This window comes from Quercus robur, chromosome 8 (genome assembly GCF_932294415.1).
Source record: "Quercus robur chromosome 8, dhQueRobu3.1, whole genome shotgun sequence".
Taxonomy (NCBI): Eukaryota; Viridiplantae; Streptophyta; class Magnoliopsida; order Fagales; family Fagaceae; genus Quercus; species Quercus robur.
This window is the reverse complement of record NC_065541.1, coordinates 20,161,273-20,233,361: the sequence shown is the minus strand read 5'-3', so window position 1 is coordinate 20,233,361 and position 72,089 is coordinate 20,161,273. Positions and strand designations below refer to the sequence as shown.

Below are 72,089 nucleotides of genomic sequence, written 5' to 3'. Positions count from 1 at the left end.
ACCATTTGCTCACCATCAAACAAGGAGAGAAGGAACCATTAAGGTCTTATGTAACTCACTTCACCTAAGAAATGCTGGAAGTAGATGAGGCGGATGATAAGGTACAGCTCACGACCTTCAAGGCAGGGTTGAAGTCTAGAGATTTTGGGGCTTCCATGGCCAAAAATCCCCCCAAGACGATGGCTGAGGCATTATTGAAAGCACAGAAGTATATTAATGCTGAAGAAGCTCTAGCAACCATCAATGGAGCAGAAAAAAGAAAGGAAAAGAAGAAGGAAAAGGAGGATGATTGGAGAGGAAAAAATAGAGATCGAGCAGACTGACAAAATGATGAAGGGAATAGGTGAAGGGAGGACAAAAACCCTCGTCCAGTGAAGTTCACACCGTTAGTGATACCTGTTGACCAGATTCTGATGGAAATAAGAGACGAACCATCTCTTAAGTGGCCAAGGCCACTCCATTCATCACCTAGTCTACGCGACAAGAGGAAATACTGTCGTTTTCACAAAGGCCATGGGCACTACACAGAGGATTGTAGAGATCTAAAGGAGTAGATTGAAGAACTTATACAGAAAGGAAAACTACAACAATATATGAAAATGGGAGATTCCAGCAAATATAGCCAGAAAGGTCAGTACAGAGGCTCAAAGAGGGACGAAGACCGCCCATCGCCTCGTCCACAGAATGCATTAGGGGAAATAAAAACTATCGCAGGGGGATCATTTAGATCCATCAGGAAGTCACACCAAAGGCAAGTAAATAGTATTCATAGTCTACCTCATCTAAAGCAAAAATGGACAAATCAAGACATGTACTTTTCAGAAGAAGATGCAAGGGGTGTAAAGCAACCTCATGATGACCCACTGGTCATTATGATCATGATTGAGGGGTTCAATACAAGGAGAGTTCTGGTAGACAATGGGAGCTCGGCTGACATTATTTACCTTTTCGCCTTCCAGCAACTAAAGCTAGACCCAAAAAGGCTTCATCCTTTCGAGTCCCCCCTCGTCAGTTTCAGTGGAGACAAGTTATACCCTAGGGGGATAGTGATGTTAACAGTCACTGCCGGTTTAGACCCCCTTCATGTAACCAACCAGCACAATTTCTTGGTAGTAGACTCACCCTCAGCCTACAATGTGATCATAGGACGACCTACACTTAACCGTTGGGAGGCTGCTACTTCCACGTACTATTTGAAGGTAAAATTTCCAGCAGAACAAGGGGTTGGTGAGATAAAAGGAGACCAGGTATTGACAAGAGAGTGTTACCAAGCCATCCTGGCTTCAAAAGAAAACCATATGTGGATAATCGAGGAAAAAACACCAGAGATTGTTGAGAAGCTAGAAACGATAGAGTTTGTTGAAGGAAGTCCAACGAAGACAACCTAAATAGGGACGAATCTAAGTCTCAGGACGAAGGAAGGGATCATCAACTTCCTAAAAGATAACCTCGATGTATTTGCTTGGAGCCACGAGGATATACCAAGGATCCTAGCAAGCCTCATCCAGCATCGCCTGAATGTTGACCCAGAGAAGAAGCTCGACTAGCAGAGAAGAAGAGTCTTTGCCCCCGAACGAAACAAAGAAGTAATGGATGAAGTAAATAAATTGCTTGCTACCAATTTAATTCGGGAAGTTCACAACTCTGAGTGGTTGGCCAACGTGGTCATGGTCAAGAAAACAAACAGGAAGTGGAGAATGTGTGTCGATTTCACAGATCTTAATCAAGCCTGCCCGAAGGATAGTTTTCCCTTGCCTAGAATTGATCAACTGGTAGACTCCACCGTCGGACATAAACTTCTCACGTTCATGGACGCATTTTCCGGATATAGCCAGATACAAATGGCTGAAGAAGATCAAGAAAAAACTGCCTTTATCACCAGTCAAGGGCTCTGTTGCTACCGGGTCATGCCCTTTGGACTCAAGAATGCAAGGGCCACCTATCCAAGGTTGGTGAACCAGATGTTCGAGAAACAGATCAAGAGAAATGTGAAGGTATACGTTAATGATATGCTTGTCAAGAGCAAAAAGGAAGAGGACCACTTGGACAACCTCAAAGAGACGTTCAACACGCTCAGATAGTACAGCATGAAGCTGAACCTGTCCAAATGTGTTTTCGGGGTTTCCTCAGGGAAATTCCTCTGGTTTTTGGTGTCGCAAAAGGGAATTGAAGCAAACCCCAAGAAAGTCAAGGCCATCCTTGAAATGTCTTTGCCAAAGACGATCAAAGATCTACAATCCCTCACAGGAAGAGTAGCAGCCTTCAATAGGTTCGTCTCTAAGGCCATAGACAAATGCCTTCCCTTCTTCAAGACTTTAAAGAAATCGTTTGCTTGGACGAAGGAGTGCGAAACAACATTTCAAGAGTTGAAGCACTACCTGAGCAACCCCTCACTCTTAAGTCCGTCCAAAGAAGGCGAAGACTTATTCTTTTACTTAGCAGTATCTCTCACGGCAGTCAGCGCAGCATTGATTAGAAAAGAAAATAGGTTGCAACTCCCTGTATACTATGTCAGCTAGGCTTTCCAGGGTGCCGAGGCACGATATCCTCACATAGAGAAGATCACCTTTGCCCTAATAGTGGCTTCAAGAAAACTTCGTCCATACTTCTAGGCTAACCCTATCATAGTAATGACGGACCAGCCGATCAAAAAAGCGATGAACAAACCCGAGGCTGCAAGACAAATGGTACAATGGGCTATTGAACTCAGCCAGTTCGACATAGAATACCATCCATGAACAGCCATAAAAGCTCAGGTATTGGCTAATTTCATAGCAGAATTCACCATCCCTAAGAATACAGACGACCAAGAAGACCTTTGGATGATAAACACTGATGGATCGTCCACTCAGAAAGGAGGCGGAGCAGGCGTTGTTATTACTTCCCCTGAAAAAGACGTTCTTAAGTATGGGGTCCAACTCAAATTCCCAATAACTAATAACGAAGAAGAGTACAAGGCCTTACTGACAAGACTAAGAATAGCTCGGGCTCTTGGAGTTGAAAATATCATGCTCAAGACTCACAACTCGTCATAAGGCAAGTTAGGGGAGATTTCAAAGCAAAAGAGACGAGAATGTAGAAATACCCAAATTGAGGAATTAGCTGGTAAGTACCTTTCATCACGCAGAGTTCGTTCCGGTCCCAAGGGATCAAAATGCAGAAGCTGACGACGTAGCATGAAGTGCCTCAACAAACAACCAGGATAAAATGAATGATTAGAGTATGGAAGAACAAGACTCTCCCAGCATCGAAGAGTTTCAAACTTTCCCTGTGCATACACACTTAGGATGGATCCCATTTTATCGTTCCTTAGAGATGGACGATTACCACCAAATCCTGAAGAAGCCAAAAAGGTTAAAAAACGAGCAGCCTAGTTAATAGTAATGAACGGTGAACTTTACAAAAGGGGCTTCTCCTGGCCCTACTTGAGATGTATAGAAGAAGATGAGGCCATATATGTCCTGGAAGAGGTACACGGGGGAATTTGTGGAGATCACATGGGGCATAAGTTGCTTGTGAGGAGGATCATGAGAGCAGGTTATTTTTGGCCCAGATGCAACAAGACGCAGTGGAGTTTGTGAAGAGATGTGACAGTTGCAGAGGTATGGGAATGTTCATCGAGTCCCTAGGTAAAAAATGATGACCATCTCCTCACCCTGGCCGTTTGCACAATGGGGGATCGACATCATGGGCCCTCTACCACAGGAAAAAAGACAGATGAAGTTCCTACTCGTCGTGATCGACTACTTCACGAAGTGGGTCGAAGCAGAGGCTCTTGCAAGGATCACCAAGGCAAAGGTACAAAATTTTGTATGGAAATATATTGTTTGTAGGTTCGGGATACCAAGGACGATCATCTCAGATAATGGTCGTCAGTTCGACAGCCACGGGTTCAGATTGTTTTGCTCGAGCCTAGGTATCAAAAACAAATACTCATCACCAGGACAAACTCAAGCCAATGGAAAGACGGAAGTAACCAACTAAACCTTGCTCAACATTATCAAGTCTCGGTTGATGGGGGCAAAGGGAGCATGGCCTGAGGAATTGCAGAGTGTCTTGTGGGCTTACAGGACAACGGCACAAACACCAATAGTAGAAACACCCTTCAATCTAACATACAGCACCGAAGTAGTCATCCCAGTTAAGGTAGGACTTACTATCCTCAGGAGAAAGTTCTTTGACGAACAACGCAACGACGATCAACTGAAGTTGAACCTTGATTGCCTGGACAAAGTCAGAGACCAAGCCTCCCAAAGAATGGCCAAGTACTAGCAAAAGATGGCCGAATACTACAATAAGAAAGTAAAACTAAAAAGATTCAACATCGGGGATCTAGTACTCTGAAAGGTAACTCTTACAAAAAAAGATCCAGTGCAAGGCAAACTTGGTCCGACCTGGGAAGGACCCTACAGAGTCGTCCACTACTCACGACAGGGCAGTTACCACCTAGAAGACTTAGATGGAAACAGGCTACCTCATCCCTGGAATGTCGAAGATCTAAAGAGGTACTATGAAAAAGGAATCATAGCATGATTGTATAATTTAATTTTCGAACTCTTTAACACAAGTCATGTAATAAATGATTATTTAGAGCTTTGTAAGTTGTTATTCAGCATCTCACGAGCATTATCCAACAGTTCGCGCACTTTAATTATCTCATTCTCAAAAGACCAAAAAGGTCGTCCAAACAGAAAGACGATAAGATTCCTTAGATGGATGTACATCGTCCAAACCAAAGAGAGGATAAGATTCCTTAAATGGATGTATGTCGTCCAAACCAAAAAGACGATAAGATTCCTTAAATGGATGTAAGTCGTCTAAACCAAAGAGATGATAATACCCCTTGAACAGATGAACGCAGATAAGATCCATTAAATGAGTGGATATCGTCTAGATAAGAACGAAGAGAGTACTTTAACAAAAATCTTCTAAGTCCACATATGGACGACGAGAGCATTTAAACAAAAATCCTTTCAGTCCACATAAGGACGAAAAGAGTAATTAAAGCAAAAATCCTCTAAGTCCACATAAGGATGAAGAGAGCATTTAAACAAAAAGCCTCTAAGTCCCTGCAAGGACGAAATAAGAATTTTTTCTCTAAGTCCCCATAAGGACGGAAGGAGTACTTTAACTAAGGTTCTCCAAGTCTGCATAAGGACGAAGACAAGGCATCTACAATTGAAAACGAATGAGGAAAATACCAACAAACATATCACATATAAAGAGATGCAAGTTGTTCGAAAGCACCAAAACATACCGGGCATAAAAATATTGTTCATACAAAAGCCCAAAAACATATAGGGCACCACCAAAAAAAAAAAAAAAAAGGGAGTCTTCGAAAGTGAAGCCTGGTTAAGCCAGAGGGGCGTCGTCACCACCCTTGTCAGCCTCAGAAGGATCCTTACCAGAAGCCTGAACAGCTTGGGCCACCTCGTCTACCTCAATTTCCTTATCAGCGGCTTCAAAATCCAAGTTTTCCAGATCGGTTCCAGGTCCGTGCTTCATTAAATACCTCCTCAGTAGTGCAAAACCCTTAAAATACCACTAGAACAAAATAGTGTTATATTCCTCTATCGTTTGGAAAGCAAGGACGGCCTTAGCAACGGTAGCTTTCATCCTCTGGTTGGCCATCGCAAGAAGTTCATCCTTCTGCTTCGTTAACAGTTTCTCAGCTCCAAGTTGCTCAGTCAGGACTTTAACTTGCTCCTTGGAGGTATTATGAGCGTCCATAGCAGCAATCAAATCCCTCCGCAACCCCGAAGATTCAACCTCCAAAGCCTCCACTTTCAGAGTAGCCATGACTGCCTTCTCCTTGTTCGCCAAAAATTGTGTAGTAAGGTGCATCATCTCTCCCAACACCTAACAGTAAAGAATACCGTCAAAACTTGTGAACATGTTAGCTCACCATCTCGTGGGAAGGCACAAGGGAAATCTCCTTAATTTCTTCAGGACTTAAGAGCTCATTTGCTCGAGTCATGGCTACGTCAACATCAGCCCAAATGGTGGAGCCCATTTTCTCCTTGCCCTTGTACCCTGTCTTCCGCTTCTTCGGGGCAAGGACCTCCTCAAGGGAAATGGCAGGAGAAGCTGTCCGTCCCTCGTCCAAAGTGGGGGTAGACGAACCCCTTTCAGCCACCTCTTTCACTCTCTTTTTCTCCTTGTCAGTTATCCTTAATGTTTTCTAGCCAATACTTGAAAGAGGTTCATTCTTCTTCACCTTAATTTTGGCGTACATATCCTTGTTAAATTTGCTCATCATCTCTGCACCAAAAAGGAAGAAAAATTTAAGAATTCAAATAAGGAAGAAAGAAATATGGATGATCATGCACGTTAAAAAGACTCACGTTTCCTCTTCTCTTGGTCGATCGCTTTAAGGGCGTAGAGTGAAGGCTCAAGACCTAGACAATGACGGGCCAATATGCACGGATCAACCAACTCGTTGAAATCGCCAATCGTCGTTGCGTACTTAATGGCCTCCTAAACTCTTTCTTCAAACTAGCTCTTAAGATCAGGGCATTCCTTCACTAAAAAAAAAAAAAAAAAAAAAAAAATGTAAGAAGGACTATCAAAATCAGCCAGAGCACCAAGAAAAGAGGCTTTAAAGGCAAACACGCCAATATGAGGGGTCTCCTATCGGCGTAGCAACCTAGGAACATTCCCCCAAAAGTCATCGGACAAAGTCTCCCAACCATCACTTCCAATAACGGAAGGACGAGGGAAGATCAACTACAAGGCAGGATCTCCTGTCCCAGGGAACAAACTCATAATATCCAAACTCCTTGGACTCTTTTAGGTGGTAGAGGTAGGTGAACTCGTTGAGAGTGATCATGTCTCCATCCGCTATGGTCTTCTAGATCACCATACAGCTTATGACGGTCCCCCAGGAGTTCGGCATAAGCTGCCCAGGGGCAGTGTGTAGGTGATCTAAGAATTCAATAATGAATGGATGAACAGGAAACCTCAGGCCACACGAAAAAGTAGCTTCATAAAAGCAAACTTCACCATGGGCAAAGGCACAAGCCTTCACGCCCTTCCTAGGTAGACGAGCCCTAGTTTCATTAGGAAATTGGAATATATCCCTAAACTTATTAAAGACATCCAGCTTCAAGGTACATTTTTCTTTGAGGGTGTGAAAGGGACGGGATGTTGTAGAGGTAGAAGGAAGAATAGATGAACACGGAGGAACATAGGTGGCCGTGTCCCTAACAGCCCTGTTCGCGACCACACCAGAAGACGAAACCCTCTCTTGACCACTTGATCCCAACTCTGACCCCATATCTTCCCGCCTAAGAACCCCACAGACTGATTTAAACCAAGACAAAGACTGATGCAGCAAAGGGTACAAATCACCTAAGGCTAAATTAAGACCACTATCCCCTACAACGAAACCCCCAATTTGTGGGTATCGATCTCCAGAAGAATCTAACAGCCCCCCCAAGCTAGCGAAAAGAAAGGCGATGGAGGGAGAAATATTCCTAAATTTAGTATAACCCACCATTCAGGAAAGTTATTCAATCCCAAAAAGGAAAATAAGAATGCGAAAGAGAAGAACACAGTACAGCCAAAAAGAGAAAAAGCGTAGAAATAGGCGAATGTACCTGAAAATAAGGAGGAAAACCGAATAGGGTTAAGAGAAATGCGCAGCAACAATAGTAAACTTAGAGAAATCAAATGCAGAGAAAAGGAAAGAATGGAAATCAGAGATGTCAAATGCAAAAGGAAAGTGAAAAGATGAAAAAATAAAAGAGTTAAAAGGTTTTGCCTTGAAAAATGCGGGAAATTGAAAAGGCAGTCACCGGAAACGAGAACTGCTCACTGATCAGAAAAGGACACACGACCACGATACGTGCCACGCCGCCATAGGACCATAAATGTAGAGAACATAATCCTAAGCATCAGAAAACTTTTCAAAAAAAAAAAAAAAAAAGAGACCTCTTGTATTCCCTGGACCGTCCGAATTGAGGACGATCATGGAATAGGGGGGCAATTGATGATCCTGAAAATATATTCGTCCACCATTGAAGGACGATAATCAAGGACGATACTGGAATCAACCAAGCTTGGGAAGAACTGCCTAACAAAGACTCAACCATCGTCCCTCAGTTATGGCGAGGCATTACATAAACAAATAACAGTCTTCAGCACCGTTGGAAGATCATTCTGTCCATTTAATACCTCGCGTAGGCATTACGAATCCTGCAATGATTCGACCATCAAAGCAAGGCCAACGGCTAGGAAGAGAGATCCTATATATGCCCATTGATAAAGCCCCAAAGAAGGTACACAACTAGAATCTTCAAAAACACTCATAGTACTTTCTTCCCAAGTGCTAGCTATTCTAACTTTGGCATCGGAGAGTCGTTGGCAGGCGCCACACCAGTGTCCTTATTTCCTTTTTGACTTGTCTCTGGATCAGGTAAACTTGTGGACGATTCCCGTCTAGACGAATCTCTTTACTGATGATCCCAATATCATCAGTACCAAAAAATGTAATGAGACTCATAAATAATAGTAAAAATAAATTAAATAGTAAAATAAGTTGGCAAAAATTGCCAAACGGAAACCGCTGAAAACAAAAACAAACTCTCTTTATCTAGCTATGGTTTCTCTGCAATTAATTGGTTAATGAGATGTTGCAATTTGCAACTACCTACAGATGATAAAGATCCATTGACTGTTGATATTGAGTCAATGGGTCATTGGCATAGATATGGTGTAAGTTATAGGTCAAGGATCTACTTCACAATTAAAAGCAAGTAATAAATCTAGACTCGGCAACTAGTTTGACAATTGAGTATGAGAAGAGAACTGCTATGTTCACAATATTTTTACAATATATTATAGATAGTTATTATTGCTTCAAATTTAAATCTAACACTAAGATTTTTTTTTTGCTCCAGCAATAACAACCAGTAACAGCCTGCCATTTAAAATTTGTTGTAAAAATATTATGAAAATATTGAAGACATATCATTTCTCATTGAGATTTGATAAATCTATTGTCCATTGATATTGAGAGTCTATTTGGTTAGAGGGGTGGAAAAATGGTGAGATAGAAAATGGTGAGAGAATGGAAAAGTAAGAGGATAGAAAAGATTTTAATTTCTCTCATTTTTGTTTGGTTGTGAGTGAAAAAGTAGAAAGATGAAAAAATTAAGTTTATATAAATTTATTCATATATCCGTGTTAAAAAATGATGGCCAATTAAAAAAATAAATGACAAACAACCAAAAAAAAAAAAAAACAATCACCCAATTCATTAAAAAATAAAAATCATGTTAAAAAAAAAGGGGGTCCAATTAAACAAAGAAAAAAGAAAGAAAAGGGAAGTAGAAGAAGAAGGCGCTGTGCCGAAGAGAGGAAAAGGAAAAAGAAAGAAAAAAGAAAGGAGGCAACGTCCCAAGACAGTGCACCAAAAAAAAAAAAAAAAAATCATTGGACATGGACATTTTTGTTTATCATGTATTCTTTTTTTTTTTTCTTTCAATCTTTTTCTCAATTTGGAGATAAAATATTTTGATGGATTTGAAGAAAAAGTACCTAAATCTTACCATTTATTTTTCTATCCTACTTTTTTTTTTTTTTTTCAAAATTTGCAACACCCTATTTCACTTTCAAACAAAACATCACAAGTGAATAGGCAGCTGGCACAGATACAGGACCATTTATTGACACGGGCAAAGTTACATTAGTGATTGGGCCCTAGCAGCTGGCATAGATACAGGACTATTTATTGAAAGGGGCAGAGTTACATTAGTGATTGGGCCCCACCAAAAGTTTTAAAATATCATTTAGACTTTAGAGCAAATAAATGTAAAAGTTAATGGCATGAAATATATATATATATATATATATATATATATATATATATATATATTGGTTAAAAGGGTTATATTATAATCAACTAACTGTTTACAGACACCAAAGATGGGCTTGTCAGCCTACAATATGACACACCATACATATCTGCATACAAAATAGGGAGAAATTCAACAGTAGGAGGCTGATCAAAAATGACAAAATCATCTTGCATACAGCAGCCTCATCTAGCCAGAAAATTTGCACACATGTTGGCCTCTCTAAACACGTGCACTACTCTGACTTGCTGCAGTTGGTCTAACAACATCCTGCAATCATGCAAAAGAGGAGAATAGTTTCTATTAGGAGTACTGTTAGACTTCAAAAGCTCCACAATCACCTTGGCATCTAATTCAACCTCCAAATGCTGGCATCCTAACTGGATAGCTAAAGTAAGACCATCCCTTAAAGCCCACCATTCAGCAACAACACTGGTAGTATAACCTATTGACCTTGAATACCCTTTAATCCACAATCCATGGCTATTTCTAATGATTCTACCGCCCCCTGCCTTCCCAGGATTTCCTTGAGATGCCCCATCAGTATTGAGTTTAAACCACCCTTCAGGTGGTTTATGGCATGAAATATTTAAGAAATAGTTAAATTTATTAGAAAAAATTATTTTATATAAGCAATATTTAGATATAGTATCTATGTATTGTTTTTTAAGTTTCTCTCTTAAAATTCCGTCATATGACTTTTTTCTTATAAATGAGAGTGTATTTTTTAAGTTAAATAGCCACATGGTAGAATTTAAAAAAAAAAACTTAAAGAACAACACCTAAGATACTGTATATAAATTTTATCTATTTTATATTACTAACCATTGTTTTATAAGTTTAAATTATTTAAATATGCCAACGGGGACTTGGCTGATTGGGTAAGGCTTGGGCGTTTCGTGCACCACACCTAGGTTCGAATTCCACTGTCCGCAAGTTTCCGTTGGTGGGCATCCTAGGTGGGAGTTGACCCTCCCACACGTCAGTTAATCCCGGCGGCACCCTGCCCGGGGTATAACCATAAATCCCCGCATTTTTTTTTATCAAAAAAAATTTATTTAAATATATATGTTTTTTACCAGTGTCAAAAAAAAAAAAATTAAAAAAACAATAAGAAATTAGCGTACACCGAGAACAAGCATGGCATCGGGAAGAGCACCAAGATTGGGAAGGACGAGACTGGCCACAAAACCTAAGCCTACAATTTCCAACAAGAGCTCGCTCTCATCAGACAACGACTTGGCAGCGAAGAACATGAGGTAACCATACATCACCATGCGAGGTGATTCACTGATTGTGGTTAATTCCCTTACTGATAATTCACCTGCCCTTGTTTTCATAGTAGCTGCCGTATATGGTATTCATTCAATCTTGTACAAGTTCGGAGAAGCATAGAGTTCTCATGTTGCACGATATGGAAAATAACTAGCACACACCTACAAATAAAACATGTTCAAGGCATTGATGATTTTGTAACTTAGATTGAGAAAAGTTAGTACTTCACAATGCACACTTTATCTCATAATGTAATTCCTTCTTCTTCTATTGAATAGAGTTTACAAGTTTCTTCTTTTAAATTTTTTTTAAAAAAAAAAAAAAAAAACTTTAAATGAGATATTTTATATATTTATACTAATTAAATAATATTTATTAGCTTTATATATTATATGTTTTTTTATTTAAAATATATTTTTCTTTAATATTTGAAATGCAAAATTATAAATTGAGTTTTTATATTCAAGTTTTGCTTCATCTCATTTTCATTTAATAACATGACTAATCTACTCAATTTTTTTTTTTTTAAAAAAAAACATAATAGATCGTAGACAAGATTTAATTATTTTTTATTTTGAAAAACTTCTTTCTTTCTTTTTTAAATGCAATTGTAATAAGTTTTGTTAATAAAATTCTATAGGTGATAAATAAATTTGAAAAATAATTTAATTTTTTTATATAACTTAGTACTTCAATTGAAGCATTTTCAATGCTTCTTTGTATCAAAAAAGACAACAACAAAAAAGACAAATGATATATATTATTTTAGAAGACAAGAAAACTTCATTAATAAAATTTAGCCATAATAGGTGAGAAATATATAATTAAGGTGTAAAGGAATGTATTCCATCCACACATATAAATCATTAATATGTCTTGCAAGTTTGTGAGCTATAGAGTTACATTTTTTACTAGAGTGAGAAAAACTAATACTACTAAAGATATTTGTAATCTTCTTTTAATAAAATAAAATAAATAAATAAATAAAAGACATTTGTATACGACTTAGTATTAGCAATTAGAAGGCCAAAAGATGCCAAGGATTCATCTTCACTTTTTAAAACTTCAATAAAGGGCAAATCTCACATGATAATCTTTAACCACATCGGCGGAATTATCCAATATGCATAGTGCACTAGATTTATACCATCTTAGTTTGAGAAAGTAAAAATTATATAAATTTTTTTTTTAAAAAAAAAGAAAAAAGCATGAAGGGTTGAAGAGAAAATTAAAACATGGACTGGGTTGGTGGTATTAATTAATTGCCTAGTGGTGGTAGTGGTTGAATATTCTTGGACTCTTCGGTCTTTCAGTAAATTTATGTAGCTACACTTCACAAATAACTAAAAAATTTCAGATTTCAAAAAAGACATAAAAAGAGGGAGCATACAAAGGGGGAGGAAGAGAGAGACACAAGAAGGAGATAAAGAGGTGGAGAAAAGAAATGTCGAACACACAGAGGCCGGAAAAACAAAGAAAAAAAGGCAAGACAAAAGCAGGAAATTAAATAAATAAATAAACTTTGGCTTCATTTCGGTCGAGTATGCATTTACCGGCCAAAATCCGGCATATATCCCGAAATAGGCAAAACAGCCCAACACACCTCAACATATAAAATGGTATGATTCAGCCCCATTTTTGAACAATGCGTTATAAATAAATATTAAAATAATTTTTTGTGAACGATGACACAATAGTTTGTAAGGTTTACATAGTAAAACTTGTAGCATGCTTAATTAAATCTGTTTGGTCCCAAAGATAGGGGTTACATATATTGAAGTAAGTTGGGTAATTACTCAAAGAGCAATATTTCATTATCTCACATAATAGTGGATCCTAATAATAGATTTTAGGATGAGATCCAACATTGAGTAAGCAATATATATATGTAACCAAAGCCTCAAATAGTGGGTTAATCCCACATTGAAAAATGAGTTTGGGTTATAAAAGTTGAAAGTTTGTGCTGTGTATCCAAAAGTTAGGCCCTTTTAGATATACACCACTGTTAGTTTCTTTAAAGCTTTCTCTTCTCTCTCCTTGTGTATATGTGTTAAAATACTTAGTATTCTAAAAAAAAAAAAAAAAACTGAAGCTTTTGAAACTCCCACAATTTTCCACGTCATCACTATTTTCTTTTTCTTTTTATTTTAGATTCTTGTTATTTTAGGTTTTATATCTTATATATTTATTATTTCTCTTCAACGTGTAATTATCTTATCAAGTGTTACAATAGTTTAGTTTAAGTAAAACTCTATTAGATATATGTTTTAAGAGCTTGAAAATTCTACTTCAACTGAAATTTTATAACAAAAATTTCAACAAATTTACACCTCATTAATATATATTTTTAATAGTTTTATTTTTAAAAAATCTTTAGGGTTTCTTCCTTTCTTGCATAAGAACCCTGTACAGCATCAACACTAGGACTATCCACGGGTCGGGTTTATGTCTAACCCGGACTCGACCTGAATGCATCGGGTAGGGGAAAGTTTAACCCGCAACCGATCCAGCTCGTGTTTCGGATCTATCGGTTCGAGTCATATCGATTTCGGGTCCATATCGATCGGTTTCGGGTTTGCCAGAGTGGAGCAAAATCTGGCCCAATTTTGGCTGAAATATTGCCGGATCTCATCAAATCTGGTCGGATCTAATGAGATCTGGCTGATATTTCCCTATATATATAAATATCAGGTCAAGATCTTGATGGATCTGGCCGAAATCTGCCTATCCTACAGACTTAGAGGTTTGGACTTATTGGTTTTTTGCCGAGTTTGTGATTTTTGACGAGGGAAGAACAGCTCATTGGGCAAGTCGGGTTCGTCAGTTTCTCAGACAGCCAACCCGCAACTCGAATTGATGGTCTTGGGTGCTTACATCGCCGACCCGCGTCCGATTGTGAACAAGCTTTGATCAGGCAGTTTCAGGTGAAGGTGATCGGGTTTCGGGCGGTTTGAATCTAAACTGTACGTACCAAAGATTCCTCCTCCCTAACTGGGCCTACTATTTTGGGCTGATAATTTAATTATATTGTGGGTATTGCATTTCCTACGTTGAGTAGCTCCCAGGTGAGCTTCAAAGAGGAATTACCCTCTTGTCGTGATGCCTTTCCTCTCCTTTATCCTCTCGTGCTAGTGTGTTTGTTCTCTCGTTCTCTCTCTTCTCTTACCTCCCAATTGTCCAACCCTTCTTCCCTCCTTACTCTTCCTTATTTATAGTTTTAGGATAATAAAGGGATCATCATTGCCCCCTAATCACTCTTGTGGGAGGGACCCAAGTTGATTATTCCTGACAAGGAATATGCTCCATCAGAAATGGGGTTGAAACCGTTGGAATTGGTGCTAGCCTCCAAAAACTGTTCGGCAACGTGGTTCCCTAGGACATACTTGGGATATCGGTGTATTGCCGAACAAGGTAAGGATACTCCTCGAGCACCTTTTGTGCGAGGTGCGTTCGTATATCGAGCTTATGAGCAATGGACCGATCCTAACTTTGGTCTTGGGCTTGGTGATATCCAAATGTCCTTAGGTTTAGGCCCAAGGTAAGTGGGCCTATGGCCGTACACCATACAATAGCCTCCCCTTGATTCATGTTTGACATCCGGGAATGACTTGTATCAGTGTGCCAACAATTCCTTGGGAAAAGTAACCGTAAGTTATTAATGCGGGATAAGATAGTAATTAATGTTCTTAAAAGAAGCATTATGACAACCTATCATATCCGACTGTAATCATTATTAACGGTTTGTGAACCGAGGCCATGTGTGTGGGAGTTATAAAAAATATTCGAAAAGGCTTTCTTGCCTCCTTTTTCATTAACGGCTCACTCCCTATAAATAGTGACCTCCTTCCCATCAAATTATTTTTTTTATTTTCTTGCTTCTCTAAGTTCTTCACTATCAAGCATATTCCTCTTCTCGAGCATAGATCCCCAAATCAAAAAATTCCTAGAGCACATAGTAAGTTTCCTTGCTCACTTCCTTCCTTTATTTACTTTCTTTTTCTTTTTCTTTTTCTATTCTATAGTTAAGAATGGGATTTGATCACCTTCTTGACACTGAAGCAACCTTAGCCAATTTTAGGGCTAGGTTTGCTGTCCCGAATGATATAGAGATATCATATTGTCATGAGGACAGCATTGCCCATGAACGGCATCCTTATGTTGTGTTCTTTCCTTTAATGGCCATCTTAGAAGGGGGGGTTAGGTTTCCCGTGGACCTTCTAATACTGAGGACCCTTAGGTTTTATGGTTTGTGTCCCGACCAACTCCTACCAAATTTTTACCAAGAAGTGAGTTGTGTCAGCCGATTAAATCACTTGTACAAGTTACATTTAGACCACCATGATATAAACTATATATATAGCTTGTGCGGTAACATAAGATTTGCATACTACCTAAAGGTTAGGGATGTACAAGTATGGCTAATATCATGCCTTCCCGATTCTAACAGAAACTCAGTAGGAGAGTTTGTTCGGGTGAGAGGCAATTGGCATGCCAATGAACTCACTTGCCCGACTTCACCTCAGAACGTTGGTCGGTACCATGCACCTTTAATTCTATTTTTAATTTAGTGGATTTGTTTGTCTTTATTATCGTTTAAGCATGTACTAACCAATTTTGTTTGCCTTGATGTAGAGGGTGAAAGGTTTAGATCGGACATCAAGGTCATGCATGTAAGGGACTTGAATTTCGTACTCCAATCAAAGATTTTCATCAACTTTGATGGGCAACTTCGATTGTCCCATCTTATACTTGGCTACACCTCAGTTTATACAAGCTATCAACCTTTTGGACAGGCTTTGTTAGCGGACAATCCACTATTGTCATATATCGATGTATGGCATCCAAACTTCCTTCCCCCAAACCTAATAGTATGCGAAGCTCAGGATCTTGACCCCTAGTTGGCTAGGGAAGACTCGTTGGTACTCGCAAGGGACGAGTATGCTGATTTAGTTTTTCAAGGTCACGCTATCCACACCCTAGTTGAGGAACCCCGTGTTGAAGTCCAACCTACCAACCAAGTAGAGGTTGAGTCAGTAGATTCTTCGGGAGTCGAAGCCGAAAGCACAGAGGACGAGATGGTGGTCCGGCGAAACATAACCATTGACTGGTTTCTACCCTGTGACCGCCCTATGTAGCAACAAGCCCAAGGCAGGGATCAACCCCCTCTGGCTGCCCGTGCTTGAAAAAGGCCTTGTACTATTGACCAGCCCCCTAGAAGGCCCAAAAAAACTCCCCTGAGGATTCCTCCAGCATCTACATAGGCTACCGTGGTCATCCAGGAATCAACTAGTGGTGCACGCCCAGCCGTATAGGTGGGGTCCAATGTGGCATCCTTTTCCTCCCTACCTGCTATTGGATGGCAAATAATTTTTAGGCTCGGGAATGGACCTCTTCTTGTGACCTTTAGTGTTAGGAACTGGGCTTCAAGTGAGGGTGGATGGATTGCCCGAAGCCTCGGGCAAGGCTTGCAACTACCCAAGGATGTGCATTATTTCTCCAGCGGGAGTGATGAGGCCTTGGCTACTTGGTTACAATGGCACTCTATTGCGGTAGCATATCTTACTTGTTTATTTTATTTATTATTTTTTCATGTGTATATATATATATATATATAAATATATATATATATATATATATATATATTTTTTTTTTTACTTTTTACTTTTTATTATTTTTTGGTATAATCATTGATATTGTCATAACAGGCAGCGTAATTGGCTTACATGATGGAAGGCAGATTGAGGGATGCTACCGAGCAGGCTAACAAGGAGAGGGCCTTAAAAAAGGTTGTTGAGGCCATGGTGAAAGACAAGGACAAAGCCGTGGAGAATGCAAAGGAAAGGATAAGGGTGGCTGAGAGGGCCCGAGCACTTGCAGAGCAAATTACAAATAATAAATAAATTTGACTTAGGTAATTCATCCAATAAATTGGTTATTGTGTTATTTATTTCACCAATTTGTTTGATAGTAAAGAAAGAGTAAACATATACTTAAGATTAGATTAATTGATGTCTTTTTGATGATAAAGAACAATTATTACAAAACATACAGTTTGAATTATCTTTAAGGGCCAACGTGCTCAAGTTTAACTGAAGTTGAATTTAGTTTTAGTCTTTCTCAATCTTATTATTATGTGCTTCTATTAAAACCATTTCCGCATATCACTGAAAAATGTTAACCCCCATCCTTGCCCCATTTGTTACAAGGGGTAGGTAAAACCCGTCCATTAAGGGCAGGTGAGGCGGGTACCTGTAGGTGTGGGTTTAAAATGCCATCCCTAAAGATAATACTGTTTTCACTTTAAGTTCTTAAATTTTTTAGGTGTTGTACCTTAGGTTTTTTTATTAAATTCAACCATGTGGTTGAATTGACCAATGAGCCACATTGTTGAACTTTTTTTTTGTTTTGAGAGAGTTTTAACTTATGACATCCACTCCTAATAATAACTCTTTTATCATCAAACTAGGATATCAATTGGTTTTTGATGTAGGCGGTGATTAAATTCTAAATCTCTTATTTAACCATAAAAACTTTACCAATTGAGCTAACTGGAATTCACCATGGTTGAACCTAAAAATTATAAGGTTTTTATTGCATCGTTAATACACTTGTGTGCTATTGAATTGAATTGGATAAGCTAAGGTACAGAATAAAAGAAGTTACACATAAACTTTGCCAATTTTTATTTTAATGTCTTAATATTATTTGAGGAATATTGCGTGGTTTCTTGGTTTTTATTCCTGTGATTCTATGACTAGCCAAAATAGTAATGAAGAACATTAACTAGGGTCAAGGAGAACGGGTAAATTTTAATCTATTGGTCCAAAATAGTTCACTCCCCTTTCCATCGACCGATGGACGGACTTGTGGGATAGTATAATTTTAGGCAAGTTTATCAAGCGAATGTTTTTGGTACTAAATTTTTTAAAAAAAATAATGATAAAAAAATAAAATAAAATAAAAAATTCCTATTGGTCCTTCAAGTTTAATCTATTGTTATATCTTAATGTTTCTAACATAAATCTCTAATGTTCAAATTTGCTCTTCCAGTGAGCATGGACACCAAATCCAATGGGTTCTAGAGTTCGAAAATCAAGATATTTGATTGGAGCTTCTAACACAAACAAATAACATTTATGAATCTCTAAAGCTAGTGTTTGGTTTACCATTTCACAAATTACTTTTTTTTACTAAATTATTTCTAAAGGTGCACACTTTTCTTGCCTTTTCTTATTGAATAATCAGGGGAAAAAACATCAGACCTTTTTGTTAGATTATTGTATATGTCTTCTTTCTTTGAATAAAATTTTTTCAATTTGATTGATCCCTTACAAAATTTAGTTATGACTCAAGACTCGTTAAGAGCATTCATTGAAGTAAAAAACTATTTTAGCACCTAACACATTAAAAATACCCACAAATAATGGCCAAATAGCCAAATGCCACATTTTGGCAAAATATTTTACAATCTACCACTGTTTCAAAAATATATAGTAATCTACCATTATTTAGGAACTTGAGTTTAAGGAACTCGAGTTTCTTACGGTACATGAGTTCCTTTGAAATTTGCCACTGTAGCAGTGGATGAGCTAGAATTTGTTTAATTAAAAATACCACATTAGAGATACTAAAGCTTTATAAAGCTGAATTTAAGGTAGTGAAATACTCGAGCTTGCTAAGGTCAAGTTCCAAGTTATACACACCATGTTTATTTAACACTCTCCCATTCTGCTCCTTCTCATCACCATTTGCCTCAACTTCATTCAAGCAAACACTCGCCTCTACTTCTCATCACCACTTGCCTCGCATTGTTTGGTGGAGTAGTAGCTATTGTCGTTGGCGTTGGCTTAGTGGAAATAGTGAGTTGCTGATCTCAACGTTGGCGTTATCGAGTACAAAATTAGCAATTTGCATATTTTGTTTCGAATCAAAAGGTACATATGGTTGTACTTTGTTTTCGATATAATTTGTTTGCCTTCAATATTTCTGCATCCTCAATTTGATTGTGGTTTTGGTATTTTGGGAGAGGAAATTAAATGAGTTATGGTTTTAGTACTTTTCATATTTCTTTGTATGACACTATTAAGTTAAAGGGTTAGGCTGTGGGAGTAGATTTCGTCAAAGATGACAAAATCTATTGCTCCTATACCAATTCTCTTGATTCCTTGAATAGGTGGAGATTGTGTATTGTGATAAAGGGTTATTTAGGCTTTTACAAAATTTCGTTCATTCTTTCCCTGTTTGGTGGAGATTGTGTGCTCTGATGAGTTTGGGTTTGGGGCTGACATAGTGATTGTGTTTTGTGTTTATTTAGTGATGATGTGGAGATTTTCTTCAATCCTTTATATGTTTTGTTACTGAGAATCGTTGGAGAAAATTTGCCGGATATTTGTGTTCTTGATAAATTTTTTTTTCAATATATAAGAAGAAGAGGAGGAAGAAAGGTAGAAATGTTAATTGCACCCTCTAAATTTAACCAAAATTCATATTAGGCCTCTAAGTTTTTGTCATTTATTTGATTACTTTAAATTTTAAATTTTTATTCAAATAAAACCTTTTGTTAGTCTCTACCAAAAACCTCTATTAGAGTACTTACTGTAGTGGTGCTATATAAGTATAATGGTATTTTTTAGCTCTCAATCACAAAAAATAATGATGCAGCAGTGGAGCTAAATCTTAGATTTAGCTCCTCAGCTACAGTGCACTTCTATCTTTAGATGTGCACTGTAGCTTAAAAGTTTTTAAAAAAAAAAAAAAAAAAAAATTATTACCCTTCTTTCTCTTCTCACATTAAATAAACGTTTCATTCTCTCTCTCTCTCTCTCTCTCTCTTCGGCTTCTCCTCCTTGTTTCTTCCTCAATTTGTTTTTCTCTCTAGCTCGTCGGCTAGCTCCCTCATCGCCGATCTGTTCTGCCGACCCAGCTCGCTGACCCACCCCAAGCCCCATCGTCAATCTCCCCAGGCCCCATCGCCTAATCTGTGCCTCTCTCTCTTTCTTAGTCACTCTCATCGCCGACCCACCCCAAGCTGTCGCTGGGTTTCATCATCGATTGTTGATCCAAGCTCTGGGTTTCTCTGGGTTTCATCGACGAAGTCGCCACTGCCTTCCTCGTCATGGGTTTCATGGGTTTTTTGGTCGATCCAAGCTTGGGGTTTTTTTTTTTTTTTCCCCTGCTGTGGACTGGTGGTGGTGGTGGTGATGGTTGTGGCTATGGTTGATGGTAGAGGTGATTGTAGTTGGTGCTGTGGGTTTTTTTGGTATTGGGATATATTATTTTATTGTAGTGGTTATAATATTTTATTGTAATGTTTATATTATTTTATTATGTTGAAAGTTAAAATAGATCCACTGCTATAGTATGTGTGTATGTAAAATAAATAAAGTAACTTTTATTGGTTCTAAATAGCTAAAATTATAGATCCACTGCTGTGGATGCTCTTATTAATTTAGATTTTTTAAAATATTTCTAATTATAAAATATTAGTTTGGGATAAATATATTTGAACTAAAAGTAATCAATTGAATGAAAATAAAGTTGGAAGACTGAAATAAATTTTAGAAACTTAAAAGATTTAATTTTCATTTCCCCACCCCCCAAAAAAAAAAAAAAAAAAAAAAAACCCAGATTTTGAAAAAATAATTATACAACTACAAAAATTGCCCATGGTATGCGAGCTCAAAATAAAAAACACTTGAAATAATAAATCAGATGTCTTACCAAAATTAAAATGTTTTATACATTAAACAAGCACACCTTTTATTTTCAAGAAACAAACACTAATATATGCAAATTCTACTTAAAAGTTATGGTAAATTTTAAGAGAGGGTGATGCAAATTGCACTGCATAACACATTATTTTAAGCAAACTTAACAAGCACACTAGATTTAAAGAAATAACTCCGATTCTATATACAGGAAATGTAAGTACCTAGGGCCGGCTCAATAGGTGATGTAATTGATGCAATCGCCTAAGGCCCCCAAATAAAATAAGGTCCTGCTTGTTAAAAAAATAATTATATATATAAAATATATTTATTTACATTTTTTAATTTAAAAAAATTAAAACATTTTTATTGGTTTATAAGATGCATTAAAAAGGCCCCATTATATCCTAAAATGCAAAAAATTAAAAAGGAAAAAAAATAGTCAAAACTTCAGCTAACAAAATTAAATTTTAGGAGACAAATTTATTACCTCATTCTTGAAATATGCTAAAATCAAAATTAATAGCAAACAAATTCATTAATAATACAATGTAATTGTCTTGAAATATGTTAAAATAGAGATTATAAATTTAAAAAACAAAAGAAAATCCTCTTATCTCTCTATCTCTCTGCCTCTCCATCTATATTATGATGGTCTTACCTTTCTTTTCTTCATCTTCATCTTGATTCTTGATCTTTTTCCATCAACTCAGTCAGTCAATCTAGCTTGAAATTTTTCTTTGTTGATTCCAGTGTGTCAGTTGGCGATCACAAGAGGTATTCTTCTTATTCAGTTCTTCCCCTCTTTCTCAGTTTCTCTTTGTCTTTCCGAAAATAAAGACTTAAGAGTCTTCTATTTCTTTAACTTAAATTATTTATATATATATATATATATATATATATATATATATATTTTTTTTTTTTTTTTAAGCCCCAGGAGGGGTGGCCCAGCGGTGTGGGATCCCGTGTGCATGTTCAAGGTCCCATGTTCGAGTCGTGGCAGGTACCATGTGGGGGGGAATTTATGGCATGCATTGCGCCTCATACTCTGGCTCTCTTGGGGTGCTAGGGTGAGGTCTGTGGCGTCCCGGTCACAGTAGCTATGGCTCAATCCAACATTCCCTAGCGGAGGGGTGCCCCTAATTAGATCACGTCCTAGGGGGTAAGTCACATATGGTCGCCTCGGCCCCCTTTTTTTTAGCAAAAAAAAAAAAATATATATATATATATATATATTTTTTTTTTTTAGTTTGTTTCACACTTTCACTACATTGCACAATTGTTTGATGGGATGGGACACATTTTTTGCTAGGATGGCTTTTCTAATTCTGCCCTCTTTGGACCTTTTTCTACCATGATATTTGATACTAATAGGATACGTTTTTTCTTTAAATCTTAGCCATAGGAAATAGGATGTAGTGGAGTACTGGTTGGAGCTAGATGGTTCTCACTTTTTTTTTTTTTTATAGGAGTACAGCCCACAGACCATAGTTATAACTTACACGGTTTGGTCCGATGGTTTCTCACATTTTTTTTTTAATCTAACACTTTATCTATTATTATAAATTATTATACCAATTAATAATTTGATGTATATCATATCAACTCATTTGTATTATACTGACACTAATTTATTAAACCATGTATTAAATTAATTTTTATTTGTGTAGGTTTAAACTTTAAAGTGGTCATGACTTCAGAAAAATTGCAATAATCAGGTTCTATTGTTTTATACTTTAAATTTTATTTTTAGTTAAATTACCATTTTTAATTATAAATTGTGTTTTATTTATCTATAACTATTTTCTCATTATAAATGTCTACTAGAAAATATTTATCCGGATATGAAAAACTTCTAAAAAAGAGAAAAATTGAAAAACAAATTGAATCTCAAAAAGGATCTATAGATAAATTTGTTACTAGTATTAAGAAAAACACAATAGAAAGTTTGGGTGAAAATATTACAAATGAAAAAGAAATTTATCAAAAAGAGTTGGAAGATAATGAAATTATACAACAAAAAAAGAATAATGAAAATAGTCCTAATGATATTCAAACATTGGATAAAAAGGCTCCTTTTAAAATTTTCGCCTAAGGCCCAAAAGTTGTTGAGCCGGCCCAAGTACCCACCAATCACAATTTTGGGATCTCCGTGAGTCTATGACCAGCCATAATAGTAATGAAGAACATAAATCAGGGCCAGGGAGAATGGGTAAAGTAGGATAGCTAGTATAGATGTCCACAGAGGGAAATGGGTGCGGAAGCTGCCCAAGGAACCCATCACAATGCTAACAATAAGAATAACCAGCACTTCAGATGAGAAATCCCATGTCAATCCCCTGATGTAAACCAGGGCCAAGAAGACTGGGATAGAGAGGACATTATGGATCGTTACCGTCGCATATATCTGCAGCAAGAAAAAAATGATTTATGACACTTGCAGTTGAATTTCTCTAGAAAAATCAATAATTTCAAATTAAAAATAAATAAATAAAAAAAAAATAAAAAAGAAGAAGGAAGAATCAAACAAGAAACAAGAACTGCATAAGAGTTAAGAAGTTAGTATTACTGCATAAACGACTGTAGCTTAAGAAACTGTTATCGTTTCTGCTGCATGTCGTATAACTTGATAAATGAATCTCTGCCGTAAGCATGTGCCAGTCACGTGAAAAAAGTGTACAGGTGTATGGCTGCGATTGGTTAGTTCTTAAGTTAGTTGGTCAGTTTAACTGTAGCTAATTTCTCGCTTAGTTTGGTAATTTGTTAGCCTCTATTCATGTAGCGTATACAAAGTTGAAAACTTGTAATCTTTTGGTTAATTAATCAGAAATATAGATATTTTCTAAATCTCTTTTCTCTCGATTTCTGTTATAATGCATAAAGCATAACTAATACACATCATTGTTTCCATGCTTTGAGCAAGTAATAAACACAAATTTTATTGAAGTGAAGCTACAACAGAGGTATAATATCACATGAAAAATGCTAAAGTTACAAATTATTATACAAGCTTTTTTACAAAATGCTGATGGGGTAAGTGAAAATCAGTAAATTAAAAAAATGATGTTAATAGTCAACCTAGATAAAAACCGATAAAAATTTGACATATCAACTATTTATAAAAATGTTGTAAAATGAGGCTAATGGTCTAAATTCAAGTGCTTGGTGTTCCTTGAATACCAAGGATAGGTAGGGGGCCTTCATAACTGGTTCTACCCACCAGTGAAGTCTTAAAAGCCACCAAAGGTAATTGACACTTTTAAAAAATAAAATTTAGTTGGAAGCTACACATGCACCAATGGATTTAGAATCCACAACCTCACCCTTCTTTTATTGTAAAAGAAAGAAGTGCCTAAATAAATTTAAATTTTAAAATCCATATATCAAAAAATGATCCAATAATATCCTAACTGTTGCTACGCAAGAGCAATTTAAAATCTCGGGACTCTAGCTAAGACACACCAATATCACAATTTAATACGTACATATCTTGCCATTTTGTATTTTATCTGTGCATGATCAACTCTAGGGAGTAAGTACTAAATATAACATAGATACAAAGAGTTGGGAATGAGAAACAAACCTCAGAAAATGATAACGAGGCTGTATGTCGCTTGTCCTGGCTAGCTAATCTAATTGCTGACACAGTGTCCCTAGAGCTAGTAGCCAAAGGCAACACAATGAAAGAGATGAAAAAAGCAGGAATACTAGTGGCATCAGCGAAGTTATCAATAGTATCTACCAGGGGATCAGCAAAAGCAGCAGCAATTATAGTTCCCAGCAACAACAATAGCACTGCCTTGATGGAGGGCCGTTTGGATTTCTCAACACCCTCAACTTTATTACTCCCACTCTCACACACATCCAACAGATCATGCTCTCTCATTGTGTCCTGTGTAAGAATTTCCAAGAATTCATATAAAGCATCTGTTGATTTGAAAATATGAATATGAAACAGAACAATTTTTACCATGTGAAAGTCATTAAAAAGCTTTGTTTCAGGACCGGGATCACGAGCAGCAGTCTTCTTGGTCTTATTTAGCCATCTTGAAATGCCATCGACAAACTCTTCCTTCTCAATACTAGAATTACCCGATGTATCAAAATCTTTCATTATTTTGTTTACAGCATCATTCTGATCCAGGTCGATTTCGTCAAAATTAATTCCAACAATCCATGCTCTCAATTCACTATCTGAAATGTGTCCATCATGATTTGTGTCAATTGTAGAAAACAGCCTGCCATTATATCCAACAAAAATTTCATCAAATACGGAAACATAAAAATCAAAGAACAATTTTCTATTAAAAAAAAAAAACTTACTTTGCAATGTTCCCTTCATCAGGATCGCCATTCTCGTTGAGCAGCCTTCCCAGTGCACGTTTTTTTAGATGCCTTAGAAATGCTAAAATAACATGCTTGTGCTTCACATACGAAATTTTTCTATCTTGGATCCAAGGCTGAAGGACCTGCACAAATGCACAATATTTTTAACTTTCTCTATCAGAAAGTAAACGATCAATATGGAAAGAATTTCTGACATTCAAACCGCAAAAGATGCCTAAGTAATTAATACTCGGTTTGAGGTAGACCAGTAATTATCCTTAATAAAAGCCCTATTCTCTCCTCTCCTTCAAATTTACTTAACTAAACAACTAAAAAACATAAAGTAAATTGTCAAAAGTTCACAATCAGACTTTATGTTTAGGGGCTGCCAAATCTTAGCTTTTAAAATCATAGTCATTAAATCTGCACTGAGGTTGAATCGGTACCTGTTAAAGTCATTAGTCTAACTGTTGATCAGCCCCTTTAATTATGTTTAAAAAAAATATTAAAACACAAATAGTCTTAAATATTACTCCCTCCATCCCACTTTTTTTGTCCTGTTTGAAAAATCAAACATTTTAAGGGAATATCATTTATTGTCTTATTTATCTTTTAAAAATGTATAAGTTTCCAAAACTACCCTTAAAAAAATTTATCAAAAAATTGAATTAGTAAATTAATAAGGGTATAATAGGAACATTAGTAAATTAATGACTTTTATTTTTAGGAATAGGACAATATTTTGGAACATCTCAAAATGGAATAAAGGACAAAAAAAGTGGAACGATGGAAGTATTAGTTTTGTTAGCTTTTCTCCTATGAGGTTTAGCATTGTTAAGCGTCTTAAAAGGTTAGAGTTCAACTACCTTTTGGCATTTCTAAGCCTCTTAAGAAGCCAGTGTTCAATTCCCTCCACCAGAAAGAAATATAATTTATTTAGTAAACTGAGCCAATAATCTAAAAAAAAAAAAAAAATCATCCTTTTTGGCTAAGAAAGGAAAATATCTTAATGATTGAGAATGTCCTTATGCCTCTTGAAAGGCATAAGTTCAACTCCTGCCTACCCCAATCTTTGATTTATTTCACATTACTGATCAAATATTGTCCGTTTGAGAATTACTTATTTTTGGTAATTTATTTGCAAGACAAAGTTAAAGGCTAACTTATTTCCAAATGCTGAAATTTAAATTATTTGAAATAAAGTTGAAAAAAAAAATAGTGTGGGATTTGCAAACAATAGATAATTTAAACAAAAAACTAGCTTTTAATCGGTTACCAAACACACACTAGTATCTGATGAGACTGATGAACTAAACTTACATGGACGATATCATCGCTACCAACAAGGCCATCCCCCAAGATGAACATATCAAATGTCCACATCATTGACGAAGATAGCAAAGCCATTCAATACAGGCAATAATAGCTCGGGCAGTTTCAAAGACAGCTGTATGGACTATTGAAAGACTATTGAAATCCACATTATTACGCACAAGGCGTTACCAAGAGAGGCATTAAGGCCACAATAATTGTCACAACAGCTAGGGGCTGTAGAAGCATATATAAGGCCCCCACAAGCACCAGCACAAGGTACATAGACACAATCAGAAATACTTGTTGTTATCCCATTACATTGCTTTATAATTTGAAAGCTTCCATGTACTAACTTTGGCATCGGAGACATTGTGGCAGGCACCACACCAGTGACCAATCTAAGGGAGCTACCATACCATTTCTATTGAGCACTGAGACGAGGGCTTGGCTCCATCTGGATGCATTCACTTCAACTAACGAATTTGCACTTCATCAGTTTAGCGCCATCTGTGGGGACGACATTTTCGTACTCAGATTCGAAAACGTAGTTTCTATCAACTTCTATATTCAAATGGAGTCCAACCAAGATTCAACCACCTTAGCTCAGCAAGTCCAGGCTCTTGCAGCCACCGTTAAAGAGCTCACCAGGCAGAATCAAGAAATGAGGTTGTGGCTTCAACAGGAGGGGAATCGGTCCAGAGCCAACCAGGAGGATGAGGGAGATAGCCATAGAAGAAGTGACCGTCGAGGGCCTACTACTCCAAATGAACAGAACTCAGATCTTCTTTGAGAAATGAGAAAGGAGATGGACAAGTTGAGGAATGCTATTAAGGAGAAAGCAGACCGGAGCTTGGATAGGATGATCAGGGCAACAGACTCTCCCTTCACTACGGCGGTCCTGGAATACCCAGTGCCATCGAAGTTTCGGTTACTGCAGCTTGAACTGGCCTTAAGGACCCCCAGAACCATCTCAACACCTTCAAGACGACACTAGGCCTTCAACAACCTCCTGACGAAATATTGTGTCGTTCTTTCCCTACCACTCTCAAAGGAGCTACAAGGGAGTGGTTCACAAAGTTGCCAACTTCATCCATCAATAGTTTCGAGCAGTTGAGCAACTCCTTTTTAGGCCACTTCGTCGGGGGACAACGCCCTAAGAGGCCAGCAGACCATTTACTCATTATTAGGCAAGGGGAGAAGGAAACCCTGAGGTCGTACATGAAACGCTTTACCTGAGAAACCCTAGAGGTAGATGACGCTGACGACAAAGTGCAGCTAACGACCTTTAAGGCAGGGCTGAAATCCAGAGAGTTCGTGGTTTCACTTGCAAAGAATCCTCCGAAGATGATGGTAGAAATGCTCCTGAAGGCACAAAAGTACATGACTGCTGAAGATGCATTGGCAGCCATAAGGGACGTGGAAAAGCCAGGAGACAAGGGAAGGAAGGAGGATGACTGTAGAGGACAAAAAAGGGAGCGTTCAGATCATCAAACCAGTGACGGGGGTAAAAGGAAAGACGAGAAAACTCCCCGAACGGTAAAATTCACCTTTCTAGTTATGCCTGTTGACAAAATTTTGACGCAGATTAAGGATGAGCATTACTTCAAATGGCCAAGGCCATTACATTCATCCCTTAACATTCGTGACAAAAAGAAGTACTGCAGATTTCACCAAGATCATGGCCACTGTACAGAAGATTGCTGGGACCTAAAGGAACAGATAGAGGAGTTGATACAAAAAGGAAAACTACAAAAGTATGTGAAGAAAGGGGAGTCTAGCAGGTTCAAGGACAATAACAAAAATCAATGCAAGTCCTTGCCCAGAGACAGATAACACGTCCCAGCCCCCACAGAATGTGATCAGGGAGATACAGACGATCACAGGAGGACCATTCACAAGCGGGTCATTCAGATCCCTCAGGAAGACATGTCAGAGTCAGGTGAACAACGTCCACATGACACCCCCATTTAAGCAGAGACGAACGGACCAGGATATGTCTTTCAATGAGGATGACGCAAGGGGAGTGAAGCAGCCTCATAACGACCATTTAGTCATAATGCTCACAATAGAAGGATTCAATACCAAGAGAATCCTTGTGGACAATGGGAGCTCTGCAGACATCATCTATTTTCCCGCTTTCTAGCAGCTGAAGCTAGAGCCAGGAAGACTACGCCCATTTGACTCCCCCCTTGTCAGTTTCAGTGGGGACAGAGTATATCCAAAGGACATAGTGACATTGACAGTAACGGTGGGGATCTACCCGAGACAGTTGACCCATCAGTTAGACTTCTTGGTGGTAGACTACCCCTCGTTTTACAATGTGATTATTGGGAGGCCCACGCTCAACAGATGGGAGTCAGCCATGTCCACTTATTGCCTAAAGGTAAAATTCTCAACTGAAAACGATGTCGGGTAAGTCAAAGGAGATCAAGTTCAAGCCAGGGAATGCTACCAGGCCGTATTGGCTGCAAAGGAGAACCATACGTGGACGATTAAGGAGAAAGAAGAGGATAAAATGGAGGCCCTGGAAACAATGGAACTGGTCAAATGGGAGGCGACCAAGACAATGAGGATAGGGACGAAACTAAGCCCTGAGATGAGGACAAAACTTGTCCAATTCCTTAAAGAAAACATGGACGTCTTCGCGTGGACTCACGAGGACATGCCAGGCATATCTCTAGAAGTCATTCGACATAAGCTGAACGTGGACCCAGAGAGAAAGCCCGTCTAGCAAAGACAACGAGTCTTCGCCCCTGAACGGAACCAAGCAATTACAGACGAGGTTAACAAACTATTGTTAGCAAGTTTTATCCAAAAGGTCTACTATCTTGACTGGCTTGCCAACGTCGTGCTAGTGAAGAAAGCGAATGAGAAATGGAGAATGTGCATGGACTTTATTGACCTCAACAAAGCTTGCCTGAAAGATAGTTTCCCTTTACCAAGGATAGACCAGCTGGTGGACTCTACGACTGGGCATAAGTTGCTGATGTTCATGGACGCTTTCTCCGGATATAACCAGATAAAAATGGCTAAAGAAGATCAAGAGAAAACTGCATTCATCACAAGTCAAGGGCTATATTGTTATAAGGTGATGTCTTTCAGGCTAAAGAATGCAGGAGTAACCTACCAGAGGTTAGTAAACAAGATGTTCAGCAAGCAGATTGACAGGAATATGGAGGTGTACATGGACCACATGCTCGTCAAGAGTAGAGAAGAACTTGCCCACCTGGACGAACTGAAGGAGACGTTTACCACCCTTAGATAATACCAGATGAAGTTGAATCCTAGCAAGTGTGCATTCGGTGTAGTCTCAGGGAAGTTCTTAGAATTCATAGTATCCCAAAGGGGGATAGAAGCAAACCCGGAGAAGGTATGGCCATACTCAACATGACATCACCTAGGACCGTCAAAGAAGTCCAAAAGCTCACAAGAAGAATCGCATCTTTCAATAGGTCCGTCTCCAGAACGGCGGAAAAATGCTTGCCTTTCTTCAAGACATTAAAGCAGGCCTTTGCCTGGACTGACGAATGTGAAGCAGTGTTTCAGGAACTCAAACATTACCTGAGTAATCCACCCCTCTTTAGTCCATCCAAGGGAGGGGAAAATTTATATTTGTATTTGGCAGTATCAGCCACAGCCGTGAGTGCAGCCCTCATTCGAGAAGAGGAAAGGAAACAGCTCCCAGTTTACTATGTCAGTCAAGCTTTTCAAGGTGCTGAAGCTAAGTACCTAAAGATTGAAAAGAATGCCTTCGCGCTAATAGTAGCCTCGTGCAAACTGCGACCATACTTTCAAGCGAACCCTATACTGGTAATGATGGATTAACCCATCAGGAAGTTCATGAACAAGCCTGAAGTAGCAGGAAGAATGGTTCAGTGGGGAATTGCACTCAGCCAGTTCGATATTAAGCATCACCCTAGGTTAGCCATTAAGGTGCAAGCCTTAGCAAACTTCATCGCCAAGTTCACCCTTCCAGACGAGGATAACCTCACCAACGAAACAGAGCGATTGATAGTACAAACCAATGATTCGTCAACCCAAAGGAGGGGGGGAGTAGGGGTCGTCATAACCACCCCTGACGGAGAAGTGCTCAAATATGAAGTTTAACTGAAATTCTCAACCACCAATAACGAGGCTGAGTACAAAGGAATACTGACGGGACTAAGGCTTGGTAAGGCACTCGAAGCTAAGAACCTGCTGGTTCAGAGTGATTCAAAGCTCGTGATAGGGCAGATTAAGGAAGAATATGAAGCAAAGGAGGAACGAATGCAGAAATACCTCAAGCTGATGAAACATCTAACTCAGGAATTCGATAAAGTAGAATTTGTACGGATCCCCAGAAGCCAGAACATGGTAGCAGTCGAAGTCGTGAAGCTAACATCATTGGAAGAAGGAGCAGCGAACATGGGCTTGGTGACAGAAGTCTAGAAACGCCCCAGCATCAAGGAGATCTCCACTTTGCAATCTAGAACACAGGTAGCTGGATGACACCAGTCATATCCTTTCTCCAAGATGGGCACCTCCTTCAAGATATCGAGGTGGCTAGCAAGGTCAGGAGGAAAGCAGCCAGATTCACGATTCTAAACGACACACTGTATAAGAGAGGCTTTTCCATGCCTTACCTGAAGTGTGTGGACGAAGAAGAAGCCAGATATATTCTAAAAAAGATCCATGAAGGAGTTTGCGGAGATCATGCAAGCCCCAGATCACTGGTAAGTAAAGTTATCAGAACAGGTTATTTTTGGCCTACAAAGCTGGTAGATGCAAGGGAGCTCATAAAGAAGTGCGATAAGTGCCAAAGGTTTGGGAGCGTCCAACGTCTTCCAATGGAAAAACTGACGACAATATCCTCCCCTTAGCCCTTTGCACAATAGGGAATCGATATCGTCGACCCATTGCCTCAAGGCAAAGGACAGGTAAAATTCCTAGTAGTCTCCATTGATTACTTTACAAAGTGGGTCAAAGTAGAAGCACTAGCAACCATTACTGAAGCCAAGATCCAGAACTTCGTGTGAAAGAACATAATTTGTAGGCTCGGGATTCCATGGACAATCATATCAGATAACAGACGGTAGTTCGACAGCCAAAGCTTCAAGGACTTCAGTTCAAGCCTAAGGATCAAGAACCAGTTCTCATCCCCGGGACATCCGCAGGCAAACGGGCAGACAGAGATAACGAATCGAACATTACTCAAGATTATCAAGGCCAAATTAAACGACACAAAGGATGCCTAGCCGGAGGAATTGCCTAGTGTCTTGTAGGCTTACAGGACCACAACAAGAACCCCAACAAGAGAAACCCTTTCAAACTCACATATGGCACCGAAGCAGTAATCCCAGTCAAAGTAGAAATAACCAGCACCAGACGAGAGATGTTCCACAAGGAGAATAATGATGACCAGTTACGAGTCAACCTGGATTGCCTAAACAAAGTTAGAGAGAAAGCCTCCAATAAGATGACTAAGTACCAGCAGAAGATGGTCGAGTACTACAGCAAAAGAGTGAAGCTCAGACGACTTGACATAGGAGACCTCGTCCTACGCAAGGTCACCCCAGTAACTAGAGACTTTGCCCAAGGAAAACTCGGCCCCAAATGGGAAGGGCCCTACCGGGTCTTCCATTACTCCAGACAAGGCAGCTATCACCTGGAAACCCTAGACGGGTAGAGACTCCCACGACCATGGAATATTGAGCACTTGAAGAAATACCATCAATAGTTGTAACAGGCAATTGTACTTATTCTTGAAAGCAATAAAAAGGACTATACAGCTCAAGATTTAAAAGCAGATCTAGTACAGTAAAAGTGGGAAAAAAAAAAAAAAAAAAAAGGCTAAGTAACAAGATTCCGCCTGAACAGATGTACGTTATTGACGAAGCCAAAAGAATGACAAGATCCCTAAAAGGGTGTAAGTCAAAATAGCTAAGAACAAGATTCCGTCTTGACGGATGTATGTTACTGACGAAGCCAAAAGAATGACAAGATCCCTACAAGGGTGTAAGTCAAAAATGGCTAAGTAACAAAATTCCGCCTAGACGGATGTACGTTACTGACGAAGCCAAAAAGATGGCAAGATCCCTTAAGAGGGTGTAAGTCATGAGAAAAATAGCTAAGTAACAAAATTCCGTCTAGACGGATGTAAGTTACTGACAAAGAAAATATACGACAAAAATCCATCCAGACAAAAACAAAGAACTGACACGGGAAAAGAGTAACGAGCAAGTAAGTATGCGATCATGAAAATAACTAAAAGCCCAAAAACAACAGGCATTTACCATTGTTTTAATGTTAAAATTAAAAGCCCATAAACGCTAGGCTAAAAGCATTGTTCTTACATTAGAGATATTGTTATGAAAATATAACTAGAAGCCCAAAATACACCGGGCAACGAAATACATAAAGAAAACATTAAATTGAACGTAAGGCAGGGTCAAATGTTAGCAGCAGTGTCATCACCATCTGGAGGAGGCATGGAAGTGTCCCTGGGGGTAACTTCAGGAGTAGTAGATTGAACAGCCTCGTCTGCTGCCATTTCTTGATCAACCATCTCCATATCAAGATTCTCGAGGTCTATTCTAGTGGGTGTTTGATCATATACCGACGGAGAAGCTCGAAGCCCTTGAAGTACCAACTAAAAAGCATAGTACTATACTCAGTTTGCTGGAAACCCTCGACAACCTTCGTAGCAATAACCTTCAGTTTCTCCAGAGCAAGTAAGAGTTGTTTGTCCTTTTCCAACTTTTGCAGGACAAAAGCAGATGGTTCAGGACCAAGGCAGTAAAAGGCAAGAGTCCGTGGATCCACCAGATCGTCAAAGTCCTTGATTGTCTTTGCGTACTTGATGGACTTCTCAATACGCTCCCTGTATCTACTTTTGAGCCTGGGTCGTCTTTTAACTACACAAAACGACGGGAAAAAGAGTTAAGTAACGACGAATAAACAAAGAAAATTAACAAGCCAGGAAGAATAATGACGCACCTAAATTCGGGATACTCCACCAACGGAGTAGCCTTGGGAGATCACCCTAAACTTCACTAGAGGAAGTCTCCCAATCGTCCTCAGACACAAAAAAGAACCGGGACTTCTAGTATCTGAATGACGAGGGTAGATTCCAGACGATCCTAGTCCTCCTCTCCCATGGCAACAGCTCATAATACCCGTGCTCCTTAGACACTTTCAAACGGTACAGGTAGACGAGCTCGTCCACCCTGATCATATCTCCGTCTGTAGCAGCCAGCCATATCCCTATACAGCTGACCACTATCCTCCACGAATTGGGCATAAGGTGCCTAGGAGCAATACCAAAGTGGTTCAGCAACTCCATGATGAAAGGATGGACAGGGAACCTAAGCTCACAAAGAAAGGCAGCCTCATAGAAGCATACATCCCCAGGAAAGAAGTGGCAAGCCCAATCCTCCTCACTTGGTAGACGAACCCTAACCCTATCTGGGAATTGAAATATGTCCTTAAACCAAGAGAGTGTTTCGCCGTCAAAGCCGCACTCCTCCTCGAGAGCATGGAAAGCCCTAACCTCTCGAGAGGCAGAGACGGCAGTATCCCCCTCCACGGGTCTATCACTAGATGATAACCCGGTCTCCAACTCACTCGACCTCACCTCTGACATCACTCCCCGCTTCCTTATCAAACCCTCAAACCAATCAATTGATTGACAAAGCAACAGTAGCAAATCACCCAATACTATACACAAACCACTACCCTCTAAAACGAACCTCTCGAGATGTGGGAAAATACCTAAAGAGCCCCCTAAACGAGCAAAAAGAAAAGAGACAGAGGGACAAAGGGCCCTAACCTCAGAGCTACTAAGCATATGACTCAAAAAGAAGAAGGGTAAAAATCCTAGAGAGACCAAAAAACATAGAAAAGCCAAAGTAAAATTAGAAATTGCCACAGAGTTATCTACTTAAAGAAAAATTGAGAAAGAGAGAGGCCATACCTCAAAAGTGGCGGAGAAAGAAGGCAAAACGCAGAAGGTTCACAGCAACAATGGCAGCATGTGTTCAACAATGGCAACTCTGAAAACACAGAGCAAAAAGGGAAGTGAAGAGTAAAAAAGAAAGAGAAGGAAGGAAGTTTAAAAAGCTAAGCACAGAAAACTGGAAAAAAAAAAAAAAAAAAAAAAAAAAAAAAAAAAAAAAAAACAGCGGGAAAACCGAGAGTCACATGGTGTGGAGCATTAAAACCACCCCTCAGGCTACGCCACATGGCCACAACACACCCAGCTCCACCACTGCACATTGAATGCAGAGGGGAATCCCAAAAAAAAAAAAAAAAAAAAAAAAACCCTTTCGCTCTTAGTGATTGCCGCCTCACGAACGACCACAAAGCCTAGGCGGCAGCTAATAAGACTAACAAACTAAACTTACATGGACGATATCATCGCTACCAACAAGGCCATCCCCCAAGACGAACATATCAAATGTCCACATCATGGACGAAGATAGCAAAGCCATTCAATACAGGCAATAATACCTCGGGCAGTTACAAAGACAGTTGTATGGACCGTTGAAAGACTATTGAAATCCACATTATTAAGCACAAGGCGTTACCAAGAGAGGCATTAAGGCCACAATAACTACCACAACAGCTAGGGGCTGTAGGAGCATATATAAGGCCCCCACAAGCACCAGCACAAGGTACATAGACACAATCAGAAATACTTGTTGTTATCCCATTACATTGCTTTATAATTTGAAAGCTTCCCTGTACTAACTTTGGCATCGAAGATGTTGTGACAAGCACCACACCGGTGACCACTCTAAGGAGCTACCATACCATTTCTGTTGAGCACTGAGACGAGGGCTTGGCTCCATCTAGACGCATTCACTTCGACTGACGAATTTGCACTTCATCAATATCAATAGAAAAACCAGTAGTTTTTAACTATTAAAATTGGGTGATCATGGGTGATTGAGTTATGAGTAGAATCAAGAAGGAGAGATCAAATATAAAGGTTGACATAGTTTAGTCTATCGGCTTATGTCTACAGTAAAAAGTCCTAAACGGAGACATACTGTCTACTAGCTCTTCTATTTAATGAACCTAATATTGTGTTTATATACTAGAGAACCCTTGACTAATCCAATGTTAATATACTTGTTTTACAAGTATATGGGCCTACAATTGATTTGGTTCACTTGAGACATAATATGTCTAACTTTAACAATCCAAACATTGCTAGAATAACTTGCTTATCAGGGACATATTCCACAACATGAACTGGAACCAGCTACAATACAGATTTAATAACAAAATCTGAAAAATCAAGTTGAAATTTTTTTCCCAAATTTCCACATGATTAGACAAATTTGATCACTCAAGATTATCTATCTATAAGACAATAAAAGATTTTGGTGAGAGAAATAGAACTGGATTACCATTAACCAACCAGCGAAGACAATATAATTATAGGCACACTTACCTTGTAAGTGCTATAAGAAACCAATAGAAGAAAAGAGGCAATAAGCCCAATCAAGACTGCTATATGCCTCCATAAAATTGAATCGAGAATTTGTGGTATTTGAACAATTAAAAGTGGTATGACAGATATGAACATCATCATTGCAGTATAGCTAGTCCAGATATCAGTACTAATGCCAGATTCTGCAAAAATGTGAGATTTAATTCGGTTATGAATCCTTGTGAACCATTTAATTATACAGTTACAAAACATTTCACTCTGCAGGACATATATGCAAATGATTCAGTGGTCTAGCATAGTAAGTTAACCTACCACGAGTAACTTATCTCAAAAATCAGAATGGAACACACTTAGAAGATGACATGGTTAATTTAGGCATGTTTCTTCATGTTAAATGGGTCCCACGTATGATACCATCCATCCTAATATATAGTACCCTTATATAGTACCGTTAAAAAAATCCAAACAAATATAATCATATGACATACCGTTATTTTTGTGGTATCGTCAATAATTAAAAAATGGCATTGTTACCCAACATGATCTAAGTTAATAAACATAATAAATTATATAAAAAAATAAAAAAACCAAACAAGTGTTTGGCAAAGATGAGAGAGAGAGAATCTTCACAGCTGAAATGCAGGCAAACTAGATGGAATAGACAAACTTTTGAATGCTTCAAAACTATGCTTTATTTCTAATTTTTTTTGTTATACAGAAGAAAGAAAAGTAATAACGTCATTTTAAAATTATAGATAATATAGCAAAACTCATGCTAATGTCATGCGATGAATCATATGTTAGACTTTGCTGAAAAACTCTTAACAGAATAGTTGATTTGTAATCAATCATATGTCGAAATGGTTAATTGTTCAAATAAAAATATGCAAGTGTGCTTAAGTGCGCTTAAGGGTCAAAGGTCAAGTCCTAAGGTCCAAGCATTTTCCTTTGTTAAAACAAAGCTTCAATAATGAAGCACAACCTCAAGCATGCTTTTTTGTTTCTCTTTGAAGAAGCACAAGGCATGCATGCCTAGATGTACTTTTTGAATTTTGTTAAGAAATATATGGATCATTAAAATTAAGAATCAAAATTTGATAATAATCTATACTATATATAAGAAGATTTTGCACTTTGAATTGGATCTATATATGGTTCAAAAATACTCTCATTAATGAAAAATATCTTCTCTTAAAAATAGGGTCATAAATATCAAATAACAAACTTCATTTTGAATTCAAGAGGAGAACTCTTAAAATTTAGGATTTTTTTACTTCACCTTAATTTTTTATTCCCTAAAATTTAGCCTTTTTTATGGAAAAATTTGTAATTCCTTTTTCATCCAAATAACAGTAAAACACTCCTAATTAAAAAAAAAAAAAAAGAGAAGAGAGAACTCCTAAAATTTAGCCCTTAGGTTTATCTCATTTTTCCTACCCAAACTTTTTTCTATGGACAAAGTTTAACTACAAAATTAGTTGTAACCTAAGGCTACAATCTTACTCAAAAAATAAATATGACTACATATTTTCAAAATCCAACCATTAAATTCTATGTTCTTTACATTCTTAATAAACATATCAAATTTTGTGTCAATCAGATATTATTTATTATATTATCCATAAGATTATATTTTATGCATAATTTCAAATTACAAAAAGTTGTAATTTAAACAATTAATTGATGACATAGCTATTGATCTTTAATTTTTTAGAAATTTTGTTAGTATAGAGGATATAAGAAGAAAATATAATCCAATGGTGAATTTGTCAAAATTCATCTTCAATAAAAAGATATTGAGTAAGGTTATAGTTTAAGGCTACAACAAATTTTGTAACTAAACTTTGTCATTTCTTTATATCACTACACTACTTTCAAACACACTTTTAAAAAAGAAATTACAATTACCATTAGAAATTATTAACCTTTACCAAAAAAATAGAAGAGCCTCTGAGCACAAGAAACATGTGTGCTTAGAGGCTAGTGGTTTAATAAAAGATTGTTAGATCAGTTTTTTACTTAAAACTTAATATACCCTACCATATATAATAACATCTCAATGAATTCAAAATTAAGTTGGATTTTCAAATGAGTATTAGAATGTTGTGCTTTTTCTTTAATATATAATATAATGATATGACATATTAAAATTAAATTACATCCTTACAGAATTTAATCTTTAAAATTAATAACCCAATCTTAAAGGAAATGACATTGATTATTTTTGACGAAAGAAGATAGAATATTTGTATTAATATGAAAACCACTATTCTTAAGGTGTTATTACGTCAAAGAAAAAAAGTTTACATATTAAAGGTTGCAAATCATGGCCCCCCTAACTTGTAGATATATTAGGGCCAAATTTGAATTAGACCTAAGGAAAATAAAACTTGGTCCTCCCTTCACATATCAACCCAAACAACTCCACAAATCAACCCAAACAACCACCATCCATAAATCATTAGCCCAACAAATTTAACAAAAACTTATTAAAAAAATTGACAACCAATCATCAACCCCCCCCCCCCTCCCCACACACCATACGCATGTGTGTTTTTTGCTTAGATTTTGCCCCCTTAAGAGCATTAGTATTGGTGATGCTAAAAAATTAAATTGCTATTTTTAGCACCACAATATACAATAAGGGTGCAACATTAGTGGTGGTATTGGTAAAAATTTTACCTACTCGTGTACAACCATCTATTTTTTTCCCTCCTCACGTTGAAATATTATTTCTTTCTTTTTTCCTCTGCCATTTCACTCCTTCCCTTTCTCAAAACAAATCAAACTCTCACCTCTCTCTCATCCTCCTCATCAAACTCTCACCTTTATTGATTCATCATCCTCCTCACCACCGCCACCAAAGTTCACGAACCATTGTCGAAGCCCAAGCACTGTTCATCCATCGCCAACCCACGCACCATCACCCATCTTCGAAGCCCAGTCCGTTCGTCCATTGTCCATCATCCATCATCCTCGTCAATTCATCATCCTTCTCATTGCCGACCCAATTCATCATTGCAGACCCACGCACCATCGCCGACCCACTTACTAATTCATCCATCATTCATCATCCTCACCAAAGCTCTCTGTTCGATCAGCCATCGTCATGGGCAGTGGACTTGTGTTTTCCGATCTGTGGGCATTTTGGTGCAATAGATGAAATTTTCGGGGGTATTTTGTTTACAAGGTTACTTCAAGAGCTGTGGGTTCTATTACATGCAAAAGAAGTGGAGTTTCTGTTACATATTTTTTTTCTTGTGTCTTTGGTGTTTTATGTATGCGTTTATGGCATTTAAGTGAAGTATTGGTTGGGAATGGTTGTGTTCATAATGGATTTTGTTTGTCAAGCCCATTGATTATGCTTTCTCTGTTCTTGAGCTTAGTGGTTGTGGGCAATGTTTGCAGTTGTTGTGGCCAATTGATCATATATATCCAATACTTGTGATTGTGGCTTTTGTAGGCAGTGTTTTCCGATTTGATGTGAGGATTGGTTGTGGATTGAAAAGAGGGAAAAAGAGAGATAGAGACGAATAGATAAATAAATAATAAATGAATGAATTTTTTATTGTATTAAATATATTATTTTATTGTGTTGAAAACTAAAATAAAAGTACTGATGTTAGGTTATTTATAAACTAAGAAGGTAAAAAATATAAAGTAACTTTTAATGGAGTCAAATAGTTAAAATTATGGTTCCAACAATATGGATGCTCTGACTAGAAATATCGGTTTTTATGTGGCAATTGATTACACAATGTCTTCACGGGAGAGAGAGAGAGAGAGAGAGAGAGAGTCCTGATGTTTTGGATGGTTTATCAAACATTTCTACCCGTTTATATTTCTCACAGTTCCATATCAATTAAAAAGCTAGGTCTGGGATTATCATTCCCACCCGATACCGAATAAAAAGAAATACTTTTTTTTTTTTAATGTTTCAAGTACCAAAAAGAAAGAAGACTAACAAAGCCAACTCTTTGAACTTTATACACGCACAAACAGTAAGGTGGCGTTTGGATTCAGATTTCAAATTATCTTACATTTGCGTTTTGCGTTTTGCGTTTTTTGCCCTTTTTTTTTTTTTTTTTTTTTCCAAGCGTTTTGCTTTAGGGACCATTATCACTATTCACACACTATAGTAACACTGTTTATGTACTGTTTATATACTGTTCATGGGACCCACATCTACTTTATTCAGAAAAAATATTAAAAATGGATCTCACAGTACTATTCACACATTTAAAAATTATTTTACTATAGTGTTTTCAGTTTTCAGCAAAATAAGTTGTATCCAAAGGGACAGTTTTAGAGATAATTAATGAAAAAAAAAAATTAAGTACGTACCAGTTAAATTAAACCCTTTTGTATCCTGTGCATCTTGCGCAATTGAATCCACGAGGTCGCACTTCCCAGCAATAACACACGATCCCCATATTATTGTAAGAAGTAAAACAGTTGACCCAGCTACCATTCCCACTCCAATAGAGATTTGACTTTGGGCAGTTTCGGTAGTTCCAAAAATACCAGATACTATAGAAGACAAAAGAGTTGATTATAAGCACAAGTGTTGGTTGTACGAAAGTTCTAAATTTCTAATTAATAATTGTAGAAGAGAGAGAGAGACAGATCAAAATTTAAACATAAGCTTTATACAGTTTATGTAAGAAAAATCTTGATTGCAAAAAAATCATATTGAAAATGGTTCTTAACAAAGCGACAGGTTAAGAACACTTAATGGTAAATAATTGAACCATTTAAGCATAATGAGCAAAACAAAAGCAAATAAGACATGTAAGCAACTTGACTTATGAATATTTAGAATTTATCAAAATTTGAAGATTTGAAAAACTTCCTTATGCAACTTGCATCCAATAGCAAAGGATTGAATTGCACCAAATTCCATAGGATTAACCGCGTATCCTTTCAAATTTTTGGGGAGAGGAACACCTGAAGGAGCCTTCAATTAAGTACTTAATATAATATATAAAAATATTATTAAACTCAAAATGTTAAACTTATGAAATTAGGCCCAACTTTGTTATATTAATAATCATTCTATAAATACTGTATTCCCTTTCACAAGCCTTTGTACCAATTTATATTTATATTTGTTGCACATAAACGGTTTTATCTTATATTTCTTTCAAATTTTTGGGGAGAGGAACAGCTAAAGGAGCCTCCAATTAAGTACGTAATATAATATATAAGAATATTACTTAACTCAAAATGTTAAACTTATGAGGTTAGGCCCAACTTTATTATATTAATTAATCATTCTATAAATACCGTATTCCCTTTCACAAGCCTTTGTACCAATTTATATTTATATTTGTTGCACATAAACGGTTTTATCTTATATTACCGATTGTTTCAAAAAGATTATAAACTATTAAAATGTTGTAAATTTAATCATTTAATTATATACTTCTAAGGGTCCGTTTGAATACAATTTTTTTGTAAATTTAATCATTTAACTATGTACTTCTAAGGGTCGGTTTGAATACAACTTATTTTATTGAAAATTGAAAATACTTTAGTAAAATAATTTTTTTTATTTTATTTTTTAAACAAGATAGAATTTCACTATAGTTTAATCTAAGTGTATATGTGCGTGAAACTCCCTCTCAAAAACTTGAATTCTGGCCCTTGCCTCCACAGTCGACAAGTACTTATACTTGTAGAGTGACCATTACATTAAAAGTGTACGGTAATTAACAAAATAATTTTTAAACTTATAAACAATACCATAAAACTCATTTTGAATGAAAGTTTTGATAAAAAAAACTTTGAGTCTTGAAAACCGTGCACTGACTCACTGGACAGCACTGAAACATGCTCCTCAATTCAATGGAAAAAAAAAAAACGCAGAGGAAACCCAGACGCACTGCATTTCAGCTGTATCCAAACAATAAAAAGCAATAAAAATAAGTGCTCACCGATAACGAGCATGGCATCAGGAAGAGCACCGAGAATAGGAAGGACGAGACCGCCCACAATACCAGGGCCTAGAATTTCCATCAAGTGCTCGCTTCCTTCTGTCAATGACATGGCAGCGAAGTACATGAGGTACCCATACACCACCATGAGGAAGAGGTTTCCCATTACCGAGGTGGTGCAAGGCAAGAACCCGTAGGTTTGGTCGCAAGTTGAAGTTGAAGACTCGGCGGAGAGTCGGTTGAGAACAGGGTAGGACCCCCAACTGGAATCACTGTCGTGGATTCCATCGGAAATAAGATCAGGCGAGAATGGACGGTGGCACTTTTTTTTTTTTTTTTTTTTGTGCGTTTTGCTTTAGGGACCATTATCACTGTTCACACACTATGATAACACTGTTTATACACTGTTCATGAGACCCACATCTGTTTTATTCAGAAAAAATATTAAAAATGGGTCTTACAGTACTATTCACACATTTAAAAATTATTTAACTATAGTGTTTTCAGTTTTCAACAAAATAAGTTGTATCTAAATGGACCTTAAGTAGTTTTAGAGATAAATAATTAATGGAAAAAAAAATATTTAAGTACGTACCAGTTAAATTAAACCCTTTTGTATCCCGGGCATCTTGCGCAATTGAATCAACGAGGTCGCACTTCCCAGCAATAACACATGATCCCCATATTATTGTAAGAAGTAAAACAGTTGACCCAGCTACCATTCCCATTCCAATAGAGATTTGACTTTGAGCAGTTTCAGTAGTTCCAAAAATACCAGATACTATAGAAGACAAAAGAGTTGATTATAAGCACAAGTGTAGGTTGTACGAAAGTTCTAAATTTCTAATTAATAATTGTAGAAGAGAGAGAGAGAGATCAAAATTTAAACATAAGCTTTATACAGTTTATGTAAGAAAAATCTTGATTGCAAAAAAATCATATTGAAAATGGTTCTTAACAAAGCGACAGGTTAAGAACACTTAACGGTAAATAATTGAAACATTTAAGCATAATGAGCAAAACAAAAGCAAATAAGACATGTAAGAAACTTGACTTATGAATATTTAGAATTTATCAAAATTTGAAGATTTGAAAAACTTCCTCATGCAACTTGCATCCAATAGCAAAGGATTGAATTGCACCAAATTCCATAGGATTAACCGCGTATCCTTTCAAATTATTGGGGAGAGGAACACCTGGAGGAGCCTTCAATTAAGTACTTAACATAATATATAGGGATAATTACACATTACCCACCTGTGGTTTACCTCTAATTCTAAGTGCCTACCCGTGGTTTGAATTTTGACACTTTGCCCACCTGTGATTATCTCCGTCTATGTGCCGTAACCCACCTCTCTGCTTTCCGTTACTCTAACACAGAATAAGTAAAAAACAAACCCCAAAACGGATCAAAACAGTCTCACTCAAATCTTGAACATGAAGGACATGAAGAACATACCAAAAATCTGAAAAATTACAGGAAGTTGAACCCAAAATAAAACATCTAAATCATCAATAATAAAACATCTAAATCACCCAAAAACTAAACCCATGACAGAAAACCCAGTTGCCCAAACCCCATAAAAACATAAGAAGATAACAAATTTACAGCAATCAAACACGAAGCACAAATACCCATATGGTGAAACTCAACCAAAATCAAAACTTCACATTTATTTGACCCAAAACTCAACAAGCAATCAAATTTGACCCACAACAAGCAATCAAATTTCAACGATTCAAACTCTACTGAGAATTCAAAGTAACCAAATGTCTTGCACCAAAAAAAAAAAACACTAAACAGAGAGAGAGAGAGAGAGAGAGTACAGATTCTAAGTAAAAAAAATGTGGCGCAGCGAGCATCAGGGGTAGAAGCCCAGCCCCTGCCACCAGCCACCATAACCCACTGCCATAGCCACCACAACTGCTGAACCACCAAGAACAAATTTCACAAACCCAGACCCACGATGAACGAAAAAATTTCACAAACTCAGACCCACAAAGAACAAACTTAGACCCACGAAGCAAAAATTTTACATACTCAGACCCACGAAGAACAGAACTGATTGGTCGACGACAGGTAATGAAACCCACGCCGAACTCCAAGCAATTGACCCACGCCGCTCCCAGGAACCTGAAGAAGGGTGCGGTTTCGTCGCTGCTGAATCCGAATGAAGATGACATGTTTGGTTGCGGGAATTGGATGGAGTTCTGTTCTTGGGTTCGGATCGGGAAGAAGTTCAGGGAGTGGCCGGTGAAGGTGATGAATGATTGATTGGATTTGGAGTCACTCATGGCCACGGGAAACAAGCCAAATAGTCGTTGGGGTGTGCTAGTTGTGATTCGACGCACAAGGTGGCTTTGATTGTGAAGTTTATAGCTTTGTTGGTTATTTTGGATGATTTAGATGTTTTATTACTGATGATTTAGATGTTTTCACCATATGGGTATTTGTGCTTCGTGTTTGATTGCTGTAAATTTGTTATCTTCTTATGTTTTTATGGGGTTTGGTCAACTGGGTTTTCTGTCATGGGTTTAGTTTTTGGGTATTTTCTTCTACTTTTCTTCAGACTCACTAAACCCAGAACATGATTGTGGGTTTAGTTTGGGTACAATCAGTTTGAACATGAAAAACAGAAAAATCTGGGTTTAGTTTTTAGTTAATCTTCATGTTTTGGGTTTAGTGAGCCAACTCAAGTTTCAAAATTTGGGTATGTTCATCATGTTCTTCATGTTCAAGATTTGAGTGAGAGTGTTTTGATCCGTTTTGGGGTTTGTTTTTTACTTATTCTGTGTTAGAGTAACGGAAAGCGGAGAGGTGGGTTACGGCACATAGACGGAGATAATCACAGGTGGGCAAAGTGTCAAAATTCAAACCACGGGTAGGCACTTAGAATTAGAGGTAAACCACAGGTGGGTAATGTGTAATTATCCCTAATATATAAAAATATTACTAAACTCAAAATGTTAAACTTATGAAATTAGGCCCATCTTTGTTATATTGATCATTCTATAAATACTGTATTCCCATTCACAAGCCTTTGTACCAATTTATATTTATATTTGTTGCACATAAATGATTTTATCATATATTCCTTTCAAATTTTTGGGGAGAGGAACAGCTAAAGGAGCTTCCAATTAAGTACTTAATATAATATATATGAATATTACTTAACTCAAAATGTTAAACTTATGAGATTAGGCCCAACTTTATTATATTAACCATTCTATAAATGCCGTATTCCCTTTCACAAGCCTTTGTACCAATTTATATTATATTTATATTTGTTGCACATAAACAGTTTTATCTTATATTACCAATTGTTTCAAAAGGCTTAAACTATTAAAATATTGTAAATTTAATTATTTAACTATATACTTTTAAGGGTCCGTTTGAATATAACTTTGTTGTAAATTTAATCATTTAATTATGTATTTTTAAGAGTCCGTTTGAATACAACTTATTTTACTGAAAATTAAAAATACTGTAGTAAAATAATTTTTTTTAATACAAAATAGAATTCCACTCTAACTTAATCTAAGTGTATATGTGTGAACTCCCTCCTAAAAACTTGAACTCCGACCCTTAGCTCTACTCTACAACTCTACAATTACTTGTACTTATAGAATAACCATCACCTCAAGACCAAGGATGTGCGGTGGTTAACAAAATAATTTTTAAAACTCATTCAATGAAAGTTTTGATAAAAAACACTTTGTGAGTCTTGTAAACTGTGCACGAACCCACCGGACAGCATTGAAACATGCTTATCAAAAAAAAAAAAAAAAAAAAAAAACACAGTGGAAACCCAGACGCACTGCGTTTCGGCTGTACCCAAACAATAAAAAGCAATAAAAATAAGTGCTCACCGATAACGAGCATGGCATCAGGAAGAGCACCGAGAATAGGAAGGACGAGACCGCCCACAATACCAGGGCCTAGAATTTCCATCAAGTGCTCGCTTCCTTCTGTCAATGACATGGCAGCGAAGTACATGAGGTACCCATACACCACCATGAGGAAGAGGTTTCCCATTACCGAGGTGGTGCAAGGCAAGAACCCGTAGGTCTGGTCGCAAGTTGAAGTTGAAGACTCGGCGGAGAGTCGGTTGAGAACAGGGTAGGACCCCCAACTGGAATCACTGTCGTGGATTCCATCGGAAATAAGATCAGGCGAGAATGGACGGTGGGTTATGAAGAGACCATAGGCGGAGCCTCCGAGGAGTAGGAGGAAAAGGCCGAAGGTAGAGACGGATAGGAGGTGGTTTGACATGGTGTTGTGGCTGTCTGTTATATATATATAATGAAGATCGTAGAGTTGAGTGAATTGTGGAGAGAGAGAGAGAGAGGCGTTCAGGGACGGAGCCAAGCTTTAGCTTGGTGCCCCCTAAAATTTGAAAAATGTATATATATATATATATATATATAAGTACTAATTTAGCATTTTTATTCAATAAAATTACATTTACCTCCCTTAAAAATAGCAAGCTCCAAACAAATAAGTCCAATAACAAAATCACCAATAGCAAAGTTACGAAAATAATAAAGCCCAATTTACCAATTTTACCAAAATAAAAAAAGCCCAACCCTTTAAAATTTATGATACAAAACTAATCTATAATTTTAAAGTTTCGATACTTCCATCAAACTCCCAAAGGAAAAAATAAAATAAAAATCCTTTACTGAGAGAGAGTGAGAGACACTAAACTGAAAAGAAAGGTAAAGAAATAGTGTCGTTATAACACAACACAATAGCAGATTGAGCATACAGATACGTGCATAATTAATGTTTTGAGGGACACTTTTGAGAGAGAGAGAGAGAGGGTTTACAGTGGACGAAATAAGTAAGAATGAAGAAGATGAAACAAAGATAGAGAAACAAGCTGAAGAAGGAGAGGGGAGAAATAAGGTCTAGAAGATAAGGAGTGGGTGGAGAAGAATAAATCAGATGAAAAGTTTTACCAAAACAAAAAAAAAAAAAAAAAAAAAAAAAAAAAAAAAGCAGATGAAAAGTACGTATCCAAGGCATGTTTCCCAAAGCACGTATCCAGTTGGGGATAATAGTAAAAATACTAGCGTGCACACCGTATTCTACACATTCACACACTCTTAAAATGCACTAAAATCATGACTTTATATAACGATTTCAATGCATTTTAAGAGTGTGTATAAAAATGTGTAGAATATAGTGTATAAAATAAACACCACCTTTCTATTTAAAATTGATCTAATATTTCCATTAAATAAAAAAAAAAAAATCGATCTAATCTGACTAGTTCTAACAGCTACTTGACTGGATTGCTCCCTGCCAAACAAGTCCAGCTATATGAATGATATATATATATATATATATACACACACATACACAGATAAAACATAAATTCGATATTTTTAATTATGCTCGAAAAAAATAACATTATTTTTATTTTATCAATCAATGCAACCGAGTTTAAATTCAATTGGAGAACCTACTATATAGCACAAAAGATATTTACGTTTTATCTTTTTTTTTTTTTTAATTGATTGAGTTTAGTCTTCATTTGTTTTGTTCTTTATATTATATTATCTATAAAAAAATTCTCTATATTATAAATCTAATCTGACTAGTTCTAACAGCTACTCGACTGGATTGCCGAGTAGTGAGTTGTGTCAGCTGGTTAAATTACTTGTACAGGTTACATTTAGACCACCATGATATAAACTATATGTATAGCTTGTGTGGTAACATAAGATTTGCATACTACCTAAAGGTTAGGGATGTACGGGTATGGCTGATATCATGCCTTCCCCCGATTTTAACAGAAACTCAGCAAGAGAGTTTTTTCGGGTGAGCGGCAATTGGCATGCCAGCGAACTCACCTGCCCAACTTCGCCTTGGGACGTTGGTTAATACTGTGCACCTTTAATTCTGTTTTTAATTTAGTGTGATTTGTTTGTCTTTATCATTGTTTAAGCATGTACTAACCAATTTTGTTTGCCTTGATGCAGAGGAAAAAAGGTTTATATCGAACATCAGGGTTGTGCATGTGAGGGACTTGAATTTCGTACTCCAATCAGAGATTTTCATCAACTTTGACAGCCAACTTTGAGTGTCCCATGTTATACTCGGTTGCACCCCAGTTTATACAAGCTACCAACCTTTTGGACAGGCTTTGTTAGCGAACAATCCACTATTGTCATATATCGATGTATGATATCCAAACTTCCTTCCCCTAAACCTAACAGTAGGAGAAGCTCAGGATCTTAACCCTCGGTTGGCTAGGGAAGACTCTTTGGTACTCGTAAGGGACGAGTCCGCTGATTTAGTTTTTCAAGGTCGCGCTATCCGCAGCCCGGTTGAGGAACCTCGTGTCGAAGTCCAACCTGCCGACCAAGTAGAGCTCGAATTGATAGATTCTTCGAGAGTTGAAGCTGAAAGCACAGAGGATGAGATAGTGGTCCGATGAAACATGACCATTGACCAGTTTCTGCTCGGTGACCGCCCTGTGCAGCAATGAGCCTAAGGTAGGGATTAGCCCCCTCTGGCTGCCCGTGCTTGAAAAAGGCCCTGTACTACCGACCAGCCCCCTAGAAGGCCCAAAGAAACTCCCCCAAGGATTCCTCTAGCTTCTACCTAGGCTGCCATGGTCATTCGGGAACCAACCAACGACACACGCCCAATACAGGTGGGGTCCAATGTAGGTCCTCTTCCTCCCTCCCCGCTGTTGGATGGCAAACAATTTTCAGGCTCGGGAATGGACCTCTTCCTGTGACTTACAGTGTTAGGAATTGGGCTTCAGGTAAGGGTGGACGGATTACCCGAAGCCTTGGGTAGGGCTTGCAACTGCCCGAGGATCTGCATTATTTCTCCAGTGGGAGTGTTGAGGCCTCGACTACTCGGTTGCAATGGCACTCTATTGCGGTAACACATCTTACTTGGTTTTTTTTTTTTTTTTTCATGTATATATATATTTTATTTTCTTTTACTTTTTACTTTTTATTATTTTTTGGCATAATCATTGATATTGTTATAATAGGCAACATAATTGGCTTACATGATGGAAGACAGATTGAGGGACGCTGCTGAGGAGGCTGACAAGGAGAGGGCCTTAAAAGAGGTTGTCGAGGCCATAGTGAAAGACAAGGACAAAGCCATGGAGAATGCTAAGGAAAGGATAAGGGTGATAGAGAGGGTCTGAGCACTTGCAGAGCAAATTACAAATAAATAAATAAATTTGACTTAGGTAATTCATCCAATGAAGTGGTTATTGTGTTATTTATTTCACCAATTTGTTTGATAGAAAAGAAAGAGTAAACATATACTTAAGATTAGATTAATTGATGTCTCTCTAATGATAAAGAACAATTATTACAAAGCATACACTTTCAATTATCTTTAAGGGCCCGCGGGCTTAAATTTGACTGAAGTTGAATTCGGTTTTAGTCTTTCTTAATCTTATTATTATGTACTTTTATTAAAACCATTGCCGCATATCACGGAAATATGTTAATCCTCATCTCCGCCCCATTTGTTACAAGGGGCAGGTAAAACCTGTCCATTAAGGGCAGGTGAGGCAGGTACCCGCAAGTGTGGGTTTAAGATGCCATCCCTAAAGATAATACTGTTTTCACTTTAAGTTCCTAAATTTTTTAGGTGTTGCACCTTAGGTTTTTTGATTAAATTCAACCATATGGTTGAATTGACCAATGAGCCACACGGTTGAACTTTTTTTGTTTTAAGAGAGTTTTAACTTATGACGTCCGCTCCTAATGATAGCTCTTTTATCATCAAACCAGGATACCAATTGGTTTTTGATGTAGGCGGTGATTAAATTCCAGATTTCTTATTTAACCATAAAAAACTTTATTAATTGAGTTAACTGGAACCCACCATGGTTGAACTAATTGTTCCTAAAAATTATAAGTATTTTTATTTGCATCGTTAATACACTTGTGTGCTATTGAATTGAATTGGAAAAGCTAAGGTCTAGAATAAAAAAAGTTACACATAAACTCTACCTATTTTTATTTAAAAATATGCCAATAATGCCTTAACATTATTTGAGGAATATTGCGTAGTTTGTTGGTTTTTATTCCCGTGATTCTATGACCAACCAAAATTGTAGTGAAGAACATTAACCAGGGTCAAGGAGAATGGGTAAATTTTAATCTATGGGTCCAAAATAGTTCACTCCCCTTTCCATGGACTAATGGACGGACTTGTGGGATAGTATAATTTTAGGCAAGTTTATCAAGTGAGTGTTTTTGGTACTAAAGAAAAAATAATAATAATAATAAATAATAATAAAAATTCCTGTTGGTCCTTCAAGTTTAATCTCTAATGTTCAAATTTGCTCTTCTAGTGAGCATGGACACCAAATCCAATGGGTTCTAGAGTTCAAAAATCAAGATATTTGATTGGAACTTCTAACACAAGCAAATGACATTTATAAATCTCTAAAGCTAGTGTTTGGTTTACCATTTCACAGATTACTTTTTTTACTAAATTATTTTAAAAGGCACACACTTTTCTTGCCTTTTCTTATTGAACAATCAGGGAAAAAAACATCAGACCTTTTTGTTAGATTATTGTATATTTCTTCTTTCTTTGAATAAATTTTTTTCAATTTGATTGATCCCTTAAAAAAATTTAGTTATGACTCAAGACTCGTTAAGAGCATTCATTGTAGTGGTGCTAAAAAACTATTTTAGAGCTAACACAGTAAAAATACCCACAAATAATGGCCAAAATAGCCAAATGCCACATTTTTGCAAAATATTTTACAATCTACCACTATTTCAAAAATATATAGCAATCTGTTGGTGTGGGTGTGTGTTCCAAACAATTTTATTCTTATTTATTTTCTAGCCGTTGGAAATTTATGAGTAAAATAGCCGTTGAGCAATTATGAAAAAAATAGCCGTTGGGCAATTATGAGAAAAATAGCCATTAGGCAATAATTGATAATATAGCCGTTGGGCTTTTAAGGGTTATTAGTAACCAATAACTATAGACTATTATCTCCATAAGTAGTCTATATAATACTCATCATAACACATTTTCTAAAGGGTCTTTTTACTACTCTATATTTTAGATATACACAAGTCTACTATTTTTCTCTCCCACATATTTTTTCTGCAAGAATATTTGTTCTAAGGAAAGACAATAGAGGGTTGTTCTTAAACCTTTTGTGAGTGGAAGTGCGTACATCACAAAGGTTGACGCTATAGTCTAATCCTGGGGGGTTGTTTGGCCAAGAGAACCAATCACACCAAGTTTTACTTTGGGTGGCACGAATCAACTTTTAAGGACAACGCTCTTTGTGTGATTCTATAGCACTATGAGATTGTTCCTAATTTTACTTAAATTTATATTATTATTGCTTATTTACATTCTTGCTAATTATTTGGGATATTGTTTGTTGTATCAAATTTGTTTATTCACTATTATTTTTCTAACACAACCTACCATTATTTAGGAACTCGAGTTTAAGAAACTCGAGTTTCTAATGGTACTTGAGTTCCTTTGAAATCTGCCACCGTGGCAATGGATGAGCTGGAATTTTTTAAATTAAAAATACCCCATCAGATATACTCAAGCTCTATAAGGCTGAGTCTAAGGTAGTGAAATACTCGAGCTTGCTACAGTCGAGTTCCAAGTTATACACACCGTGTTCATTTAACACTCCCATTCTGCTCCTTCTCATCACCATTTGCCTCAACTTCATTCAAGCAAACACTCACCTCTACTTCTCATCACTACTTGCCTCGCATTGTTTGGTGGAGTAGTAGCTATTGTCATTGGCGTTGGCTTAGTGGAAACAGCGAGTTGCTGATCTTAACATTGGCGTTATCGAGTACGAAATTGGCAATTTGCATATTTTGTTTTGAATCAAAAGGTACATATGGTTGTACTTTGTTTTCGATATAATTTGTTTGCCTTCAATATGTCTGCATCCTCAATTTGATTGTGGTTTTGGTATTTGGGGACAGGAAATTAAATGAGTTATGGTTTTAGTACTTTTCATATTTCTTTGTATGACACTATTATGTTAAAGGGTTAGGTTGTGGGAGCAGATTTTGTCAAAGATGACAAAATCTATTGCTCATGTACCAATTCTTTTGATTCTTGAACAGGTGGAGATTGTGTATTGTGATAAAGGGTTATTTAGGCTTTTACAAAATTTCATTCATTCTTTCCCTGTTTGGTGGAGATTGTGTGCTCTAATGAGTTTGGGTTTGGGGCTAACATAGTGATTGTGTTTTGTGTTTATTTAATGATGATGCGGAGATTTTCTTCAATCCTTTATATGTTTTGTTACTGAGAATCGTTGGAGAAAATTTTCCGGATATTTGTGTTCTTGATAAAAAAAATATATATATTTTCTTAATTGTTCAAAAAAGAATAATGTTATTATTAGTTTCTTAGATTTTTTTAAAATATATAATCCAAAAACGACATTGTTTTAGTAATGACACAATTTTAGTAAGACTAACAAGAGGATTAAATTGAATAAAATTGAAACTTACAGGACTAATTTGAACAAAACTAAAGTTAGATGATTGAATTAAATTTTAGGCAAAACTAAAGAGTGTAATTTGTAATTTAACCAAAAAAAAAAAAAATGTTCTTTTCCTATAAGTCTGTTGTGATTTTTCCTTTTTCTTTTTTTAGTCAAAATGACAAGTCATTTTAGTATATACCTTTTTATTATTACCCAACAACAAGAAAATGGCTCTTTATTAGACAAAAGTCCAAAAAGATTTTCGTTTTAAATATATATATATATATATATATATATATATATATATATTAATAAGAAGAAGAGGAGGAAGAAAATGTAGAAATGTTAATTGCACTCTCTAAATTTAACCAAAATTCATTTTAGGCCTCTAACTTTTTGACATTTTTGCCCCCCCCCCTCCCAAAAATTAAAAACTAGATTTTGAAAAAAATAATTATACAACTACAAAAATTGCCCATAGTATGCGAGCTCAAAAGTCAAAAACACTTGAAATAATAAATCAGATGTCTTACCAAAATTAAAATGTATTTTACATTAAATAAGCACACCTTTTATTTTTAAGAAACAAACACACAGAAAAGAAAATAAGGTTTGGACAGGTTCATCACAAACTCTACTTAAAAGTTATGGTAACTTTTAAGTGAAGGTGATGTAAGTTGCAGTGCATAACCCATTATTTTAAGCAAACTAAACAAGCAAACCAGATTTAAAGAAACAACTCCGATTCTACATACAGGAAATGTAAGTACCCACCAATCACAATTTTGGGATCTCCGTGAGCCTATGACCAGCCATAATAGTAATGAAGAACGTAAATCAGGGCCAGGGAGAATGGGTAAAGTAGGATAGCTGGTATAGATGTCCACAGAGGGAAATGGGTGCGGAAGCTGCCCAATAAACCCATCACAATGCTAACAATAAGAATAACCAGCACTTCAGATGAGAAATCCCATGTCAATCCCCTGATGTAAACCAGGGCCAAGAAGACTGGGATAGAGAGGACATTATGGATCGTTACCGTCGCATATATCTGCAGCAAGAAATAAATGATTTATGACACTTGCAGTTGAATTTCTCTAGAAAAATCAATAATTTCAAATTAAAAATAAACAAATAAATAAAAAGAAGAAAAAAAAAGCAAAGAAGGAAGAATCAAACAAGAAACAAGAACTGCATAAGAGTTAAGAAGTTAGTATTACTGCATAAACGACTGTAGCTTAAGAAACTGTTATCGTTTCTGCTGCATGTCGTATAACTTGATAAATGAATCTCTGATGTAAGCATGTGCCAGTCACGTGAAAAAAGTGTACAGGTGTATGGCTGCGATTGGTTAGTTCTTAAGTTAGTTGGTCAGTTTAACTGTAGCTAATTTCTCGCTTAGTTTGGTAGTTTGTTAGCCTCTATTCATGTAGCGTATAACTATATATACAAAGTTGTAAATTGAGAGAAAATATATTTTCTAAATCTCTTTTCTCTCAATTTCTGTTATAATGCATAAAGCATAACCAATACACATCATTGTTTCCATGCTTTGAGCAAGTAATAAACACAAATTTTATTGAAATGAAGCTACAACAGAGGTATAATATCACATGAAAAATGTTAAAGTTACAAATTATTATACAAGCTTTTTTACAAAATGCTGATAGGGTAAGTGATAATTGGTAAATAAAAAAAAATGATGTGATAAAAATTTGACATATCAACTATTTATAAAAATGTTGTAAAATGAGGCTAATGATCTAAATTCAAGTGCTTGGTGTTCCTTGAATACCAAGGATTGGTAGGGGGCCTCCATAACTGGTTCTACCCACCAATGAAGTCTTAAAGCCACCAAAGGTAATTGACACTTTTTTTTTTAGTTGGAAGCTACACATGCACCAATGGATTTAGAATTCACAACCTCATCCTTCTATTTTTGTAAGAGAAAGAAGTGCCCAAATTAATTTAAATTTAAAAATCCATATATCAAAAAATGATCCAATACTATCCTAACTATTGTTTCGCAAGAGCAATTTAAAATCTCAGGACTGTAGCTACGACACACCAATATCACAATTTAATACGTACATATCTTGCCATTTTGTATTTTATCTGTGCATGATCAACTCTAGGGAGTAAGTACTAAATATAACATAAATACAAAGAGTTGGGAATGAGAAACAAACCTCAGAAAATGATAATGAGGCTGTATGTCGCTTGTCCTGGCTAGCTAATCTAATTGCTGACACAGTGTCCCTAGAGCTAGTAGCCAAAGGCAACACAATGAAAGAGATGAAAAAAGCAGGAATACTAGTGGCATCAGCGAAGTTATCAATAGTATCTACCAAGGGATCAGCAAAAGCAGCAGCAATTATAGTTCCCAGCAACAACAATAGCACTGCCTTGATGGAGGCTCGTTTGGATTTCTTGACACCCTCAACTTCATTATTCCCACTCCCACCCACATCCAACAGGTCATACTCTCTCTTTGTTTCCTGTGTAAGAATTTCCAAGAATTCATATAAGCATCTGTTGATTTGAAAATATGAATATGAAACAGAACTATTTTTACCATGTGTAAGTCATCAAAAATCTTTGTTTCAGAAGCGGGATTACGAGCAGCAGTCTTCTTGGTCAGATTTAGCCATTTTGAAATGCCATTGACAAACTCATGCTTATCAATCTTAGAATTACCCGATGTATCAAAATCTTTCATTATTTTATTTACAACAGCATCTAGATCCACCAGGTCGATTTCGTCAAAATTAATTCCAACAAACAATGCTCTCAATTCACTATGTGAAATCTCTCCATCATAATTTGTGTCAATTGAAGAAAACAGCCTGCCATTATATCCAACAAAAATTTCATCAAATACATAAACATAAAAATCAAAGAACAATTTTCTGTTAATTGAAAAAAAAAAAATTTACTTTTCAATGGTCTCTTTATCAGGTTCGCCATTCTCGTTGAGCAGCCTTCCCAGTGCACGTTTTTTTAGATGCTTTAGAATTCCTAAAAAAAGATGCTTGTGCTTCACATAGTCAATTTTTCTTTTTTGGATCCGAGGCTGAAGGACCTGCACAATATTTTTAACTTTCTCTATCAGAAAGTAAACGATCATTATGGAAAGAATTTCTGACATTCAAACCGCAAAAGATGCCTAAGCTACCTTGGAAATTAATACTCGGTTTGAGGTAGACCTGTAATTATTCTTAATAAAAGCCCTATCCTCTCCTCTCCTTCAAATTTACTTAACCAAACAACTAAAAAACATAAAGTAAATTGTCAAAACTTCACAATCAGACTTTATGTTTAGGGGCTGCCAAATCTTAGCTTTTAAAATCTTAGTCATTAAATCTGCACTGAGGTTGAACCGGTACTTGTTAAAGTCATTTGTCTAACTGTTAATCGACCGCTATAATTATATTTTTAAAAAATATTAAAACACAAATAGTCTTAAATATTATTAGTTTTGTGAGCTTTTCTCCTAAGAGGTTTAGCATTGTTAAGCGTCTTAAAAGGTTAGAGTTCAACTACCTTTTGGCATTTCTAAGCCTCTTAAGAAGCCAGTGTTCAATTCCCTCCACCAGAAAGAAATATTATTTATTTAGTAAACTGAGCCAATAATCTAAAAAAAAGTTCATCTTTTTTGGCTAAGAGAGGAAAAAATCTTAATGATCGAGAATGTCCTTATGCCTCTTGAAAGGCCTAAGTTCAACTCTTGCCTACCCCAATCATTTGATTTATTTCACATTACTAATCAAATATTGTCCGTTTGAGAAAATTTTTTTTTTATTTTTGGTAGTTTATTTGCAAGACAAATTTAAAAGCTAACTTATTTCCAAATGTTGAAATTTAGATTATTTGAAATAAAGCTAAAAAAAATAGTGTGGGATTTGCAAACAGTAGATAATTTAAACAAAAAAACTAGCTTTTAATCAGTTACCAAACACACACTAGTATCAATAGAAAAATCAGTAGTTTTTAACTATTAAAATTGAGTGATTGTGGGTGATTGAGTGATGAGCAGAAGCATAAAGGAGAGAGTGACTATAAAGGTTGACATAGTTTAGCTTATCGGCTTAGGTCTATAGTAAAAAATCCTAGACAGAGACATACTTTCTACTAGCTCTTCTATTTAATGAACCTAATATTGTGTTTATATACTAGAGGACCCTAGATTAATCATTGACTAATCCAATGTTAATATACTTGTTCTACAAGTATATATATGGGCCTACAATTGATTTGGTTCCCTTGAGACATAATATGTCTAACTTTAACAATCCAAACATTGGTAGAATAACTTGCTTATCAGGGACATATTCCACAACATGAACTGGAACCAGCTACAATACAGATTTAATAACAAAATCTGAAAAATCAAGTTGAAATTTTTTTTCCCAAATTTCCACATGATTAGACAAATTTGATCACTCAAGATTATCTGTCTATAAGAGAATAAAAAATGTTGGTGAGAGAAATAGAACTGGATTACCATTAACCAACCAGCGAAGACAATATAATTATAGGCACACTTACCTGGTAAGTGCTATAAGAAACCAATAGAAGAAGAGAGGCAATAAGCCCAATCAAGACTGCTATGTGCCTCCATAAAATTGAATTGAGAATTTGTGGTATTTGAACAATTAAAAGTGGGATGACAGATATTAACATCAGCCTTGCAGCATAGCTAGTCCAGATATCAGTACTAATGCCAGATTCTGCAAAAATGTGAGATTTAATTCGGTTATGAATCCTTGTGAACCATTTAATTATACAGTTACAATACATTTCACTCTGCAGGACATATGTGCAAATGATTCAGTGGTCTAGCATAGTAAGTTAACCTACCACGACTAACTTATCTCAAAAATCAGAATGGAACACACTTAGAAGATGACATGTTAAATGGGTCCCACGTATGATACCATCCATCCTAATATATAGTGCCCTTATAAAACTTTTTAAAAAAAAATCCTAACAAATATAATCATATCATACCGTTATTTTTGTGGTATAGTCAATAATTAGAAAATGGCATTGTTACCCAACATGATCTAAGTTAATAAACATAATAAATTATAAATAAATAAAAATAATAAAAATAAAAACCAAAATAGTGTTTGGCAACGATGAGAGAGAGAGAGAATCTTCACAGCTGAAATGCAGGCAAACTAGCCGGAATAAACAAACTTTTGAATGCTTCAAAACTATGCTTTATTTCTAATTTTTTTGTTATACTGAAGAAAGAAAAGTAATAACGTCATTTTAAAATTATAGATAATATAGCAAAACTCATGCTAATGTCATGCGATGAATCATATGTTAGAATTTGCTGAAAAACTCTTAACAGAATAGTTGATTTGTAATCAATCATATGTCGAAATGGTTAATTGTTCAAATAAAATATCCAAGTGTGCTTAAGTGCGCTTAAGGGTCAAAGGTCAAGTCCTAAGGTCTTAAGCATTTTCCTTTGTTAAAACAAAGCTTCAATAATGAAGCGCAACCTCAAGCATGTTTTTTGTTTCTTTTTGCAGAAGCACAAGGCATGCATGCCTAGATGTACTTTTTGAATTTTTGTTAAGAAATATATGAATCATTAAAATTAAGAATCAAAATTTTATAATGATCTATACTATACTATCTATAAGAAGATTTTTCTCTTTGAATTGGACTTATATATGGTTCAAAAATACTCTCATTAATGAAAAATAACTTCTTTTAGAAATAGGATCATAAATGTCAAATAACAAACTTTATTTTAAATTTAAGAAGAGAATTCTTAAATTTTAGAATTTTTTTTTGCATCACTTTCATTTTTTATTCCCTAAAATTTAGCATTTTTTTTATGGAAAATTTTGTAATTCCTTTTTTATCCAAATAACAGTAAAACACTCCTAATTATTATAAAAAAAATTTAAAAAAAATCCTAAAATTTAGCATTCTTTCCTCTTAGGTTTATCTCTTTTTTCCTATCCAAAATTTTTTTAATGGACAAAGTTTAGCTACAAAATTAATTGTAACCTAAGACTACAAAATTAGTTGTAGTCTAAGTCTACAACCTTACTCAATAAAATAAATATATCGACATATTTTGAAAATCTAACTGTTAAATTCTATGATCTTTACATTTTTAATAAACATGTCAAATTTTATGTCAATCAGATATTATTTAATATATAATCTAAAAGCTTATATTTTATGCATAATTTCAAATTACAAAAAGTTGCAATTTAAGCAATTTATTGATGACATAGCTATTGATCTTTAATTTTCTAGAAATTCTGCTAGAATAGAAGATATAAGAAGAATATGTAATCCAATGGTGAACTTGTCAAAATTCACCTTCAATAAAAAGATATTGAGTAAGGTTATAACTTAAGGATATAACCAATTTTGTAACTAAACTTTGTTATTTCTTTATATTACTACACCACTTTCAAACACACTTTCAAAAAAGAAATTACAATTACTATTGAAAATTATTAACCTTTATCCCAAAAAATAAAAGAACCTCTAAGCACGAGAAACGTGCGTGCTTAGAGGCTAATATTAGAGTGATTGTGTTTTTTCTTTAATATATAATATAATGATGTGACATATTGAAATTGGATCACATCCTTACAGAATTTAATATTTAAAATTAATAGCTTAATCTTAAAGGAAATGATATTGATTATTTTTTAACAAAAAAAGATAGAATATTTGTATTAATATGAAAACCACTATTCTTAAGGTGTTATTACGCCAAAGAAAAAAAGTTTACATATCAAAGGGCACAAATCATGGCCACCCTAATCTTGTAGATATATTAGGGTCAAATTTGAATTAAAGCTAAGGAAAATAAACTTGGTCCTCCCTTCACATGTCAACCCAAACAACTCCATAAATCAACCCAACAACCACCATCCATAAATCATTAGCCCAACAAATTTAACAAAAAATTATTATGTGTATGTTTTTTGCTTAAATTTTGCCTCCTTAAGAGCATTAGTATTGGTGGTGCTAAAAAGTTAAATTGCTATTTTTAACACCTCTATATACAAAAAGAGTGCAACATTAACGGTGGTATACGTACAATTTTTAATTAATCAGTTACAGTGCACAACCCTCTATTTTATTTCCTCCTCACATTGAAATATTATTTCTTTTTTTCTTTATCTTTTTTCCTTCGCCATTTCACTCCTTCCCTTTCTCAAAACAAATCAAACTCTCACCTCTCTCTCATCCTCCCCTATCAAACTCTCACCTCTGCTGATTCATCATTCTCCTTACCACCGCCACCGAAGTTCACGCACCATCGCTGAAGCTCACGCACTGTTCATCCATCGCCAACCCACGCACCATCACCCAACTTCAAAGCCTAGTCCGCTCGTCCATCATCCATCATTCTTCTCACCGCCGACCCAATTCATCATTGTCAACCCACGCACCATCGCCGACCGACTTACTAATTCATCCATCATCCTCATCGAAGCTCTCTGTTCGATCAACCATCGTTGTGCGCAGTGGGCTTGTGTTTTCCGATTTGTGGGCATTTTGGTGCAATTGATGAAATTTTCAGGGGTATTTTGTTTACAAGGTTACTTCAAGAGCTGTGGGTTCTTGTGTCTTTGGTGTTTTATGTATGTGTTTATGGCATTTAAGTGATGTCTTGGTTGGGAATGGTTGTGTTCATAATGGATTTTGTTTGTCAAGCCCATTGATTATGCTTTCTCTATTCTTGGCTTAGTGGTTGTGGGCAGTGTTTGCAGCTGTTGTGGCCAAGTGATCATATATATCCAATACTTGTGATTGTGGCTGTTGTAGCCAGTGTTTTCCTATTTGATGTGAGGATTGGTTGTGGATTGAAAAGAGGGAAAAAGAGAGATAGAGACGAATAGGTAAATAAATAATAACTAAATGAATTGTTTATTGTAGTATATATATTATTTTATTATATTATTTATGTTATTTTATTGTGTTAAAAATTAAAATAAAACTATTAATATTAGGTTATTTATAAATAAAGAAGATAAAAAATATAAAGTAACTTTTAATGAAGTCAAATAATTAAAATTATGACTCCAACAATATAGATACTCTAACCAGGAATACTGGCTTTTATGTGGCAATTGATTACACAGTGTCTTCACGAGAGAGAGAGAGAGAGAGTCCTGATGTTTTGGATGGTTTATCAAACATTTCTACCCGTTTATATTTCTCACAATTCCATATCAATTAAAAAGCTAGGTCTGGGATTATCATTCCCACCCGATACCGAATAAAAAGAAATACTTTTTTTATTTTTAATGTTTCATGTACCAAAAAGAAAGAAGACTAAAAAAAGCCAACTCTTTGAACTTTATACGCGCACAAACAGTAAGGTGGCGTTTGGATTCAGATTTCAGATTATCCTGCGTTTGCGTTTTGCGTTTTTTGCCTCTTTTTTTTTTTTTTTTTTTTGTGCGTTTTGCTTTAGGGACCATTATCACTGTTCACACACTATGATAACACTGTTTATACACTGTTCATGGGACCCACATCTGTTTTATTCAGAAAAAATATTAAAAATGGGTCTTACAGTACTATTCACACATTTAAAAATTATTTAACTATAGTGTTTTCAGTTTTCAACAAAATAAGTTGTATCTAAATGGACCTTAAGTAGTTTTAGAGATAAATAATTAATGGAAAAAAAAATATTTAAGTACGTACCAGTTAAATTAAACCCTTTTGTATCCCGGGCATCTTGCGCAATTGAATCAACGAGGTCGCACTTCCCAGCAATAACACATGATCCCCATATTATTGTAAGAAGTAAAACAGTTGACCCAGCTACCATTCCCATTCCAATAGAGATTTGACTTTGAGCAGTTTCAGTAGTTCCAAAAATACCAGATACTATAGAAGACAAAAGAGTTTATTATAAGCACAAGTGTAGGTTGTACGAAAGTTCTAAATTTCTAATTAATAATTGTAGAAGAGAGAGAGAGAGATCAAAATTTAAACATAAGCTTTATACAGTTTATGTAAGAAAAATCTTGATTGCAAAAAAATCATATTGAAAATGGTTCTTAACAAAGCGACAGGTTAAGAACACTTAACGGTAAATAATTGAAACATTTAAGCATAATGAGCAAAACAAAAGCAAATAAGACATGTAAGAAACTTGACTTATGAATATTTAGAATTTATCAAAATTTGAAGATTTGAAAAACTTCCTCATGCAACTTGCATCCAATAGCAAAGGATTGAATTGCACCAAATTCCATAGGATTAACCGCGTATCCTTTCAAATTATTGGGGAGAGGAACACCTGGAGGAGCCTTCAATTAAGTACTTAACATAATATATAGGGATAATTACACATTACCCACCTGTGGTTTACCTCTAATTCTAAGTGCCTACCCGTGGTTTGAATTTTGACACTTTGCCCACCTGTGATTATCTCCGTCTATGTGCCGTAACCCACCTCTCTGCTTTCCGTTACTCTAACACAGAATAAGTAAAAAACAAACCCCAAAACGGATCAAAACAGTCTCACTCAAATCTTGAACATGAAGGACATGAAGAACATACCAAAAATCTGAAAAATTACAGGAAGTTGAACCCAAAATAAAACATCTAAATCATCAATAATAAAACATCTAAATCACCCAAAAACTAAACCCATGACAGAAAACCCAGTTGCCCAAACCCCATAAAAACATAAGAAGATAACAAATTTACAGCAATCAAACACGAAGCACAAATACCCATATGGTGAAACTCAACCAAAATCAAAACTTCACATTTATTTGACCCAAAACTCAACAAGCAATCAAATTTGACCCACAACAAGCAATCAAATTTCAACGATTCAAACTCTACTGAGAATTCAAAGTAACCAAATGTCTTGCACCAAAAAAAAAAAACACTAAACAGAGAGAGAGAGAGAGAGAGAGTACAGATTCTAAGTAAAAAAAATGTGGCGCAGCGAGCATCAGGGGTAGAAGCCCAGCCCCTGCCACCAGCCACCATAACCCACTGCCATAGCCACCACAACTGCTGAACCACCAAGAACAAATTTCACAAACCCAGACCCACGATGAACGAAAAAATTTCACAAACTCAGACCCACAAAGAACAAACTTAGACCCACGAAGCAAAAATTTTACATACTCAGACCCACGAAGAACAGAACTGATTGGTCGACGACAGGTAATGAAACCCACGCCGAACTCCAAGCAATTGACCCACGCCGCTCCCAGGAACCTGAAGAAGGGTGCGGTTTCGTCGCTGCTGAATCCGAATGAAGATGACATGTTTGGTTGCGGGAATTGGATGGAGTTCTGTTCTTGGGTTCGGATCGGGAAGAAGTTCAGGGAGTGGCCGGTGAAGGTGATGAATGATTGATTGGATTTGGAGTCACTCATGGCCACGGGAAACAAGCCAAATAGTCGTTGGGGTGTGCTAGTTGTGATTCGACGCACAAGGTGGCTTTGATTGTGAAGTTTATAGCTTTGTTGGTTATTTTGGATGATTTAGATGTTTTATTACTGATGATTTAGATGTTTTCACCATATGGGTATTTGTGCTTCGTGTTTGATTGCTGTAAATTTGTTATCTTCTTATGTTTTTATGGGGTTTGGTCAACTGGGTTTTCTGTCATGGGTTTAGTTTTTGGGTATTTTCTTCTACTTTTCTTCAGACTCACTAAACCCAGAACATGATTGTGGGTTTAGTTTGGGTACAATCAGTTTGAACATGAAAAACAGAAAAATCTGGGTTTAGTTTTTAGTTAATCTTCATGTTTTGGGTTTAGTGAGCCAACTCAAGTTTCAAAATTTGGGTATGTTCATCATGTTCTTCATGTTCAAGATTTGAGTGAGAGTGTTTTGATCCGTTTTGGGGTTTGTTTTTTACTTATTCTGTGTTAGAGTAACGGAAAGCGGAGAGGTGGGTTACGGCACATAGACGGAGATAATCACAGGTGGGCAAAGTGTCAAAATTCAAACCACGGGTAGGCACTTAGAATTAGAGGTAAACCACAGGTGGGTAATGTGTAATTATCCCTAATATATAAAAATATTACTAAACTCAAAATGTTAAACTTATGAAATTAGGCCCATCTTTGTTATATTGATCATTCTATAAATACTGTATTCCCATTCACAAGCCTTTGTACCAATTTATATTTATATTTGTTGCACATAAATGATTTTATCATATATTCCTTTCAAATTTTTGGGGAGAGGAACAGCTAAAGGAGCTTCCAATTAAGTACTTAATATAATATATATGAATATTACTTAACTCAAAATGTTAAACTTATGAGATTAGGCCCAACTTTATTATATTAATCATTCTATAAATGCCGTATTCCCTTTCACAAGCCTTTGTACCAATTTATATTATATTTATATTTGTTGCACATAAACAGTTTTATCTTATATTACCAATTGTTTCAAAAGGCTTAAACTATTAAAATATTGTAAATTTAATTATTTAACTATATACTTTTAAGGGTCCGTTTGAATATAACTTTGTTGTAAATTTAATCATTTAATTATGTATTTTTAAGAGTCCGTTTGAATACAACTTATTTTACTGAAAATTAAAAATACTGTAGTAAAATAATTTTTTTTAATACAAAATAGAATTCCACTCTAACTTAATCTAAGTGTATATGTGTGAACTCCCTCCTAAAAACTTGAACTCCGACCCTTAGCTCTACTCTACAACTCTACAATTACTTGTACTTATAGAATAACCATCACCTCAAGACCAAGGATGTGCGGTGGTTAACAAAATAATTTTTAAAACTCATTCAATGAAAGTTTTGATAAAAAACACTTTGTGAGTCTTGTAAACTGTGCACGAACCCACCGGACAGCATTGAAACATGCTTAACAAAAAAAAAAAAAAAAAAAAAAAACACAGTGGAAACCCAGACGCACTGCGTTTCGGCTGTACCCAAACAATAAAAAGCAATAAAAATAAGTGCTCACCGATAACGAGCATGGCATCAGGAAGAGCACCGAGAATAGGAAGGACGAGACCGCCCACAATACCAGGGCCTAGAATTTCCATCAAGTGCTCGCTTCCTTCTGTCAATGACATGGCAGCGAAGTACATGAGGTACCCATACACCACCATGAGGAAGAGGTTTCCCATTACCGAGGTGGTGCAAGGCAAGAACCCGTAGGTCTGGTCGCAAGTTGAAGTTGAAGACTCGGCGGAGAGTCGGTTGAGAACAGGGTAGGACCCCCAACTGGAATCACTGTCGTGGATTCCATCGGAAATAAGATCAGGCGAGAATGGACGGTGGGTTATGAAGAGACCATAGGCGGAGCCTCCGAGGAGTAGGAGGAAAAGGCCGAAGGTAGAGACGGATAGGAGGTGGTTTGACATGGTGTTGTGGCTGTCTGTTATATATATATAATGAAGATCGTAGAGTTGAGTGAATTGTGGAGAGAGAGAGAGAGAGGCGTTCAGGGACGGAGCCAAGCTTTAGCTTGGTGCCCCCTAAAATTTGAAAAATGTATATATATATATATATATATATATAAGTACTAATTTAGCATTTTTATTCAATAAAATTACATTTACCTCCCTTAAAAATAGCAAGCTCCAAACAAATAAGTCCAATAACAAAATCACCAATAGCAAAGTTACGAAAATAATAAAGCCCAATTTACCAATTTTACCAAAATAAAAAAAGCCCAACCCTTTAAAATTTATGATACAAAACTAATCTATAATTTTAAAGTTTCGATACTTCCATCAAACTCCCAAAGGAAAAAATAAAATAAAAATCCTTTACTGAGAGAGAGTGAGAGACACTAAACTGAAAAGAAAGGTAAAGAAATAGTGTCGTTATAACACAACACAATAGCAGATTGAGCATACAGATACGTGCATAATTAATGTTTTGAGGGACACTTTTGAGAGAGAGAGAGAGAGGGTTTACAGTGGACGAAATAAGTAAGAATGAAGAAGATGAAACAAAGATAGAGAAACAAGCTGAAGAAGGAGAGGGGAGAAATAAGGTCTAGAAGATAAGGAGTGGGTGGAGAAGAATAAATCAGATGAAAAGTTTTACCAAAACAAAAAAAAAAAAAAAAAAAAAAAAAAAAAAAAAGCAGATGAAAAGTACGTATCCAAGGCATGTTTCCCAAAGCACGTATCCAGTTGGGGATAATAGTAAAAATACTAGCGTGCACACCGTATTCTACACATTCACACACTCTTAAAATGCACTAAAATCATGACTTTATATAACGATTTCAATGCATTTTAAGAGTGTGTATAAAAATGTGTAGAATATAGTGTATAAAATAAACACCACCTTTCTATTTAAAATTGATCTAATATTTCCATTAAATAAAAAAAAAAAAATCGATCTAATCTGACTAGTTCTAACAGCTACTTGACTGGATTGCTCCCTGCCAAACAAGTCCAGCTATATGAATGATATATATATATATATATATACACACACATACACAGATAAAACATAAATTCGATATTTTTAATTATGCTCGAAAAAAATAACATTATTTTTATTTTATCAATCAATGCAACCGAGTTTAAATTCAATTGGAGAACCTACTATATAGCACAAAAGATATTTACGTTTTATCTTTTTTTTTTTTTAATTGATTGAGTTTAGTCTTCATTTGTTTTGTTCTTTATATTATATTATCTATAAAAAAATTCTCTATATTATAAATATCTTCATTTGTTTTTATTGATATTTTTTTTTTCATATAAAAAAAATTTTAATATCGAACCTAAATATTTGTATAATTTAAAATATATTACCAAAAAAATAGAAACCCAAAATATAAAATTAGGTTATACTTTGTACGTAGCTAGATTAGTTTTTACTTGTGCAGGTTTGGGGTATGGAGATGATTTTTTTCTTTTTTCTTTTTTCTCTTTAATACATTGATAGTTGGAAGATAAGGGATTTGAACCATAAATGTCTTGGAAACACTAGAATGTACAAACTAATTAAGTTACAAGACTCTTAGCAAGATGATTCTATTATTTATTATTACAACTGTAATTGAACTAAAGTAGGATTCTTTTACAAATATAAGTATTGCTTCCTAAACATTACTAATAATACTTGTTATAGTCAAGGTTTTGAAACCCGGACCGTTCATTGAACCGTAAAAGGGAGAGGTTCAAGGTTTTTAAGGTCGAACCGAGGTTGAACCGGGGTCGAACCGTGATGATGTCATAATTAATTTAATAATTAATAAAAATAAAAATAAAGGTATTAAATCCATAAATATTAATAAAATTGACTAAAATATTTTTAAAAATTGAAACAAACTTTAAAATAAATTTTATTATTTATTCTTATTATACCTAAATTATATAAATTAATGAATTAACGATAACGTTTTTTTTTAAAAAAGTCCAAATAAGAGGAGAGATGATGAGATTTATTATTAAATAAAAAAGACTAAAGTAAAAAACTCAAATATAAACTTTTTTTTTTTGAGAGAAAGGTAGAAATATATATAGCATGATAAAAGTTTACAGGTGTGCTCAAACAAATAGACATGCTTAGTGCCACCTTGGCTTAGTGTAGCCAGTCCGAGTATGTTCTAGTAGTGTTGAGCATAAAACAGTGCCACACATAAAAATAGGAAATAAATTAGTAAAGTGGGATTTGACTATTTGCATTTTGCAAAATAGGAACCAGAAGGTTCCTTTTCAAATTTAATTTCACTCATCCATTCTGACTCCACCCACGTGATTTCTGATGTATCTATTCCCAATGCTTTTTTACTTTTACTTTGTGAAGCTTTATTTCCTCCTTACACGGTTATCTAGCATTAGCCTTTCAGTTCAGTACTCCTACAGTCCTCTCTTCTTCTTCCTCCTCACAAGTCACGTCTGCAACTGCGCTCATCTATTTTTTTTTTTTAATCTCATCATGCCATAAATCGGTGCTTCCTAAATTTCTTGCTTTATCTTCGGATCTTCTTTATCACTTTCTCTCTTTCTTTTTATTTTTATCTTTTTTCACTTCAGATCCATGCCATAATTTCAGATCGGAAAATCAAATTTCACTGATGTCTTACGGTTGGACCGGCCTACGGTTTGAACGGTTTTTCAAGTCAGACCTCGGTTCAAGCGGTTCTCTCATATTTTCTATATGCCCGGTTTTCATGTATAAAAAACCGTTTTGATGGACGGTTTATGGTTAATCCGGTCGGACCGTACGGTCCGGTCCGGATTTAAAAACCATGGTTATAGTGTCAAAATAAGTTTTTCAAAATTAAATTGATAAAATCCTATTTAAGATCAACTATATCATAAGAAAGATTAAGTGGATTAGTTATATTATCAATTGAAAAAAAAAATGTTACGAAACTTGAATACAAAATTTTAGTTAGTAATTCCATATCTCAAATGAGAAGAATAATAAATTTTAAATTATATATATATATATAAATATATTAAAATTTAACAACTTTTATTTAATTGATATTAAATACTATAAGAAAAATGTCCTACATAAATATTTTTCCTTGGACCACAAAATACATCAAGCAAACATTGGATAAGGTAGATCCCTCATCATAAATGGGAAGCCAGTTGATGCATTAGTTAGGAGGGGGAGTGAATTTGCATCGACAGAATTTTGTGGAATACATGCATGAGAGGTGATTCACTGATTGATAATTTTGTAACTTGGATTGAGAAAAGTTAGTACTTCTTAAAGCACACTTTATCTCATAATGTAATTCCATCTTCTTCTATTGAATAAAGTTTAAAAGTTTCTTCTTAAAAAAAAAATTAAATAAATGATATCTTTTATATATTTATACTAATATATTAAATAATATTACATGTATGGTTTTGAATGTGTTAAATTCCAATATGTCAATTACTGATATAAATAGAACCAACATCACTTTGATCCCAAAAATCAACAGTCCATCCAAAATGTCTGATTTTAGGCCAATAAGCTTATGCAATGTTGTTTATAAACTGGTTTCTAAAGTAATTGCTAATCGCCTAAAAAACATTCTCCCTAAGATCATATCAGAAAACCAAAGTGCTTTTCTTTCGGAGAGGCTCATTACTGAAAATGTTTTAGTTGCCTTTGAATTGATGCACTATCTAGAACATAAAAAGGAAGGGAAGGAAAATTTTATGGCAGTCAAGCTCGATATGAGTAAGGCCTATGATCGCGTGGAGTGGGGTTTTATTGAGAAAGTAATTGAAAAAATGGGATTCCATGAAAAATGGATCCAACTTATTATGAAGTGCATTTCTACTGTTTCTTATTCTGTGATTATCAATGGAGTGGTCCACAAATGTTTTTTCCCTACAAGAGGTCTCCGACAAGGAGACCCCTTATCTCCTTGTTCCTGTTATGTGCAGATGGTTTCTCATCATTGATTAAGGATGCGGCAAGGAATCAGATGTTGAGTGGAATCTCTAAATATAGGGGATGCCCTATGGTTACTCTTTTCTTTTTGCAGACGACAGTCTCCTGTTCTGCAAAGCCTCTGATCAAGAATGCCATAAACTCATTGAGATCCTTGAGCTTTACGAAGTTGCCTATGGTCAGAAAGTTAATGCTGAGAAGTCTTCTGTTTTCTTCAATCATAATACTCCCCATGAAAAAAGGTGTGAAGTGTTGAACATCCTTGGCCCAATGCAAGACTAGGCATGGCAAATATTTGGGTCTTCCGTCTATTATTGGAAGATCTAAAACCGAAGTTTTTGTAGAGGTGAAGGAAAAGGTTGGAAGGAAATTAGCGGGGTGGAAGGGAAAATTATTGTCTATAGGAGGAAACAAGATTTTGATAAAGGCTGTAGCGCAAGCGGTTCCCACCTACACTATGAGTTACTTCTTAATCCTGAAAGGGTTGTGTGAGTAGATTGAAGGAATAATAAGGAAATTCTGGTGGGGACAAAGACAAGAAGAGACAAAAATTGCTTGAGTGAGTTGGGAGAAAATGTGCAAAGCGAAGTCAAATGGTGGTATGGGCTTTCATAATTTCCAGGCTTTCATAATTTCCAAGCTTTCAACCTTGCAATGCTTGCTAAGCAGGGTTGGAGACTCTTGTCAAATCCGGAGTCCCTTTATTCCAAAGTCTATAAAGTAGATACTACCCAAATGGGGACATTTTAAATTCAAAGTTGGGCTGCAACCCTTCATATACATGAAGGAGTATTTTTCAAGGCCTGGAGGTGATCCGGAAGGGTACCCGATGGAGAGTAGGCAATGGAAGGCTCATTCACATTTGGGAGAACAAGTGGCTCCCCACTCCAACAACCTATAAGGTTATTTCTCCTCCTTGGCTTTTTGATGATTTCCCTATGGTTTCAGCCTTAGTTGATGAGGCTACCAGAAGATGGAAGGTTGATACTTTGAAATCCTTATTCCTCCCTTTTGAAGTTGAAACAATCCTCAATATTCCACTGAACTATAATCTTCCTGAAGACAAAATAATTTGGGTGGGAAACAAAAAAGGGTTTTTTTCAGTGAAAAGTGCGTATTATGTTGCCCTCACTGTGTTAAACCCATTAGAAAGGGGTGAGTGCTCTAGTGGTGATCCTAGAACTCCCCTTTGGAAGCGGATATATATGGCAGTTAAAAATCCCCCCAAAAATAAGAATCTTCAAATGGAAAGCTTGTGTTGATGCCCTGCCAATAATGTTAAATTTAAGGAAGAGAGGGGTGAACACGGATGGATTGTGTCCTGTGTGTGGTCTGGAGGCTAAATCTATTTTCCATGCCCTTTTTAATTGTAGTGTTGTGAAGGAAACATGGAATCTGTGGAAGGAGTGTCCTATTGATATTGGGGCTGAACTTTGGACTTCGCTGATGTGGCTTTAAAACTGTTAGATGCAGGAACTCCTAGAGACATGGAGGTGTTGGTTGTGGTAGCTTGGGCTAATTGGCATAATAGAAATTTGAGGGTGTTCGAATAGATCAGTCAGGGGGCGGAGCAAGTCTGGACTTTTGCAGCCAGCATGCTTGCTGATTACAAAGAAGTTGCAAAGTTTTGTTCATTGGGTCCTGCGTCTTGTGAGGTTAGTTGGAAAAAGCCTCCAGCTAGGGTCTTCAAAATAAATACTAATGGGGCCATTGTAGATGATGGGAGGCAGTCAAGTATAGGTGTAATTATAAGGGACTGTATGGGGTAAGGTTGTTGCTGCTCTTTGCCGTGTACTCCTAGGTTGTTTTATTGTGGATGAGACTGAAGTTTTAGCAATTGAGGCTGGGATTCTTCTTGCAAAGGAATTGGATCTTCATCAAATTGTCATTGAATCAGATTCTCTCTCAATTGTTCAAAGCATCTTGTCGAAGGATTTCAGTGGAGGTTTCAGCCACATTGTCAATGGCATTCTAAGCTTCCTTGATGAGTTTAGCAGTTGGCAGGTCCGGTTCCTGAAAAGGGATTTCAATAAGGTTGCACATGAGCTAGCCCGTTATGCCAGATGTAATAATGTTTGCCAAGTGTGGAGGGGTGTGTCTCCCCCTATAGTGAGAAATTTGATCCACTTGGAATGCCTATAGTTGGGGTTGCTCTCTGTGCATTGTTGTAATTCTTTTTCTGGTTTAATGGAAACTTTCTTATCACAAAAAAAAAAAAAAAAAAAAACAAAACAAAACAAAACGATATTTCATTTTCTAACATAATAGTGGATCCCAATAATAAAGTTTATGATGTGATCGACCATTGATATGGAGGAGAAAGCAATAATCCTAGAATATTGAATAATTCTCCAAGTTTACCTTACCTATAATTATTTTATTCTAATTTAATCTTATCTCCACCTTAAGTTGTATCCATTATGTTGGCTTTTGAGTGGAGTTTGTGGTGTGTTTTTGTATTATAACACCTTTCCATTTTCATTTTGTGTCATGTGTTTGTTTCTAAAAAAAGAAAAAGAAAAAAGAGTAGCATCTATTATATTGATTGGATTAGGAAACAAAATTCTCCAAAGTCACATATACACACTTAGTAAATAGTAGAATTTTTATTTCAAATAGAAAAAAAATTAAAATTTTTTCTTTCTCATTTTATTAGCTTATAAATTTCAAACAAAAGCAAACATGAGTTAAGGCACAGATACAGTACTCTTTATCTTTGAGCTACAAGGAAGATATGTTCATTTGAGATCTGCTTATTTTGATGAAATTGAAAGTTTTTTACTGAAAATATTATAGATAAAAGCAAAAGTTAGTTGAAATAGTACAGTGAGACTTATGAATAGTACCAAAAAGTATAGTAGAACCCATAAATAGTAGTAAAAATAAACTAAATAGTAAAATAAGTTGGCAAAAATAATTTTTGCCAAACAAACTCAGTTGAAAACAAAAACACACTCTCTCTATCTGGCTTGGGTTTTTCTATCATTAATTGGTTAATGAGATATTGCAATTTGCAACTACCTACAGATGATAAAGACCCATTGACTGTTGATATTGAGTCAATGGGTCATTGGCATAGATACGGTGTAAGTTATATGTCTAGGGTCTACTTCACAATTAAAAGCAAAAAATAAATCTAGGCTCGGCAGCTAGCTTGATTATTGAGAATGTGAACTGTTCACAATATTTTTATAATATTTTAATAATATATTATAGGTGGTTAGTTATTATTAATATAAATTTAAACGTAATACTAAAATTATTTTTTCCTCAACAATAACAACAAAAAATTTATTGTAAAAATATTATGAAAAATATCATTCCTCATCGAGTATTGATAAATCTATTGTCTATTGATATATAT

The 72,089-nt window shown here is 36.0% G+C and overlaps 2 protein-coding genes and 1 pseudogene across 6 annotated transcripts; all 3 read right to left on the bottom strand.

Moving 5' to 3' along the window:
* LOC126694939 (sodium/calcium exchanger NCL-like) overlaps nt 1-11,134 on the bottom strand; it is a 41,317-nt pseudogene extending 30,183 nt beyond the window's left edge.
* An 11,595-nt stretch (nt 11,135-22,729) lies between these two features.
* On the bottom strand, nt 22,730-46,766 carry LOC126694938 (sodium/calcium exchanger NCL-like). Of its 4 annotated transcripts, none has more exons than XM_050391494.1 (7): nt 45,722-46,766; nt 42,447-42,632; nt 35,916-36,097; nt 25,163-25,308; nt 24,810-25,077; nt 24,423-24,731; nt 22,730-23,246 (listed from the first exon to the last, which is right to left on the bottom strand). In XM_050391494.1, exons 1-7 carry the CDS (start codon nt 46,122-46,124, stop codon nt 22,998-23,000), a joined length of 1,743 nt encoding a protein of 580 aa, XP_050247451.1. In that variant the 5' UTR covers nt 46,125-46,766; the 3' UTR covers nt 22,730-22,997. The 4 variants fall into 4 exon arrangements, with proteins under 4 accessions (XP_050247451.1, XP_050247452.1, XP_050247453.1 ...); XM_050391495.1 differs by lacking the exon at nt 42,447-42,632 and adding an exon at nt 40,260-40,445; XM_050391496.1 differs by lacking the exon at nt 45,722-46,766 and adding an exon at nt 43,679-45,044.
* Nucleotides 46,767-52,842: 6,076 nt separating this feature from the next.
* On the bottom strand, nt 52,843-65,360 carry LOC126694937 (sodium/calcium exchanger NCL-like). Of its 2 annotated transcripts, none has more exons than XM_050391492.1 (7): nt 64,317-65,360; nt 61,042-61,227; nt 56,884-57,065; nt 55,272-55,417; nt 54,911-55,181; nt 54,525-54,833; nt 52,843-53,386 (listed from the first exon to the last, which is right to left on the bottom strand). In XM_050391492.1, exons 1-7 carry the CDS (start codon nt 64,717-64,719, stop codon nt 53,138-53,140), a joined length of 1,746 nt encoding a protein of 581 aa, XP_050247449.1. In that variant the 5' UTR covers nt 64,720-65,360; the 3' UTR covers nt 52,843-53,137. The 2 variants fall into 2 exon arrangements, with proteins under 2 accessions (XP_050247449.1, XP_050247450.1); XM_050391493.1 differs by lacking the exon at nt 64,317-65,360 and adding an exon at nt 62,274-63,275.
* Between the last annotated feature and the right edge of the window lie 6,729 nt (nt 65,361-72,089).

Bases quoted from the DNA above. Each gene is read 5' to 3' on its own strand.
- LOC126694937 (XM_050391492.1), bottom strand. From the start codon at position 64,719: ATGTCAAACCACCTCCTATCCGTCTCTACCTTCGGCCTTTTCCTCCTA. The intron at 57,066-61,041 runs GTACGTACTTAA...ACATTTTTGCAG, and splicing joins AAAAGGGTTTAATTTAACTG to AATCTGGCATTAGTACTGAT. The intron at 53,387-54,524 runs GTTTGTTTCTCA...TTCTTGCTGCAG, and splicing joins CCTCATTATCATTTTCTGAG to ATATATGCGACGGTAACGAT.
- LOC126694938 (XM_050391494.1), bottom strand. From the start codon at position 46,124: ATGTCAAACCACCTCCTATCCGTCTCTACCTTCGGCCTTTTCCTCCTA. The intron at 36,098-42,446 runs GTACGTACTTAA...ACATTTTTGCAG, and splicing joins AAAAGGGTTTAATTTAACTG to AATCTGGCATTAGTACTGAT. The intron at 24,732-24,809 runs GTAAAAATTGTT...ATTCTTACACAG, and splicing joins TTTTTAATGACTTTCACATG to GACACAATGAGAGAGCATGA.